Source organism: Oryctolagus cuniculus, chromosome 9 (assembly GCF_964237555.1).
Source record: "Oryctolagus cuniculus chromosome 9, mOryCun1.1, whole genome shotgun sequence".
In the NCBI taxonomy this organism is placed as follows: Eukaryota; Metazoa; Chordata; class Mammalia; order Lagomorpha; family Leporidae; genus Oryctolagus; species Oryctolagus cuniculus.
In genome coordinates, this window is record NC_091440.1 from 73,093,832 (window position 1) to 73,165,920 (window position 72,089).

Here is a 72,089-nt window from a genome sequence, read left to right on the forward strand (position 1 = left end):
CACCTATTTATATTAGAGGTTGGTATTTTGTAAGCAGAATATAGTTTTTGTTTGGGTTTCCTGGTCTTTCAATTGGAGAGCTTAATTGGTTTCCATTTATTATAATTACACATATATTTGGAATTAGATAAATGTTTTCAACATTTTTTTACCTTTTCTATTCTTTTCTCTCCTTGCTTGCTTTCTTTATGTCGTGTTTCTTTAAAGTCATTAGTTTCTTCCCTCTGTTAGCTTATAGCTTACCTGTTCATTTATTATTGTTCAGTACTTACTTTAGAAACTTCAATGTGCATTCTTGACAGTTTAAAATTGAATATAAATTAATACCACTTCCTAGAAAGAAAAAAAACTTTATGCCATCCTGAGTCCTATTAATCCCTCCTCTCAATTTATATACTAATGATGTCCTGTATTTTAATTCTACCTGAGTTTAAGCCCCATTAGACCCCTGTCATTGGTTTGATCTTGTCCATGTTCATTTAGATTTACCCATATGTCAGCCGGTGCCGCGGCTCACTAGGCTAATCCTCCACCTTGTGGCGCCAGCACACCGGGTTCTAGTCCCGGTTGGGGCGCCGGATTCTGTCCCAGTTGCCCCTCTTCCAGGCAAGCTCTCTGCTGTGGCCAGGGAGTGCAGTGGAGGATGGCCCAAGTGCTTGGGCCCTGCACCCCATGGGAGACCAGGAGAAGTACCTGGCTCCTGCCATCGGATCAGCATGGTGTGCCGGCCGCAGCGGCCATTGGAGGGTGAACCAACGGCAAAAGGAAGACCTTTCTCTCTGTCTCTCTCTCTCACTGTCCACTCTGCCTGTCAAAAAATAAAAATAAAAAAAAATAAATTGACTCATAGATGTTAATGTTTGTTCCTGGGCTCCTGATCATACTTCGTTGGTCTTCATGATTACCCTTATGGTGGTACTAAGCCTTTGATCACTGTAGCTTTCTGTTAGGTTTTGAAATTGAGAAGTGTGAGTACCTTGAAATTCTATTTGAATTTTAGGATGAGTTTTTCCATTTTTGCAAAAAAAAAAAAAAAAGCCATTAGAATTTTGGTAGTTCTTGTATTGGATCTGTAGATGTGTTTTTTTTTTTTTTTTTGAAGATTTATTTTATTTATTTGCAAGACAGAGTAACAGAGAGAGGTAGACCCAGAGAAGAAGAGAGGTCATCCATCTGCTGGTTTACTCCCCAAATGATCTCAATAGCCAGAGCTGAGCTGAGCCAAAGCCAGGAGCAAGGAGCTGCTTCTGAGTCTCCCATGTGGGTGCAGGGGACTTGGGCCATCTTCTGTTTTCCCAGGCCATAGCAGAGAGCTGGATTGGAAGTGGAGCAGTTGAGACATGAACTAGTGCCCATATGGTACGCTGGCACTGCAGGTCAGGGCTTTAACCCCCTGTGCCACAGCACTGGCCCTGTAGATGTGTTTTGTATTGTCATCTTACCAATATTAAATTTTCTAATCTATGAACGTGGATGTCTTCCTATTTAGGTAGTCTTTAACTTTTTGTAGCAATTTTTATGGTTTTTATTGTACAAGCGTTATCTGACCTTGGTTAAATTTATTCCTATGAATTTTGCTCCTTTTTTTAAAAAAGATTTATTTATTTATTTTAAAGGCAGAGTTACCAAGAGGCAGAGGCAGAGGCTGAAAGAGAGAGAGAGAGAGAGAGAGAGAGAAGTCTTCCATCTACTAGTTCACACCCCAAATGGCCACAATGGCTGGAGCTGGCCAATCTGAAGCCAGAAGCCAGAGGTTTCTTCCAGGTTTCCCACATGGGTTCAGGGGCCAAGGACTTGGGCCATCTTTCACTGCTTCCCCAGGCCATAGCAGAAAGTTGGATTGGAAGTGGAGCAGCTGGGACTTGAACGGGTGCCCATATGGGACACCAGCACTGCAGGTGTTGGTTTTACCTGGTCTGCCACAGCTCTAGTCCCTTGAATTTTGCTCTTTTTGATACTCTTGTAAATTGAATTATTGATTTTCTTACAGGTTGTTCCATTGCTAATATATAGAAATCTCACTATTTCTTTCGCTATTGATCTTTTCTTCTTTTTTGAATTTTATTAGCTTTAATTATATTTTAAATAATTCTTCAGAGTTTTGAATTCTTTAGAGTTTTCTTTCTTTTTTTAAAAAAAATATTTGTTGGGGCTGGCGCAGTGGCATAGCGAGTTAAAGCCCTGGCCTGCAGTGCCGGCATCCCATATGGGCGCCGGTTCTAGTCCCGGCTGCTCCTCTTCCTACCCAGCTCTCTGCTATGGCCTGGGAAAGCAGTAGAAGATGGTCCAAGTCCTTGGGCCCCTGCACCCATGTGGGAGACCCGGAGGAAGCTCCTGGCTCCTGGCTTTGGATTGGTGCAGCTCCGGCTGTTGCAGCCAATTGGGGAGTGAACCAGTGGATGGAAGACCTCTCTCTTTGTCTCTACCTCTCTCTGTAACTCTGTCTTTCGAATAAATAAAATAAATCTTAAAAAATTTTTATTTATTTATTTGCGAGGCAGATTTACAGAGAGAGTGGGAGAGACAGAGAGAGATATCTTCCATCTACTGGTTCACTCCGCAAATGGCCGTGACGACTAGGGCTAAGCCAGGCCGGAGCCAGGAGCTAGGAGCTGGGAGCTTCATCTATGTGGTGCAGGAGCCAAGTGCTCTTCCATGATTCCCCGGTGTATTAACAGGGAGCTGGGTTGAGCTGGAACAGCCGGGACTTACACTGGCTCCCATTTGGGATGTGGTGCTGCAGATGCCTGCTGAATCTGCTGAGCCATAGCACCGGCCCTAGAGTTTTCGAGATATAAGGCTAGCCTTCTGTATACAGAGGGGATTTTACTTCTTCCTTTCCAGTTTGTATTTACCTTGTGCTCACTTCCTGCCTAGTTGCTCTGGCTAGAACTTTCAGTCCTATGTTGAACAGAAGTGGCAAAAATGGGCATTCTTGTCTTTTTTTTGATCGTAGGGGAAAATATTTTGATCTTTCACCTTGAGTATGTTATCAGCTGTGGAATTTTCATATTCCTTTTATATGCTGATGAAGTTCTCTTCTTCTGTGATTGTTTTATGTTTATTTATTTATCATGGGAAGGAATTTAATATTTTTCTGCATCAGTTGAGATGATGACGATATATTTTTTTCACCTTTGATTTACTTTGATTGATTTTAACCTGTTGAATTACCTTTCTATCCCTGAGAGAAATATCATTTGATCAACGTGCCTTATCCTTTTAACATGTTGCTGTATACATTTTACACACACACACGTGAAATATAAATGAACATATCTGTCTCCTATTGTTTCCAGATCTCTGGAGAATTCTGATTGACCCACGCATTCATTCTACGCCTTCAGTTTTTTTAAATTATAGCATTTGTTCTTTCATAAATTCTCTGACTTTTCTATCTAATATGCTTCTTTTCTAGTCTTTTTCTGTGTCGATGAAATCTGCTTCCTCTCGTGTAGTTGACGCATGAGCTTTTTGTTTTTATCTAAGGACAGCAATTTCCCTCTGAACTGTGCTTCTTTGGAAATACATCGGGGACCTTTGCTCTCTTTCCCCAGCTGGGTGACCTTGCTCCTCAGGAAACCTTCCTGACTCTGCCTTGGGCTGCTCCGACGTCTCCCTTCAGTTCCCGTGGGCCCTGGACTGGGCTGCCATTGCTCTGTAATCTGACTGGGTGGCGATGGCTCTGCGGGGGGCAGTGCTGGGGAAAGGGAGGGGCAGAGCCTGACGGAGGCTTTCCCTGCCCGACAGGCCCTCTCTGGCAGGAGGCCATCTCCACAGGCGAGCCAGCTACATTCTGTGTTCTTGGGCGAGTCCCACAGCTGCGATGTCAGGCTTGGAGGGCCCCCACATTCCTTGCTGTTCTTGTGGTTATCTCAGAGTTTGGTTTAGGGGAGGAATCAAAAACTTATAATAGCTCCCCATCTTACTGGCACTCTCTCAACTATTATCCTTCTTCCACTGACCTACTGAATGGCTGATGGATGCCAATGGAAGTACAGATTTCCTGCTTACTAGCTGGCTAATAAGCTAGATACTGTGGCAGACCCCCAACAATCTTGTTAGAGCTCCCAGGTCCCATCTGTGGGAGAAGGAGGGGGAAGGGAGGCAGTGCATAATCTTTGGTGCCTGACTCCGTTGATGTGGCCTGGGCTCTGACCTGGTGCCCCCATCCATGGGCAGGGGAGCAAAGCGCCTCTCTCCAGACATGAACACCTCCCTCCACCCAAGCCTGGCCATTTCAGCGCTCTGTGATGCTGCTGCCACCCACTTAATTGGTGTTCCCCAAGTGGCAGAGGTTGCCTTTGTGTTTGGGCATCATGCACGCCTAATGCGTAAATATGAGCACACTGCACGGTTCATTATCCGAAGCCTCCTCCTTGGAAAGGAAGCCCATGTTTGTTCCCTGAGACAAAACTTTCTTTTGGAGACCAGGCAGCTCTTGGTATAGTCAGTGCTGGCCCAGGTGAGGCTGTTTCTGTACAGATAGGAATTCTGGCCATGTCTGCGTATCCGTGCAAGGTCAGGCCCATCCACATGCAGGCGTGGGGCTGGGGAACTCTCCAGAGGAGCTCTAACTCTGTCAGATTTCATGATGCACAAGAAATGGGAACAGATATTTAGAAATTCTAATTAAGGGCTGCCGCTGGCAAGCACAGTTGCAAGCTATGGAGAGTTAGGGGCGAAAAGACTTAGGGCAAGAATTTCATCTGCCTCCTGTGTGGCATATCCTTAGTTTAAGTCTCAAGCATTAACAGTGCCAGCAATAACTGACATTTACAACATTGTACGGGCAACATACTTAGTTTTATGTGGATTATTTCTTTAAGAAAAAAAAAAAACACAAAAAAGCAAAAATACCATGAAATAATCATGTTTTTTTTAAAGTTTAGCACTGCTTCACATCGTCTTTTCTTTTTAAGTTTTTATTTATTTATTTATTTATTGGAGAGGTAGAATTACAGACAGAGGGAGAGATAGAGAGAGGCCAGTCCTTAGTGGCCTCAATGGCCAGAGCTGGGCTGATCTGAAGCCAGGAGCCTATAGTTTTCCAGGTCTCCCACGCGGGTGCAGGGGCCCAAGGACTTGGGCCATCTTCTACTGCTTTCCCAGGCCATAGCAGAGAGCTGGATCGGAAGAGGAGCAGTCGGGACATGAACTGGTGCCCATATGGGATGCCATCGCTGCAGGCAGAGGATTAGCCTACTGTACTGATAGTCATGTTTTTTAATCCTACCATACAGATGCTAAATCTGAAAATGAGAGAGGTTGACTCAGCCGAGGGCACACAAAGAGCCAGTGCCAAAGCTGGCCTAGCGACTGGGGATTCTTGTGCCTGATGACTTGGCCTGCTGCTGCTTGGAACCTGGATCCTGCTGTCTGCAAGCGGATTGCCCATAACAGGTTAATGGGCATGGGCCTGGGCAGACTTGCTCTGCTATCTTTCTGGAATTGCTTACTGGAAAGGGTTTTGTGAGCATAAGCATCTGTTTCTGGAAGATGTACTGTCAAAAAAGAAGCAAAGTGAAGAGAGAGGCAGAGACATTTAACAAGTTTCCTCTTGCTGCTGCCCTTGCTGGCATTTTGCATCTGGGCTTCTATTTCGTTTTCCCTTGGCAATGAGCTGGGATCCATCCTTGAGGGTGGACACCGCCAAAGCGAGGCTACTCAGGGTAACAGCGGGTAACAGGCTAGACCTCTCCTGCCTCTCCCGGGAACAACAATCCACACACGATCCTGAGAAATCTGGCTCCTGTTTCAGCTTCTCTGGGCCCCCAGGGTGAGAGAGGATGAAAGTTTCACTTAGGTTTTCTTTTGCCGTTTTGATATTTTCCTTCTTTGAGTCAGATGATCCTGGGCTAGTGTTTTGGATCTGCTTTGTTCATTCAAACTCTTTCTTTTTGAACTGGAGAGAGTAGAACCTCTGCAGCCAGGCACCTTTTCCATTTCTCTGATGTCCAGGTGTATTTATAGAGAAGTGCAGCCATATGCTTCTTCTTTGTATTATATTTACCTACGTGGAAACCCTGGACGCTTTGAGGAGCTAGCAAAACCATGAGCTGCATTTTCCCTGTGATCCATCAGTGGTATTTGGCTGATCTCCGTGGGACAGTTGCTGGGAGTGCAGTGGAGCTGGGAGGGCGGGAGAGGACAGTGGGAGATTTTACTCTGCCAGGCTGACCCTAAGCTACAAAGCCTCTCTTCCTGGCTCCTGGGGCTCACTTGGGAATGTAACAGGGACACTCCTTTCAGGATAATGAGTTCTCTAAGCACAGGGATGAGAAACAGAGGAAAAGAGAAAGAAATAAACCCAACTATATTACCTAATAAGACCTGGAGCTCTGAAAAACATTGACTCTAGTTTCCTGGGAAGTTGGAGTGGATTCTTCTGTTCCACTCGTCCTGAAAACCACACCTGCACAGCCTTCTCTTTGGTGACTTTTTTGAAGAGTGCCTTCCAAATATTCCAGGGGAAAGAGGTCTCTGTGAGGAGATGAGACACCGTTTCCAACAAAACTCCCAACCTCTTCTCATGAAGTGGGTGCCAACCTGCCAAAACCCCTGACAGTGACTCGGATGTGGTCAAAATGGTGACATCTGGGTCTGGTCCAGGTGAGATGTTGGGTGAGGCGTTTGTTCATGGCTTTTTTCCTTATGTAATTTTAAATCATGAGCCCTGCTTGGGTAAGAGAGAGCCCACAGGTCTGCTGGGCAGTTCTTTCAATCCTGGGCCTCTCAAGTGTGCTGGTGAGTCTTCCTGAGGGACCAGGCTAGTGGACCGTGTTGCCCTCGTCTCCTCGGGGCTGCAGGTGCGGTTTTTATGGAAGCCCTGGGATTGAGCTTCTGCTTTAATTATTTGGTTTCCATGGTCAGTCTTTTCAAAGACTGAGATAACAGTGCTTTTGCATACACCGGGAAGCAGTATGATGAATGATGGACGTGGTACACGGGTGGATGGCTTGAGAGTGTACAAAGTACCTGTTTACAGTACCTCATTTTGGCCTCACAAAGCCATATGGAGAGGACGAGGACACCTATTCTCATTTTGCAGAAGAGGAAATTGAGGCCAAAAGAAGCTAAGTGGCTGACCCCTGGCCACAAAGAGAGAATGTGGCTACCTCCGTGTTGTCAGGCAACCCCACTGTGGTTTTCAAAGGATGCTCTGCAAAGGCCAAGTGCTGGGCCGTGAACTGTTCATTAGCGGGGTTCTCCGGGGGAGCGGCACCTGCAGAAGGCATTTAGAAATATGCGGGAGCTTTCTAATTTCAATCTTGGAGGTGGGAGGAGCTAGTGACGGTTAGGGTTGGGGGCCAGGAACCTGAGCTATCTCACTACCTGCAGCATGCTTCCACAAAACACATTCTCTTGCCCTGTGAGAAACACAGAGGAGAGTCTGTCTTCTTCACTTAGGAAATTCCCATTGGGTTTCTGTTTGCACACATATAAACAGTATTTGAGATGAAAAGGTTTATACATGCATACATATATATGGTATTTGAGATGAAAAGGTTTTCCCTGCTGAAATGCACATTTGGAAATGACTGGACTTGCTGAGGTTTTTTTTTTATTTATTTTTTAATTTTTTATTTTTGACAGGCAGAGTGGACAGTGAGAGAGAGACAGAGAGAAAGGTCTTCCTTTGCCGTTGGTTCACCCTCCAATGGCTGCCGCGGCCGGTGCGCTGCGGCCGGCGCACCGCGCTGATCCGATGGCAGGAGCCAGGTGATTCTCCTGGTCTCCCATGGGGTGCAGGGCCCAAGCACTTGGGCCATCCTCCACTGCACTCCCTGGCCACAGCAGAGAGCTGGCCTGGAAGAGGGGCAACCGGGACAGAATCCGGCGCCCCGACCAGGACTAGAACCCGGAGTGCCGGCGCCGCAAGGCGGAGGATTAGCCTAGTGAGCCGCGGCGCCAGCCCTTGCTGCGGTTTTAGTACCTTCTGACCCCAGGCTTGCGTTCCTCTTTGTATCCTGGCTTCTGGCTTTCCCAAAAAGTAGCACAGTGAGCCCCCCACCCCTGGCTTTCTTGCTTGGGTCTCAGATTTCAAGGTGGAATTATAGGAAGGTGAATAGGAGGGTCCTTCAAAAAATTCATGGAAAAACAGAATCAAGAAAAACTTACTTTGGTGCAAAAGCCTTGGAAACTCATTCATAATGTTTCATTATATGCATTTTCTATGGACATTTGAAGAACCTCTCTTATGCGTGGATTTCAAAGTTTTTGCACTAAAAGAGGTATATCTTTTCATTGCACTTTCCATGGACTTTCTGAAGTACCCAAGCAGGTGACTTGGGCCTTGGGTGCAGGGACTGGACCATGCCAATTGAAACCACTCGGGTTGGAGATCCTTAGAACTTCCACCATGACAAGAGTCTTGCTACAGATTCTGATTCAGTGGATGGGCAGTTTCAAGCCAGACACCAGCTGTCCTCTGCCGCAGAGCCTCTGTGAAAGCCCGGGTTTGCAGCTGATGTGTTACAGTTGGGGGTGGCAGGGAAGAGGGTGTTGCGCACACAGGAACCCGTCTGTCACAGCCGCAAGCTGGTGGGAGCTGAGATGTGACAGTTTACTCGCGAACCCTGTGAGCGATGCTGGCAGCATCTCATCCTCTCCACCATCCTGAGTGGCAGGGAAGCCGCTGGCTGCATCCCTGCAGAGCTGGGAGCTGCTGGAGAAGCCGCCCCTCTTTTACCAGCTCCTGTTTGTCCTCAGAGACAGGAAACAGCATGATGTAGGTCAGGAGAGAAACAGGAAGTGCAGTGCTGCCTTGCTAATCCTGCCAGAGACATCCCTGCCAGAGCTGGGCATGCACCTTCTGGTTGTTCTTGGTTCCTCCCAAGGCTCTGTGAATGGGTCTGGTTACTTCCACTTTACAGATGAGAAAACGGAGGCATGGAATGCTTATATACATCATCCAAGACCTCACAGCTTCTAGGCAGTGCAGCCAGGGCCCTCCCCACGTCCTGCTGACCCAGGGCTGCCTTGCACCTGTGAGCCTGAGGCAGTCACCTGGCTGTGTCTTCTGAGGCTCCCTGTCATCACTAGGCTCTCTGTCTCATGTGAGGACTCCAGGGTTGTGCTGGGGCAGGAGTCCGGTCTCCACGGCTTTGTTGCTTATTGTCCCATCTCTTGTCCAGCCTGGGCATGGGCCTAGGGCAGGTGCCTAGCAACCCTGTTGAAGGAATAGTTGGAAGCCCAAGTCCCTCCCTCTGTGCAGTGCCAGCCATATGCTCTACTTCCTACCGCAGATGAAGTGGTGGGGTTTCGGGAAGGAGAGTGGCGGCTGCATGTGCAGTGACCAGCTCAGGGGACAGAGACAAGAAGCCACTGGAGCAGTGAGAGGCATGTGAGGTCCAATTCCACAGACACTGTGAGAGAGAAGCTCCGCCCTGCCTCGCCCTGCTCCTCTCTGACACAGGAATGGGATGAGGGTGAGGCAAGCAAGGTGTGAAAATCTCAGGTATCCAGATAGATAGTGTGAGCCAAGCCATTACGAATCTGAGGCACAAGGGAGGGTGCTCATACTGATCTTGGTTTTTTTTTTTTTTTTTTTTTTTTTTTTTTTTAGATTTATTTATTTATTTGAAAGGCAGAGTTACAGAGAGGTAGAGGCACACAGAGAAGGAGGTCTTCCATCCACTGGTTCACTCCCCAGATGACCGCAATAGCCAGAGCTGGGCTGATCTGAAGCCAGGAGCCAGGAGCTGCTTCTGGTTCTCCCATGTGGGTGCAGGGGCCCAAGGACTTAAGCCATCATCTCCTGCTTTCCCAGGCACATTATCAGAGAGCTGGATTGGAAGTGGAGCAGCCGGGACTGCAGGTGGCGGCTTTACCTGCTATGCCATAGCACCGGCCCACTGATCTTGTTTTTAAAATATCAATACTTGTTGATTACAGTTTTTGCATTACTTATGATTTGAAAAATATTGCATTGAAATATTATTTGTCTAGATTACCCAGCTTTTGGCACCCCTTAGTTTTGCACTGGATGCAAATGCCTGCTTTCATTTCTTCTCACTGTCCCCGCTTACTCCTCCAGCTTGACCGGCCTCTGCCTTCATACTGCACTCTGGTCATGCAGGTATATGTTAACCTCAGGGCCTTTGCACAGGCCATTCTTTCTTTTCCTGGCCCTCATTTCCCCACGTCTGTATTGCTCCATCTGAAACAACCTTTAAGTCTTTGCTCATTTCTTTGTCTATTGCTTCATTCCTGGGGTGAACCCCAGGTGGGCAGGTGTTTCATTTGTTAGGGTCACGCTGTGGTTGGGTGAGTGGTAGATCCTTAATAAATATTTGATTCATGAAATAGTAAATGAATATGAGAAAAAGTCTAACAGTTGAGGAGCCTAAAAGTTTTAATTAGGAGTTTTAATTTGAGGGTCAGTATGTTAAGAAAAAACTGCATTGTTTCAAGTTCTTTTTTTTTTTTTTCAAAATAAGCTTATTTATTTGTGCATGCATTTTGATTTTATTGGAGAGGCATAAACACACACAGAAAGAGACAGTAGAGAGAACTTCCTTTTACCGATTCACTTCTCCTGCCCACAACAGCCAAGGATGGACCAGCTCAAAACTGGGAGCCCAAACACCATCTGGATGTCCAATGTGGGTAGCAGGTACCCTAGTACTTGAGCCATCATCTGTGGCCTCCCAATCTGTGTATCAACAGGAAGCTGGATCAGACGCAGAGTAGCTGGGACTCAAACCAGGCACTCTGTATGTGACGCTGATGTCCCAAGTGGCAACCTAACTACTGTTAATTCCATTTTCCATGGAATTTTTTTGAAGCACTCTCATATACAGCTACTATTTATATATTCAAGCACTATGCTATGTACGTCTTACAGATATATTATCTCATTGAATCCTCTTAACAACTCCATTCTCCCATTTTGTATATGAAGACAATAAAATTCAGAGAAGTTAAGGAACCTGTTCAAGGGCGAGGGTCTTGGATTTAAACATAGATCTGTCCCAACCTTAATGAGGATTCCTGCTGTTTGTGAGATGTGTTGGATATGGAAAACAGAGATTGGAGGTGGATGGAAAGCCTCTGGTAGGCACTGGCTCCTGGAGTTCCAGATGACCTTGACAGTAAACTGCTGGTGTGAACTGCAAAGTGAACATGAAAGTAAAGGGGCACTTAACGAACACTTTTCTCCGAGGCGTCACAAGCACTTCGACACATAGAATCTTACCGAGCCTGGTGGAATTCCTTGCAGGAGCTGCCATCTCTGTTTTCAAGAGGGAGAGAGAGCTGGGAAAGACCACAGGCTGCCCTCTCCCTCAGTCCCTGCTGAGGTCCTCGCGGGTTCTCTTCTGTCTCATGACCCACCTGGCAGGCCAGGCTCGCGCCTTCAGGGCACCTGCACTGGGGAAAATCCCCATGATCCTAAGCACCTTAGGAGAACAATGCTGTCTTATGGGAGAGAGTGGAGCTTTCCAGGAAAGTTTTCTCGAAATGAATCGCTGGAACGGCAGCTTCGTCTTGTTAGGATTCCCATGCCCTGGTGGAGCCTGCGAGGGGATTTGCTTGCTTCGCCCTGGAGTTCCAAAGGGGCCTGTTGAGACACGACAAGTCAGTTGTAGCTTCTGACTCATCCTCCAAAAACTACTGCTTTTCTCTCCTTCCTTTGCCCCCACCTCCTTCTCCTCCTTCCTCTTTTTCCTCTTTAGTCTCCTCCTCATTTTGCCCTTTTCCCTCCTCTTTCTCCCCTCCCGCTTCTTTATTTTGCAGTCTGTTGCACTGGGGACATTAAAGTGGACATCTCCTTATTTTTTTTTATAAAGTGCTTTGAATTTTCATTTCTTTTGAAAGACAGAAAATGAGAGAGAGAGAGAGAGGGAGAGAGAGAGAGAGAGAGAGAGAATGAGAATTGTCCATCTGCTGGTTTACTGAGCCAGACTGAAATCACGGATCTGGAACTCCATCCTGGTTTCCCAGCAGGTTGGCAAGGACCCAAGTACTTGAGCCATCAGCTGCTGCCTCCCTGCACATTAGCAGGAACCTGGATTGGAAGCAGACGAGGCAGGACTTGAACCAGGTACTTCAATATGGATGTGGGTCTCCCAAGCAGTGATGCAATCATTACGCTGAGTGCTCACCCCAAGCAACTCTTTAGAATGAGTTTGGTTAAAAACTGCAAGCACCGAGTAAGAGAACAACCTTGGAGAAAACGAAACTGGAACTGAAGAAGCAGACTTGAAATCCTCCAAGACAGAGAAGACAGCTCGCTGTTAGTCTAAATGCCGACTCTGGTTCCAGCCAGCAACCCGGCTGTGGCTGCAGTGTGGCTGCTTCCCCTTGACCTGTGAAGTGAACACAGAAGGTGACTCTCATTCCAGAGGATGTTGGGGAGGCCAGGGCCAAAGACTCAAAATTGGCAAGATGCGTTTGGCATGACTGCACCAGCCCGTTCTCCTCAAAATATGGAAGTAACAGATAGAATCAGTGGTGGTCGCTGGTCTACAGTCTCGTGGAAACCATTGTATCCGATGGGCTGTACTTCCTGCAGCCACACACAAGTACTTCAGTTTCAATCAAAACGGTCAGCAAACAGCTAAACAACCATTGTATGTTTGAGTTTTATATTTGTTGGTCACCAGACACTGAAAGAGACACAAACCTTATAAAGATGGGGGTAATGCAAAGAACTTTCACTGATTTCTCTGCTTTACCATCACAGCCGTCTACGGAGTGAGTATTGCTCCATTTTACAAGAATAAAGCACAGGGAAATGACTAAAATTTGCTGAAAATTTAATGGGTAGCTTGTAGGTAGGAAGCAAGCTTGTGTCTTTTGAAAACAATCACAACTAATACCATCGAACGTGGACCAGGTCCAAAGGCACCATCTTAGGTGCTGGGCAGGTACACTACTGCATTTAATTCTTCCAACAACCCTATGAAGGATGTGCTGTTTTTCTGGTACCCAAACCACAGATAAGTAAGCTGAGGAATGGAAAGGGTCAGAAACTTGTGGAGTGGAAGAGCTGGAGCCAATTCCACAGTAAGGCAGCCTTGCTGAGCAGAGGAAATCCCACTTTCCTGTGTGAGTAGGGCGTGTTTCAGGTTCCTCTGGTGAAGAACGCCTCATTCCTGACATCATCCAATCAAGCATGTGTTTAGCAGGCACATTTCTCACCTGTACGTAGAAGTAATCTTTCTGGGGCTGTGATCATTGGAAACCTCATGTGATGAGGCTGACACTGGGGGGAAGGAGTTAGTGCCCTTGACCCTGTTGCTTTTGTGGAGTCCCAGGGCCCATTATTACGAACAACACACAACTAATATTTTTCTAAGCACTTACTCTCTGCCAGGTACTGTGCTAAGCACTTGGAAAAAATTATCTCATTTAACCTGTACAACATCCTTCTTAGGTCATGACTGATGTTATGGTTATTTTATAGAGGAAGAGACTGAGGCACACGGGGCCCAAGCTGCTGACACCCAGTCACTCAGCCAATGAGTGACAAAACTAGAGTACTGGAAAGACAATGGCATTTCCACCTCCTGGACAGGCTGGTTCTTCTGCACTACCTGGCCCAGCTGGTGCCACCTGTGCAGGCTTGGGCTCCCTTGGGGATATTCAGCCCACAGGCCCTGCTACGGGACAGCCTGTACTGCCTGCTCGTGATGACCCTGGGCAAAGCTGTTGGGTGGTTGGCAGGAGGCCTCCCAGGAAGAAGGACAGGCGGGGACTGGTCTTGTGTCCTAGCCTGAACAATTCAGTTGATGCTGTGGGGGTGGGGGCACTTGTGTGGCTGGGGCAGGAGGAGGCAGGTGGGAGTACCTTTATAGCCAAATGAGAAACCTGGTTTATTTAGGATGCCACCATTGGGCCATTTCTCTGATTTTATTCACTCAAAAATTGATTAATTCAGGGGGCTTGGGGAGAAAAGACGTGTGTGTGTATGTGTGTGTGTGTGTGTGTGTGTAGAGGCAGCTGGGGAGACGGAGGAGGCTGACCCATTCCTGCATGGGAGCTGAGGCTGAGGGCCGGGCCTGGACCCTGGCAGCCTCTGTCTGAGGCCCCAGGGGGTTCTTGCTTACGTGAGCAAACTTCCCAGAATGGGCAGCAGCAGAGATGGTTCCCTTTCCTCATTGGGTGGGGCAAGAGCTGGCAGGACACCTTCCCCCTGGGGAAGGGAGCAGAGGATCAGGGGTGACAGGCAAGCCAGTGAGAGAGAAGCAGTGGCTGACGGGGTGAAGAGGAGCTCCAGCCCAGGCTGCCCACTGTCCCAATTGGAGAAAGGCGGAGAGCAGCCATTTCCAGCCTTTGTCCTGCAAAGAACTGGATAGTTTGTCATCCGGGGAACTTCACAGGAGCCAATGACATGACTTAGAAAACAGTGGGGAGGTTCAACAAGGTTAGGTTTCCAAAACCTGAGGCAGCCTTGGCTTTGGATAGTGGGTTTAAGCAGCACCATGGACTTGAAGCTCTAGATCAGAATTTGCTCATTAAGTGATCCTACTCTTGTTTCCACGTTATTAAAAACTTACATATGGACAGACAGGTATAGACAATGATATCATAGACAGATATTTGTATTTTTTTCTGATTATAGAAATAATACTACTGTAGAGATTTAAAGTCTATCAATATCCATCATCTATCATCTACCCAAAATCACAGTGGACTAAACCACTCATAAATTCAGAAAAAAACCACTATAAAGATTTTGTTTGCCTTTAGCCCTCCAGGGTCTTCCTCATGCATTTAACAAGTCCTTGTGAGTCTATACACATGCATTTGTACATTAGTTTGCAAAAGGAATCATCCATATATAATTTTTGCTTTATGTTTTGAGGACAGCTGACAAGTTTCTATACCATCATTTCAAATAGCCACTGAGTACATCGCTGGATGGGTGGCCCTCAGATTTTTAAGCCAACTCTCTACTGTGGGACTTGGATTATTTTCATGTTTTCACTATATTTTAAAAAAATTTATTTATTTGAAAGGTAGAGTGACAGAGAGAAAGGGAGAGATGGAGAAAGAGGTCTCCCATGCACTGGTTTATTCCCTAAATGGCCACAACAGCCAGGTCTGGGCCAGGCTGAAGCCCAGGGGTGTACATTCTTGGATCATTGGCTGCCTGCTCAGGTGCATTAGCAGGGAGCTAGATCAGAAGTGAAGTAGCTGGGGACTCAAATTTGCTCTCCAATATGGGATACTGGCCCTGTAAGCAGCGCTTAACTAGCTGCACCATAGTGCCAGTCCCTGATTTCAGTATTATAAACAAAGCTTCCTTCCCGTGTTCTGTTTTCTAGCAGGTGCAAGGTTCTCTTGAATTTCCCAGACAGGTCTAGGAAGGAATTATGATTTGTGTCTGGGATTTTAGCTGCCTAACAGGAGTCGGGGTGGGACCCTGGAGCCCAGAGAGTGGTGTGGCTACTACCAAAATTAACACAGATTTCTTTTAGGTTAATACAGGGTTCAGAACAAAGGGTGTCTGGTAGACTGGGAGAATTCTGCCCAGGTCAGATGTCAGATTCAATAAGGGAGCTGGCAAGTAGGAATTTGGAGAAGGCTGTGGGTTGCTGTTGGGTTTTTCAGGAAAGTTCTTAAAACAGTTCCAAGTTTATACAAAAAGGGATGCTCTTTTGGCTACAGAATGTGTGGACTTGGGCTTTTTCAGTCATCCTGGGCCAGAATATTGATGGAGCAATGTCAGCAACTGGTTGGGTTTAGAGCCAGTGATTTTCTGTAAAAGAAGTCTAGAGGGCAAGTCTGATGGCCCCATGATCATTAGGCTTTGTCTTACACAGCATCATTAGTGCCTGGTTTCCATCTTGAAGATTACCTCCTGTTCCCATATGATAGCTGGAGCTAAGTTTGGCCAACTTAGTTCCTGAAATATCAACATTTTTTTCCTTTGGGGTGAGTGGGCAAATGGCCACTGTCTCTTGGCATCCCTGCTTTATCTCCAAGATCACAGCAATTAAAGAGTTAACACAGGCCCCAGCAGGAACCTCCTCCAAGTCTTGCCTCTAAGTCTGATGTCCATTCCAATGGTTGAACATGTTTGAAATCACCCCCAATTTTAGGTAGGAAGATGGGAGGGGCAAGCAAAAGGACTCTCTTCCCAGGTAAGTTAACCTCCTTTACAGATCCTTTCCCAGAAGTCCCCCAACCCCAGTCAACTTCCACTTACAGCTCATTGGCTGCCTCTGTTTGCAAAGCAGGCTGGGAAATGTAATTCTAGGAACCATTAAGGTGCTCCACCTCCAGCAAAACAAGGTTCTCTTTCTAAGGAAGCAAGGATAAGCAATCAGCAACCCTCAATCAGAAAAGCAAACTCTATGGTGGCCACCATAGAGGTGGCTCAATCTCTCACACTTGAGTGTGAATAAAGTCCCATATAATTCTCAATTAGAGTCATGTATGTATATTAGGGGAGAGGTTTAGGTAGGAGAAGGGGGGGGTGTTAAAACTGGGACAATTCATCTCCAGAAAGAAAAGAAGGCACTGATTACCATTTCCAGTTGTCAGGGAACACATGATGCTTCCCTCTGCTGAGACCAACTGCCTGAGAAAACCCCTCCTATAAATAAAAACAAACCCCTTTTTAAAGCAGGAAGAAGTAAATAAAACAAAAACAAAACCTGCCCCCAAAGCTGGTAAGAGCATAAATGGGAAGGCAATTTGGCAGTATTTAGCAAAACAAAAAATTCACACACCATTTGACCCAGCAAATCCACTTCTTGGAATCCGTCCTAAGAAATATGCATTTGCTTGGGTAGAAATGTATGCACAAAGATGCTGATTGTAGTGTGGTCTTCAAAGGAGACAAATTGGAAACCACATGAGCATCTATCAATAGAGGATTTGTTAAACCAAACTGGAGAGTATCCATTCTGAAGAACTAAGAGTGAAGCAGACTTATTGTATCATCATAGAGAAAGACACAAAATATATCTGAAGGAAAATTGGCAAATTGCATAACAATTGGCATGCAAATTTGGTAGGATCCCACTTCTGTTTCAAAGAAGTGTATCCATACGTATAAGTGTGTGCAAGGAAACTGGGAGAGAACCCCAATTTGTTGACAGTGGGAGGGGAGTGGAAGGCAAGTGCTGAGAGACTTTGAAGCTTTGTTCTTCATACTGCTTAACTCTTTCAATCAGAACGTGTTCATGAATTATTTATGCAATTAAAAAACTCTTGTTGACAAACCTGTAGAGTCTGTTGGAGCAGGCAGTCAGAGAGACACATCAGGAGGGTAGGTAAAAGACTTGCATTTTCAGCACAGCATAAAAAATAATATAGTTCTTTTTTAAAAAAAGATTTATTTGAAAAGCAGAACAGACACACACACACACACACACACACACACACAGAGAGAGAATCTTCTATCTCCCCAAATGGCTACCACAGTTATGTCCTGGCTGAAGCCAGGAGCCAGGAACTCTATCCTGGTCTCCCATGTAGGTGGCAGGGGCCCAAGCATTTGCACTATTTTCTGTTGACTTCCCAGGTTCATTTGTAGGAAGCTTGGTGGGAAGCAGAGCAGCTAGGATCCAAACCAGGCTCCCATATGGAATGTGGGCATCCCAAGTGGCAGTTGTGCCACAACACCAGCTCCCTCCCAACCCCAAATAATGTAATTCTAAAATGAATGTGATAACTAATGATATAAATAACTCAGTAAACATGTAGGATAGTTCTGGCTGCACTACATACATTAGCTGATTGAATCTTCACGACAGCTCTATGGGGAGGGAAGCTACTATTTTTTCTGTTTAACAGATTGAGAAACTGTGAATCAGAGGGGTGAAGTATATGCCCAAAGTCACACTGCTGCTGAGAGGCAGAGTGAGGAATGGAACCCGGGTGTAGTGGCTGTGGGCATCTTGCTCTTACAGCCACGCAGGGCTGCCTGTGTGCATTGGTAGTGCTTCCTATTGTTTTGAGAGGCATTTGGCATCAGTCAATCTGTTCTTGACCCAAATGGTATAGCTGGTCTACCTGTGCCAGAGACAAGGCTAGCTGCCTTACAGCGTAATCTGTTCACTCTTAATTGTTTACTCCTCATGACTCATTTACTCTTCGTTACTCTTCAGAGTCTCCATTATGCAGGCTGGGAAACAGGCTCAGGGAGTTTATGTCCTGTCCCCAGACTCACATGGCTGGCATCTCATGTGGGATGCCAGCATTGCAAATGATGGGTGAACCTGCTCAGCCACCATGCCAGATCCAAGGCTGGCATCTTAATTTGGGTTTTTCCAAAGTAGACCCCAAGGCAAGGATTTTCTTGTAGGTATTTGGAAGGGAATGGGGCTGTGAGCTGGTGAGGCCAGGAAGGCCAATCAGGTGTGTTGATGACAGTTACACTGCAAGGGACCCAGGCTTTGTCCTGCCAAGGGCCCTCTGGGACTGTGCATTACAGGACACCGTGGGTAGAAGGGCCTAAGGGCACTCCCCAGCACTTCCAATCCATCCTGCATGAAGACCAGGTGTCTGGAGTCTGTCCTCATAAACCTAGCAGGTGCAGCCTCACAAGGAAGTTGAGGATGGAGAGAGGCAGTAGGCAGGAATCCCTTAGCACAAGGCCTACCATGTAGGAAGGGGCTCAACAAATGGTCAATGCTGGTGAATTTTTATGGATGCAGGTCCCTGGGCTAGCAAAGGGAATTCAAGGTGGTCTCAGTGACCTGTGGCAAGTGGTGACCTGAAGCTAGAGAGGATGCTGTTATCTCGGGGATCAGAGCAGGACCCCCAGAGAGCCAGTGCTGCAAGGGAGGAGGAAATATCAATTACCCTTAAGCCAGGATGTGCAACCTATGGCTCACGTACAGGGTGGCAGAGAACCTCCTGTCTGTTCAGCCTTTCCCAGGCCCCAGGGCCAAGTTGTGGGCTCCAATGGGAAGCCCGAGAGTCCTATGTCAGGGCCAAGATGGCCTGGCCCCTGCCCCGTGCCCCCTGCTCTTGGGCACTGAGGTTCCCAACTGTCATCTGCCCTTTTCTGCATCATACAGGGAACTGAACACCTCCCACAGCCAAGCCACTGCCTCCCTCTGCCAGGCCAGCAAGGCCAGGCCAGGGTGGATGAAAGGTTCAGGCTTCAGACCTTCAATAAAATATAACTGAAACAGCTGATAGAAGAGGTCTTCCCCCTCCACAGAGCTCCTAGGCTCCCCCTGCCCATGCCACCATTCCCCACTCACTCATTCCATCAGCAAACACTGGTTGGGAGTCTCCATGTGGTAGGCCTGTGCTCACTGCCCCGCAGAGAACAACTGAGCCAGTCCTGCCTCTGCGCAGCTGGTGCTCCCAGGCAGGAGAAAGCAGGAACCAAGAAGAGGCCAAAGATTTCCTTTGTTGGCCAACAGTGAGCTTATCAGAAAAGCAGCCAGGGGTCAGGGTGGTTGAAGCAGGAGTTTAGTCAAAGTTTCCTTCTTCCCCCAGCTAAGTCTCTCTCTTTCTGTCTCAGGGGTACAGGTCAGGGAAACCAGCAGGGAACTCTCTGTGACCCTGTTTCAGTCACATTGAAGCTCTGTTTCCTGGAGTGGTGCTGACGTGTAAGGGGATGGCAGACAAGAGGGACCTGAGTTCAAATCCCCGTTCGGTACCATTCACTGATTTTGGCAGATCTTGTGGGTGTCCTACCTAAATCTACCCAGTCTCCAGGAATGCCCTGGACAGGTTGTGTTCTGCCACTGAGCACTTACTGTCCCTCCCAATGGGTCAATCACACCCTTCTCTCTGTGGCTGGCATATCTGACTTTTTAGGCCAATGGGACAGGATTGGAAGTCACATACTTCTGAGTAGAGGCTCTAAGAGTCATTGTGGTTCTGCCTTGACAGGGGCAGATGCCTCTGTCTCGTTTCTGGGGTAAAGATGGGCAGGCAAACCACAGGAGTGAGAGCACTCAATGTCTGCTGTTTGAGTCACTGAGATCAGGGTTGTCTGCAGCATAATGTAGTGAGAGCTGCTGGATGCAGCATGCATTACCACATGTAATCCTAAAAATAGCCCTGGGGGTAGGTATTCATTCCTATGGTCAACATTAATACTGTAACTCTACTAACTCTCGGTGAGGGAGTCTGCATGCCTCTGTCTCCATGCAGAGTCAACTTTAAAGAAGCACAGGAGAAGAATGAAGCTAATTAAAGTGCAGTTTCATTATTGCATCTCTTTTTAGAGATTTATGTATTTATTTATTTGAAAAGTAGAGTGACAGAGACAGAGGGAGGGAGGGGGGGGAGAGAGAGAGAGAGAGAGAGAGAGAGAGAATGAGAATCAATCTTCCATCTGCCGGTTCACTTCCCAAATGGCCACAACAGCCAGTGTTAGGTCAGGCCGAAGCAAGGAGCATGAAGCTACATCTGGGTCTCACACATGAGTGCTGGGGCCCAAGCACTTGGGCCATCCTCTGCTGCTTTCCCAGGCGTATTAGCAGGGAGTTGGATCAGAAGTGGAGCAGTCAGGACTTGAACCGGTGCCCATGTGGGATGCCAGTCTTGCAGACTTAACCCACTGCACCACAATGCTGGCCCCACATTCTTGTGTTTTCATAAACAAGACTTAAAAGGGGTCTAAATAAAATTCTTAATTGACTTGCCTGTGGTCTCTTCCTTTCCTCCTCCTGCAGCTGCTCCCTAGAGTGACACAAATCCTCCAGATGTGTCTCATCTTGAGCTGCTCACTGCAGTTCTTGCTACTTTTGTTTCATCACAGCCAACAGATCAGGTTTCTTTCCATTATAAAAGATTTGTTTATTTGAAAGGTTGGGGGGCAGATATGTATATAGAGGTGGGGGAGAGAGAGAGAGATCTTCCATCTGCTGGTTCACCCCTCCTCTCCCAGCCATGACTGCAATGGCTGGGGCTGGATCCAGAACTCCATCTGGGTCTCCCAAATGGGTAGCAGAATCCCAATTACTTCATCATATGCTGCTTTCTTAGATGCATTAGCAGGGAGCTGGACTGGAAGCAGAGCAGCTAGGACTTGAACTGGCACTCTGATATGGGATGCTAGGTCACAAGCTGTAGCTTAATCCACTGCACTGTAATGCTGGCCTCTTGGCTGCCCTTTATCTGGGGAACGCTATGTCTTTTCCTTTTCAGGGTAGACCTGTTTCACACACCTTGGAGAAGTTGATCACAAGCATTCCACCACTGTTGGCCCAGGTCCATACCTAGCATCTTCTATCACAGAATAGATGATTGGTATAGTTCCAGTCTTAGTGAACAAGAATCCTTTCTTGCTGAAAAAAGAAACACGTTGAAAAATTGGGCTGGTGGAATTATCTTTGATGGGCAGGGGAGGGGCAATGGTTGTGTCAACCCCAGGCTAACATTTGCCCTGTTACATTAATAAAAAAAACAGGGCGTTCACCCTAGTGTTTAAGATGTCCACATATCATTTGTCCCGTCAAGACGTCTGCATCCCATACCCAGGGGAGTACCCAAGTTTGGTTTCTGCATGTGGCTTCTGACTGCAGTTTTCTGCAACTATGGACCCTGGGAGGCAGCAGTGATGGCTCAAATGATTGGGGCCCTGCCACTCACATGGGAGATCTTGATTGGGTTACCAGCTCCCAGCTGTGGCCTGGTGCAGCCTGAGCCATTACGCATTTGGGGAATGACCCTGTGTGTTGCAGTTGATTTCTTAACAATGTTGCAGTGGATTCATTTATTTCTGAGAGGAGGAGTGTGGTTGGGGCAAGAGGCTCGGAGTTGCCACACAGACCCCCGGAATCAGGTGAAAGCAGGCTTGAGGCAAGCAGCCCGCAGACTCGTTTATTTCAGTTGGTACAACAGTTTATGTAGCCAAGACCAGCCAATCCGGTCAAGGGGCGGTCTATACCCCAACCAATCACAGCCTGTTGCCAGGCAGTTTCCAAAGCCATCCAATCACAGCCTGTTGCCAGCCAGGCTCTTGTTGCCAGGCAGTTTCTGAAACCATCCAAACACGGCCTGTTGCCAGGCAGTTTCTGTTGTCAGCCGCCATCTTGGCATGACCTTGTCACCTCAGTGGCCATCTTGGCATGAACTTTTCACCTCAGTGGCCATCTTGGCATGAACTTTTCACCTCAGTGGCCATCTTGATATGACCTTTTCACCTCATTTCACCACACCTGTGGATATGAGCTGGCTATCTGTCTTTTTCTCCTTATATCTCACAAATAAACAGATCTTTTAAAGCAAGCAAACAGACATGGCAAATAATTTATTGCAAGTGTACATGCCACATGCCATGCTGAGCCTTTTATACATCCATCTCATTTATTCCTTATTGAATAAGTGAAATAATAGACAATGAAAGCCTCATTTTATAGACAAGGAAATGGAAGCAGAGAGAGAAGCAGAGAAACTTGAACGAGGACATAAGCTTAGAACTGAGGCTCAGATCTCTTCTGAATCCATGGCTTGTGCATGTCACTCTCCTGGGCCATCCTGTGCTGATGCAGCTGCCTGAAAGCTCACGCTCCTTGGGTGGCTTCCCAGGGCCTTTGGGGAATGCTCCCAGTCCGCACTTCAGAGGCTCTCCACGGCTGGTCTATGTTCACTGCACCAGCTTCACCCCTATTACCTTAACTCCCCTCCCATTCACTTCTCTCAACTCCCAAGGTGCCTTGCTCTGTTTCCCTTGGGGCTGTAGGCTCTGCTTTGCCTTGCGAAGGGCACCACCTGGTCTTCCCGACACTGAGGCTCTCTCTTGGGCACCCACCCCTTGTGCTCCCCACCACTGCTCATTCATGGTGTCTCTGCAGTGCATGTATGCCTATGGGGCACAGCACAAGCCTACGCCATGGTGTGTGTTCAACAAATATTTGTTTAATGAATGGATGAGGGATGTTTATTTGTCCAATTCACGTGATCCAGATTTTTTGGTCACTCTTACTCCTTGGAGAGGGTTCCTGGCACATGGTTCCAGGCCACATCTGGATCTGATCTCCAACACCAGGGCTCGAAAGCATGTGATGAATGTCTTCCTTCTGGCCACGTGACATTTTCACCTTTATCACTTCCAAAGCAGACCAGGGTTTTTTTTTTTTTTTTTTTTTCCATGAACAAAAATCTTGGCTATCCCTTGTCTGGGGAACTTCATGTCTTCTCCCAGATACATAAGTTTTGTACACCCTGAGAAAACTCATTAACAGGCTTTCCTTTCACACACATTGACCCAGGGTCTAGATCCTTGTCAGCTTGTAGGAATGACCAGATGAATCCCCAGCCCAGAGAATGGTTTGCTGGGGTCAGCATGTCACAGATTTATCACACAACATTCTACAGACTTCAGACATCCATGCCAACAACGTGGAAATCAGTCTCATCAAGGAGTAAAAACCTCTTTCACAACTTGCAGCCACAAAGTAGCATCAACTAACCCGGCAAAAATAGCAAGTGTTGGTGGCCACTACCAAGCATCTCTGTCTTCTGAAGCCGGGGAACAGAAGCAGACAGAGCTTCCCACAGAGCCTTGGGAGTTTCACATTTGCTGCGTCAGAGGTGCTGGCTGCCTCACTGGGAAGCCTCTGTGCTGTTGGCATAGAGAGTGGTTGGGTAGGGAAGGGCAGGGGACACAGGCAGGATCTGGAAAAGCTACTCCTTTAGACCGGTTTTATCTATGACAATATATGCACTTCTTGCATAATCAGATCCATGAATTACCTAACTTACGCTGAGTACATTGATAAGGGACACGTGTAGTCACAGCTAAATTCTACACCTGAGAGCAGGGATTCTGTATAGGTCCCAGCAGTATGTTTAGTTGATAAGTTAGGCTCCAAATCAATAACTACTCAGCGTAGTAGTTGGGTTTAGGACCTCTAAGAGGATAAACTAACATTTACTGTTCCCCAGGTACTGTGCTACAGGCCTCATCCAAGCACGGCTTGAATTGCATCAGGATCAGCAGGAGGGCTTCTTATAACACAGGGAGCCAGGCCCCATCTCCAGAGTTTCTGATTCAGTGTGTCTGAGGTGGGGTTTGCGAATTTGCATTTCTCAGGTGGGCTGATGCTGTGGGTCTAAGGATCCCATACTTAGAACCATTGTCTTCCATGTGCTTTTTCATTATATCCTCACAAGCACACATCTTCGAATCTACAGGTGAAGGTTAAGCATTGCATTCAAGGTTACATAGCCAGTAACTGGCAGAGCTGGGCTTCTCTCCCACCTAGAGTTGACTTTAAGGCCTGTTCTCTTGGCTGGTGCGCCTCACTAGGCTAATCCTCCACCTTGCGGCGCCGGCACACCGGGTTCTAGTCCCGGTCGGGGCACTGGATTCTGTCCTGGTTGCCCCTCTTCCAGGCCAGCTCTCTGCTGTGGCCAGGGAGTGCAGTGGAGCATGGCCCAAGTGCTTGGGCCCTGCACCCCATGGGAGACCAGGATAAGTACCTGGCTCCTGCCATTGGATCAGCGCGGTGCGCCAGCCGCAGTGCGCCGGCCGTGGCGGCCATTGGAGGGTGGACCAACAGCAAAGGAAGACCTTTCTCTCTGTCTCTCTCTCTCACTGTCCACTCTGCCTGTCAAAAAAAAAAAAAAAAAAAAAAAAAAAAAAAAAAAAACCTGTTCTCTTGCCCTGCAGTCATGGTGTCTCCCCATATTTATCCACCTGGGGAACTTTGCATAAAGGCAATCCTACAAACTGCAAAGCACGATCCCAAGTACTTGAAGGGTAGCCTTCTGCTACTTTTATTTCCATGAGAGAGACAAGCTAAGTAAGATTTAGCGGTATGGCAGGCAAGTAACTGCCTGTGACTGCCGGGACTCTGGAGGCTGATTTCTGCGTGGTTGGGGAGCTTCCAAGGCCAGTGTATTAACGGAGGTGGGTAGCAGGATCAGGATGCAGGCTTGAAACAGTCTGGGGCCATGGCCGCCTTCCATGCTCTAGCCTGGCAGGGAGTGGCTGGAGGGGCACTGAGAATGGCTGTGTAGGAAAGCCTGGTGCTGTGGAACCTTGCTTACAAGCTGCTGAGTATGTAAACAGGCAGAATGACAGCTGCCAGACAGCTGCGAATCTGTAGCCCCAGCCAATAACAGTGAGAAATGGGGAGAGTGTATTTCTTTTTTTTTTTTTTTCTAAAACTTCACAAGGCTGAGAGAATGCATGTAACTATGGCCTTGCAACTGGTTTCTAAATAACACACACACACACACACACACACCCCAAGTCTATGGACACGCACTGACCCTTTGGAGTCCCTAGAACCTAGGGCACACTCCTGTCAGTTGCACCATCTTCCATTCCCTGGGTCAGGGCAGTGATATCAACATGGCACTCACTGATTGTGGTGTGGCATCCACCTTGAGGACAGGGGATGCATAACTCCCTCCTCAGTGGCACTTTGGGTAGCTTTAAGATATAAGAAAAGGCCGGCGCCGCGGCTCACTAGGCTAATCCTCCGCCTTGCGGCGCCGGCACACCGGGTTCTAGTCCCGGTCGGGGCGCCGGATTCTGTCCCGGTTGCCCCTCTTCCAGGCCAGCCCTCTGCTGTGGCCAGGGAGTGCAGTGGAGGATGGCCCAGGTGCTTGGGCCCTGCACCTGCATGAGAGACCAGGAGGAAAGACCTGGCTCATGGCTTTAGGATCGGTGCAACACGCTGGCCATAGTGGCCACTTGGGGGGTGAACCAACGGAAAAAGGAAGATCTTTCTGTCTCTCTCTCTCTCACTGTATAACTCTGCCTGTCAAAAAAAAAAAAAAAAGATATAAGAAAAGATGAAAAGATTCTTAAATCTCAAGAGGTCCTTTTGTGACACTTTTTTTAATTAAAGGGATTTGGTTCACTTTTTTAAAAAGATGTATTTGTTTATTTGAAAGGCAGAGTTACAGACAGGCAGAGGCAGAGAGAGATCTTCCATCTGCTGTTTCACTCCCCAAATACCTGCAGTTGTTACAGTGGGACTGATTGAAGCCAGGATCTGGAGCTAGGAGCTTCTTCCAGGTCTCCCACATGGGTTCAGGGGCCCAAGGACTTGGGCCATCTTCTACTGCTTTCCCAGGCCACAGCAGAGAGCTGGATTGGAAGTGGAGCAGCCGGGACTTGAGCGTAGCTTTACCTGCTATGTCACAGCGCTGGCCCCTTGGTTTACTTTTTGCAAGTGATCCAGAGATTTTTTTTTTTAATGATGTCTTTGGACTTTCTTTGCAATGATTCACCTCCCAAGAAATGACAACGAGAGTAAAGATGATAATAACCAAAATGACAAGCCAACTTTGAGGAAGGAGCATAAGTATTATCTTGGTCAGACTTAAAATAAAAAATAATGATGGACAAAATTCCAATCTTCCAAAGATTGTAGACTGCAGAAACACTTGAAGAACTGTTGGAACACACAGACTTAAAAGTTCTGCTGAACTGAATGACAGGAGGATATAGACATTTGTTTTTTAATGGAGAAAGAAAAATGAGCCAGAACCCTGGGTTCCAACAGGAATGCTAATCCTTTGCTGGCAGCAACCACCCACTCTGGGCTTCCTGTGACTGGCTTTTCTTTTAGTTTTTACGGGGTGGACCCTAACAATGAACCCTGGATGTAGCGTCTGTCATTATTCTTAAAGCCAACAATGAGAAATAGGCAGAAAGGTAAAATTACATGAAAGTGCAGGTTCAGCACCTGTCATTCATGAGGCTGGCAGAAGGGCCCTGAGAATTCCCACAGTCAGTGCAGCCAGCTCACTGTACTTGGAATGTCCACGGCAGTCTCTGACAGGCATCCTCCCATAGCTGGGACTTACTCCTGTTAGCACAGAAACTCTCTCAATCATACTGGTTGGAAATCGTCCTGAAAAGGAACCACACTATGGTAGTACCCCTTTAACTGTAGCTTCATTTTCTGTACTCTTACTCATGGTCAAGCAGATCCAAAGATTTTACCTGAAAGACTTCATAGATAATTAATTCACTAGTTTCAAATTGCATGCCATTTTGAGCAGCATGAAGAAATCTCACTTTGTCCTGTTCTGGATGTGAATCATCCCTTTGTCCAGTGTATCCATGCTTTATATATTACCCTTTCGTTAGTCACTTTAGTAACCAGTTTTGTTTTAATTTTCAATTTTAAAATATTTGATTTCATTGGAAAGAAAAGAGACACAGAGATATCTCTTATCTGCTGATTTTACTCCCTAAATGGCTACAACAGCTAGGGAGCCCAGAACTAAACCCAGGTCTTCCACCCTGGGGGAAGGGATACAACTATTTGAGTCATTACGATGTGCTCTCTCCCAAGGTGCGCATTATCAGGGAGTTGAAATTGGGAGTGGAGCTGGGGCCCAAAGCTAGGCACTCTGAAGTGGGATGTGATGTCCCAGGTGGCATCACAGCCACTGCACGAAACGCCGGCCCTGTCATCTCTGTTTCTAGATTGACTGTGGAGGTATTGCAGTGCTTTTGACCCCAAAGCACAAGATGAATGATGCTGATGATTTGATATGCTGAAAAAGAAGGGGGTGGAAGTGCATAGTTCTGTGTGTGTGTGTGTGTGTGTGTGTGTGTTCCATAGAGCAGTTTTCCAGGAACAGGGAATGGAGAGATTTTCTCAAAATCTTTGTGAAAGAGGAAAGATCTGAGCTGACATGGTTCCACTGAGAACTACAGAATTTCAGACTCCAAGGAGACTTTGGGAAACATGCATTTTGCAGATGAGGAAACAGGGATCTGAAGAGAGAAATGGATTTGCCTTGCGCCATCCAGCCTGTGCATGGTGAGCTGGGGACATAAACCAGGCCTTGCGATTTCAAGACGAATGTTCTTCACTCCCCTGTGAATCTCCCTTTGATCACTGGAGAATTATTCCAGTGAAATAATTTCTTAACTGTGGTGACCAGTCAATGTGGGAGGGATTAGAAATGTACCAGTGTCAACATCAATGGCAGAAGCATCTCTTTTAAATGTGGGAAGCAAATGAAGAGTCCTGAAAATGTTTTGACTTTTACTGGCCCTTCCCCATGTCCCCCTGCTATGCAAAGCAAAGTCTAGAAAATTTCCAAAGAACTCCTTAACCTTTCACCTTGGAAACTAATGAGCTTTGTTTCTTTCTGTGTAACATCAAAGAGCATTATAACTCAAAGAAAAAGCATTTCACCTGTTCTCCAGTGAGAGGGATTTAAAGCAAGGGGAGAAAATGTGTGCTGGCGTGGGGGTTGGCTCTCACTTCCCTGGGCGGGAGGAAGCCCAGACTCAGCATTTTTTCATTGTGAAAGCCGGTGTGACCCTTGAGCCCAGATTGCAGCGTGAACCTTGGCTCCTGGTCGTAGTAGCTAATTTCTCCTCTGTTTGCCTTTCTTCCATTTATTCCTCTCGTACTAACGCAACACTTTACAGGGTACAGGTTATACCAGGAATTTCTCCAGGAAAATTCTAACTTCTTAGCATTGGAAATAAAATTCAGGTTTAACTTGATCTGGTTGATTGGGCTGGTTTAATTAATTTCTCACAGCATTTACAACTTTCTTAAGTTACCTGACTCATAAAGAGTTCATTTTTAATCAGTTTTCCTTTCCTTAACATAAAACTTACTAAGGATATTGAAGTCATGAACTTAAGCAAAATACAATCATGCTTTGTACTTAGGGTTGCCAAATATTACAAGGGACATACTTATACCAAAAGCTTAGTTCTTGCTTACTCTAGATTCAACTTTAACTAGGTATCCTATATTTTAATTCTAAATCTAGTAACCTTATCTGAACTATAGAGTAGGTGCTCTCCTGAAATTTTGCATGTGGGTAAAGATTTGTGACTAAAAAAAATATTAAGGGTTCTGGGGAGTTAAATGTCTTTTATTTATTTAAAAAATTTTTATTTGAGAGGTTGAGTTACAGACAGAGAGAGGGAGAGTCAGAGAGTCTTCCTTCTGCTGGTTCACTTCCCAAATGGCCACAAGGGCCTTAACTAGACCGATCCGAAGCCAGGGGCCAGGAGCTTCTTCTGGGTCTCTCCACGCAGGTGCAGGGGCCCAAGCAGTAGACTGCTTTCCTGGCCATAGCAGAGAGCTGGATCCGAAGAGGAGCAGTCAGGACTCAAATCATTGCCCATATGGGATGCTGGCACTGCAGGCGGCAGCTTTATCCACTATGCCGCAATGCCAGCCTCTAAATGTCTATTCTTTAAGACTTGCAAAATAAATCTGGATTTGTATATATTTGACTTGCTTCAGGTGTGGTCTACTTGTGTGTATTTTATAAATTTGATCTTAAAAAATGTTTATTTTAAATATCAACCATTGCTAACCCTCTCTCATCAAGCCACAACTTATACTATTTCATAATGTGCAAAATCCACAGCCCGGTTTAGAAGTAGATCATTGTGCATTCATTTGGGTGTGCCTCCAGGCCATGGTTCTGAGGTCCCTTTCAGGGAAAAGGCTAGCTTCTTGTGAGTTTTGTGTTCTTTGAGCTCTCAGAGCCATTAACCCAAAGGAGTGCCATCAGGGACTTTGGCAACCACAGAAACCACATTTATTAAATGCTCACTGTTCGCCAAGCCATATATGTGCTCTCTCTGGGCATTATTTCATCCAGTCCTATGCCCTAGGTACTATTGTTACAGGCTGAACATCCCTGATCCATAACTAGTGCCAAGAAGATACCACAGAAGTGAAGAGTTTCACACCTGACCTCACCTGACAGGTTGCAGTCACAATGCAGGCACACTAAAAATAAGACGATTGTCAGGCTAAATGCCAAAGGTATATATGAAACAAAAATGAATTTTTCACTTAGCTTGGTGTTCTATCCCATATGCAGCCCTCCTTATATATCTGCAGATTCCAGATTTTGGAAACAAAAATCTGAATTCCAGAACACTTTTGGTCCCAAGCATCTCAGAGTAAAGGACATTCAAGCTGTGGCTCTGTTTTACAGGTCAGGCGACAAAGGCTCAGCAGCTTGCCCACGGCTTCACAACCAGTGAAAGTGCTAGAATTAAGACGCGGGTCTAATCCCAGCATGCCTTGTAACAGTTCCCTGCAGCTGAGTGTTTCCCCTGGGAGCCCAGGTGGCGGGCTTGTTATGGGAGGGGTGGCGATCCACGATGGCATTCCACAGCACCTCGGAGGAGCTCAGGTAGGGTGGAGATGGTTGTCTCTGCTTTCCTAAGAGATGAGCTTGCTTTCTGAAGCCCAGAATGTGAAGCAGCCTCATCAGAATGAAAACCACAAACTTTACGAATGCTTTGAAACTAAGATGACTGTGACCTAACCTCTGAGTACAAAAGAATCACCTGGAGGCCTTGTGTAAAAATTCCAGAGCCCGGGCTTACAGATTTTCTTTTTTAAAAATTCTTTCATTCTTTCTTCCTCCCTTCCTCCTTTCTCCCCCTCCCTTCCCCTCTCCCCCTGCCTCTGTCCCCCCTCTCTTACTCGTTTTCTCGAGAGAGCTCCCATCTGCTGGTTCACTCCCCCAGTGCCTGCAATGGCCCCTGGGAACTCATTACAGATCGCCCACATAGGTGGTAGGGACCCAGATGTTCGCATCACCTGCTATCTCCTGGGATGTGCATTAGCAGGAAGCCAGAATCCATGGCAGAGCTGGGATTGGAAACCAGGTACTCTGATCTGGGATGTTGGTGTCCCAAGCAGCATCTTAACTGCTGTGCCAAACGCTTGCCCCTGGAGATTCTTTTTTTTTTTTTTTTTTTTTTTTTGACAGGTAGAGTGGACAGTGAGAGAGAGAGACAGAGAGAAAGGTCTTCCTTTTTTGCTGTTGGTTCACCCTCCAATGGCTGCCACGGCCGGCGTACCACGCTGATCCGAAGCCAGGAGCCAGGTGCTTCTCCTGGTCTCCCACACAAGTGCAGGAGCCCAAGGACTTGGGCCATCTTATTATTTTTATTTTTAATTTTTAATTTTATTTTTTTTACAGGCAGAGTGGACAGTGAGAGAGAGAGAGACAGAGAAAGGTCTTCCTTTACCATTGGTTCACCCTCCAATGGCCGCCGCGCTGGCACGCTGCGGCCGGCAAACCGAGCTGATCCGAAGGCAGGAGCCAGGTGCTTTTCCTGGTCTCCCATGGGGTGCAGGGCCCAAGTACTTGGGCCATCCTCCACTGCACTCCCTGGCCACAGCAGAGAGCTGGCCTGGAAGAGGAGCAACCGGGACAGAATCCGGCGCCCCGACTGGGACTAGAACCTGGTGTGCTAGCGCTGCAAGGCGGAGGATTAGCCTAGTGAGCCATGGCACCAGCCGCCCCTGGAGATTCTTGATTAAGATCCTAGTTCAGTAGTTCTGTATGGAATGGGAAAACTAGACCTGCTGCCTCATGTATGGCAGCTGCATTCCACCCTGTTGCTTGTGGGCGCCAATGCACACACAATTTGAGAAAGCCTGCTTGAGGCTGTGAGCTCTTGCAGGTATGTGTCTTTACATATCTTTGTATCTTCCAGCCCAGAACAGAGCCAAACACATAGGCTGAGTGGGAATCCCAGTGCTGACAGAGGAGGGCTTCTGTTGACATCTCAGGCTGCTAGAGAATAACCCGTATCACACTCATTACAGCTATGTGTGTGGACAGTTGACTCGGATCTCCTGGGTCTGCATTTCTGAGGAGGAGGTGGGATGGTGGTGGCAAGAGTGTATTTACACTTGTACAGGGAAACCCTCGCTGTGCTGTGGCAGTGAAGCCAGAGTGCACACTTGTTCGTCTGTGTGAGAGTGTGCATCTGTGTGTTGCTCTTTCCCATAGCCGACACTGGAGATTGGAGTGGAGCTCTAAGCTTGTAAAAAGCCTTTGAGGCAAAGCCTTAATGAGGAACCGATTCTTTTACATTTGAGTCTAATTACTTGTACAGCAACATTTCTATTTTGGATGTGTCCCATGAATAAAGTCTCCTGTAAGCCATTGATGCAGTACTGGCCCCTCTGTCTCAGCAGCAAAAACAACCAACACGTGGCGTGTCCGACGGACAGACCCCAATGAGGAAGCCAGTGACCCTTTTCTGCTAGAGCAGCTGGCTTGATTTCAAAGCCTCCAGGAATGAAAATCTTGGAACCCATGTGGATGAGGCCTTGAAAATATTTCTGTCGACTGGCGCCGTGGCTCATTAGGCTAATCCTCCGCCTGCAGCGCCAGCACCCTGGGTTCTAGTCCCGGTTGGGGCACCGGTCCTGTCCCGGTTGCTCCTCTTCCAGTCCAGCTCTCTGCTGTGGCCCAGGAAGGCAGTGGAGGATGGCCCAGGTTCTTGGGCCCTGCACCCGCATGGAGACCAGGAGGAAGCACCTGGCTCCTGGCTTCGGATCGGCACAGCGCGCCAGCTGTAGCAGCCATTTGGGGGGTGAACCAACGGAAAAGGAAGACCTTTCTTTCTGTCTCTCTCACTGTCTAACTCTGCCTGTCAAAAAAGAAAATATTTCTGTCTTTTTTCTGCTACTGAGTCCTTTGCTTTCTTTCCATGTGGGCCGTGCAGTGACCTGGCTCACAAACCTTTCAGCACAGTGCCCTGCTGGTCCAAGAGAAACTACAAGGGGCTGATTGTGGTCGCTGTAGGCACTTGGACTCATGGCTTTTTAATCTCAGGGTTTGATGGAGACCATCATAGGGAACTCTGGCAACCATGCTTTTACAAATTGGATTTTGGAACATAACTCTCAGGAGCTGTGTGACAAATTGTCCCCATACCACAGTGTCAAAAGGCTGCAGTTGGCCCTTTGCATTCCTGGGTTTTGCACCGTGGATTCAACCAATTCTAGATCGAAAATAGAGTTAGGACCTGCAATGGTTGATTTGCACTAAATATGTAGAGATTTTTTTTGGTCATTATTCCCTAAGCAATACAGTATAACAGCTATTTGCATAGAACTTACACTGCATTAGATATTATAAGTGACCTGTATTATTTAAAGTATATGGGAGGATATGCTTAGGTTCTAGGCAAATATACTCCATTTTATAGAAGTGATTTGAGCATCTAAAGATTTTGGTATCCATGCAGGGTCCTGGAAAAAAAATCCCCATGGACACTGAGGAATGAATGTATTTAAAAAGCATCTCAGATTGGAAAAGGAGAAATCAGGCCTATTAGTTAATCTCTGCTAACAACACTGCAGTACAGTTTATTTTTAAGTTTATTTATCTTTGAGATGGAGGAGAAAGAGAGAGAAAGAATGAGAAAAGGAGAGCTCTCATGTGGTGGTTATGTCCCCAGATGATGCAATGGCCAGACTGGGCTCAAAGCCTGCAGCTGGGAACTCAAGCCAGGTCCCCCTTGTGGGTGGCAGGAACCCAATTACTTGAGCCGTCACTGCTGCTTCCCAGGGTCGGCATTAGCAGGAAGCTGGAATTAGGAGTTAGAGCTGAGGGTTGAACCCAGGTCTTCTGATACGGAAGGAGGACAACTCAGTCAATCACCAGGCTAAAGCCTGCACCCCTACAGTTTTGTTTATATTTTTAAATATATAAAATGCTTTCTTTTTGAATAGAGCTAACAACGCAAAATGGAAAAACTGTAGATTAGGAATTAGAAGTCTTTGACACGTTTACCAAGCTCATTAGAGTTTCGTTGTGAAAACACTTCTGTGGCCTGCAAAGCCCTCTGTAGATGGAAGGTGGTACAGCTCTGACATCTGCTCCCTGAATCAGTGTGGGTGGGTGAATGAGTGTAAGGCTGGAGTGCAGCTGGGTAGACGTGTCATGAATGAGTGCTCTGTTAGGGAAAAGTGTGCAGCCCACACTCCCACCAGGCCCTGGGAGGGGCAGGGGTGTTGCCCACGCCCTTCGTGTGTATTGGGTTCAGGAAAAGACATGATCCGAACCCTTCAGCTCTGAAGCCAAGCATGGGGGAAGAACACAGGCTCTGGACTAAAATAGAGGCCAATATAAAACAGCGGCCAGCTCTGCCACTTCTGACTATGTGACTGTGTCAAGTCCCTTAACAACCCTGAGTTCCCATTTTCTCATCTGTAAGAGGCATTCTACATGGTACCTGGTGCTACAAAGCTGCTTGCATATTTTACGTGCTCATGGACTCTCATGGAATCAGTTATTATTAATTCCTGTTAGGAATTCTTAGGTGTTAGGCTTTGGCTGGAGATTTGAGCTGCCACAGTCTTTGTCTAGTAATTCCTGCAATTATTTAAATTACATGAAGTCCAGCTCTTTTTAGTGTCTTCCCTTTCACTGTTCTGTGCTGTAAACATGGTCGAGGTAGACGCTAAGATCTTTCTTCACATGCTTAGCATCAAGATAGTTCTCATCAATATTGGTAAACATTTGTTATTAGGGATGAAGAGAAATGGGAGAAAGGCCAATAATAGCATTAAAATATCAAAATATTCAGGAACTAGAATCTCTGACGCAATGTGGGCACTTGTATTAAATTCAAATGTTGGCACCACTGGTTACTTGCTGTGTGACCTTGGTCAAGTTATATATTCTCTTTAAGCCCCAGTTTGCACATACATAAAATAGGGATAATAGAAATATTTAAACAGTAAGGAGGTACTCATAGAATGACTATAAGAATTCTGGGTAAAATATGTGCAAAGTGCTTAGCATAGTGCTTAGTGTTTCACTATCCTTTGATGGATGTGAGCTGCTATGAGAAAAATGTAAAGGAGTTGGAGCTAAAAGCTTAAAAGTGCCTCACAGACTATCTTCAAATCTATTATGCAAAATGGAGAGTGTGGTAGAAAATAAGACTAAATTTCAACGAGAAAGATTTAGATCATCATTAAGAATAGCATGACTCTAAGGATGATTAAACACTTGGATAGAATTTTATCCTGCTTCTGATTTCTCATAGTTTTTCTCCTTCTAGTTCTTAGCTCTTCTGGAGCTGCATATTAATAGAATAGCAACCAAAACAAAGCTTTTAAAAATATAGCTAGAGACATTTGCTCCAAATACAACTTATGGCAAATAAAATTATAATCAATAACACTGTAATCATAGAATAGGAAAGTACACATGCCAGATTCTAAAGATACAAAAGGGAATGGCTGGGCTCAGGATTAAGCAGCAGTAGATGATGTCACAAATTTCCTGGAACTGAAGGAAAAGCTGGGGAGAATGAGTGTTGAGGCAGAGATTCTCAGTGGGTGGGAAATGAAGGGCAAGGGTGTGGGAGGTGACCACTTTTCCGGTTGGATTTCATATAATCAGATTCCTTAGTGTTTAGTTCTCAAATTCCTTGATAAGAAGCTTTGACTTCCAGAGTTAAGATAACAGGATAATTCCAACCATTCTTTCTTGGTGTCTTGGGCCAGCCTCATCACTTGCTTTCTAGTCAGATGGTCTAGTGGTCTGTTGAGTTACCCTCTGGGTAACTGTTCACATAGATTGCTGGTTGCTCCTGACTGGAGTATGAGTGGAAGCCATAGGTGATGAAATGTATTTCTCACAGTTCTGGAGGCTGGGAAGTTCAAGATCAAGGCACTGGCATTTGGTGAGGGTCCTCCTACTGTGTTCTTACATGGTGGAGGAGCAATAGAAGAAGCTCGCTCAACACTGATGGGGTCTCTGTTAAAGGGGTCTTCATCTCACTAAGGAGAGAGAAGCCACTCGGGCCAATCACCTCTCACAGACCCCACCTCTTCACACTGCCCCACAGGCTGGGTTAAGTTTCACGTGACTTTTTGGGACAAAAATATTGAGACCATGGCCCATAATGAGGAACATTTTCTGTGGTGGGATGAGAGTGCTGGGGATGTGTCCTTTGGGTTACTCATTACAGCCAGAGTTCTAAGCTCTGGCCTGTCTCCTGCTTCTTGCTGACTTGGGGGAATTGTAGCCCAGCTACCTGGTCGACACAGCTTCACCTGGGAGAGTGTGGGTGACTGGCGTGGTTATTGATAATACCTTTAATTAATCTGTTCCATTCAATGCTGAGTGAGAATAAGCCAGGTGCAAGTTAGAGTGCTGCACCAGTCTCAGGATGACTAAAGCGTGGTGCGTAGGGAAACCAATAACAGGCCTGTGTTTCAGCAATAACAGGGGCCCTGGATTGCACTGTCGGGTACTCATTTGCTGTTGCCTGGTCTCGTCTAGGCCAGAGGATCAGAGCAGCAGGGAAACAACCTAGGCAGGCCTTGTCGGGGGAAAGATGCTTCCTGGGATGAGAAGTAGTAACTGCCTGCCTGTAGAAACAACTGACAATGTGCTTCCAGAGGTCCGAGTCTTTGCTCTGCCACCATATGGCTGGCACTGCCACCGCTGATACTGTTTGGAGTCATTCCTGGGTTAGGGTGTCATTCAGTGGTCCTTAAACCTAGGCTTTTATCAAAATCACCCAGAGGGCTTGTGAAACCCCATATTTCTGAGGCTGGCTCCCAGACTTTCTGGTTGAATGAGTCCGGGGCAAGGCCTAAGAATTTTCCTTTTGGACAATTTCCCAGACAATTGATGCGGTTGGTCTGCCCACCATGTTTGAGGACCACTACTGTAAGCCTTGATTTTTCAAGAGCCCACCTCTGGAGGTCTTCTTAGGTCCAAGATGTTGAGCCTGATAAGCAAGTCAGGAGACAAAATCCCACTTGGGGTCCTGAAGTAAACTCACTGAGAGATGCCAAGGAAGTGGAGAACAAAGTGAATTTTTAGGCCTGTGACTTGCCTGGGTCAGAGTGAACGACATTTGTTAGCTTATCTTATTGAAGCTGTGGACAAGGTGATTTCTTTGCCATGTGTCAGGTGGAGGGATCTCCCCTATTTTCTGGAAAAGATCTTGTGTTTACAAAAGACCCAATGGCAAGGAAATCTGCACCATCTATGCCTAACTGCTACACTGAGACAACAGGAGTCCTTTTAGAAAAGGAGAGGTGAGTATGAAGTATCTACTAGGTGCTGTGTTGTGACAAGCATTCTGCACACATATCACTTCCTGTGATTTTCAAAAAAATGCAGTCTGTATTATTTTCATTTTATAGATAAGGAAGCCACAACTTAGCAGCACTAAGAAACACACCCAGTCGCAAAGCTAGGGCAGACAGCTCAAACTTACAGTGGTTCCACTGAGATCTTTATGGTGTTGTGAAAGTGGTGCGCACATAGTAGACAGTGTAATTCATGTTTGAATGTTGATCTTTTCCTGGGCTAGCAACATGCAGCATGATTGTCTCTTGGGATGTGGGGCAGTGGCAGTAGCCACAGCTCCCAGTGAGCCCCACGATCACGAGGGAAAATGACCTTTTACTCTACGGTGTATTGTGTGCTTAGCTTTCATGCTTACTAGGTTGGGTATATTAAATGCATTTTCCACTTACAATGTGCTGATCGGGACATAATTCTATTGTAAGTCAAGGAAAATAATTGGCAGTGGCAGGACTTGGAAATACGTATCATTCTTTCCCATTCTTATCAGAGATCTTTATAAAACATGAGGTTTAAAAGTGAAATACTACTTTTAGATTTAAAGAGAAGGTTAAATGTTCAGGGCCAAGAAGGTAGTCAAGAAAAAAGTAGGATTTATAGATAGAGGAGGTAAAGAAGATAAAATCTGCCAAACCAGAACATACTACAATATTGGCATCGATCTGGTTGGCTAGCGATGCTGCTTCCTTCCCCTGTCTACATTGTTAGTTTTCTCAGGTAAGTGAGAATTTAGAAAAACTAAAATAAAATGCAGAGGGAAGACCTAACAAAGCTTATAGGCAAAGTGTTTGGAACATTGCCTGACACGTAGTCAATGCTCAGTAAATGTTACTTTTCTTTATCATCATCATCACCACCCTATCCTCCACGGTTATCATGGAGTGCCTCTACAGGGAGGGTGAGGGTGTCAGGTGGGCACCAGCACCAGTGGGCAGAATCAAAGAGGAAAACATACATCTCCAAGAGCAGATTGTATGAGGTCATGGAAATTCCTGAAAACTCTCAGCTGGGATTTAGAAGACAAACATGGCTTTATTCAAGAAGGCAACTTGAAGGAATTAGGGTTGAGTGGAAGGTAGGAAAGGAATAGCCATCTGTAAGAGGAGGAAAAAAGGCAAAAGTGGATCAGTAAGAAAAACGCGATGAGCTCTCATTGTCAGTCTGGAAGGTTATTTGAAATTTGGGTTCATCTTTCTGATACATTAGCTACCTGATCAGAAAACTCTTCCTGGATCTGGCAGAGATCCCCTGGGGAGTACATGTGCTTTGTTGTACTTAATGTAATTCTTGGGGCGGGGAAGGCTTTGTAGGAGAACTTGGTGGAGAGAAAGCCTCTCATGGGAAGAGTGAGAACAGAAGCAGCTGTGGCTACTCATGTAGGGGGCTGATGGAGGGGCAGAGAGGGCAGCAAGCAGGGTGCCGGCAAGGTCCAGCCAACTTGCACACTGAGTAAGGAAGAGGTGCCAGGCGAAGGGCTGGCCTTCTTCTTGTAGGAGGCTAAAGGGAGATGAGGACAGGCAACTGCCAACTGTCATGCAGCTGGAGAGATAAACAACTGGACAGATGTTTTAGAGACAACCTGCGTGGTGACTGGAACATACGCCAGTTCTCAGGATGAGAATAAACAATAGCCTACTGGGGCAAGCATACGAGCATTTGCAAACCCGTGGGCTCTCTGTGCCTGGCGTGCCAATGTGTGGGACACAGAGAGACGCATGTGATGAAACCCCAAAGAGATTCCCGTTTCTGTAGAGCTAATAGGAGCCTGGTAACAAAACAGGAGCTGAGCAAAGAGGTGAGAGGGGGAGTCTGTGGGGGTGATGCTGTGACTGACGGGTCGCAGCTCCACGATGCAGTCACGTCAGGATGTCCTGTCCCTGTGGCGCTGAGAGCAGGTGGCGTTAACAGCCCAGTGACATGGCCTTTGCTTAGCCCTTCTGCAAGACTGGCCCTTCCAGCCTGTTCAGCACACTGGGGCAGTGCTGCACAGGGTTCTTGGCACCATTCGCAAGCATCTCAGTGCCTCACGGCCCCTCATTTTCCCAGGACTCCATGTGGGTTTTTTGATTAGAAGCAAGCAGCCCTGAAGTCTGGGGCTGTCTGGCCATCTTGGAGAGCAGTGGCTGGGCCAGGGGTGAGCTGCATCATGGGAGGCTGGGATTGGGCGCACCTGTCCTGCCACAGCAGCTTCCATATCCCCGATGGCCACATCCAACCTCAGTTGAATGAACTTCCTTTAGCCACCCTGAAGTTTGCCCTCAATTGCTGTTTTTGTTTTTAAAGGGATTTATTTATTTATTTTGAAAATCAGAGTTAGAGAGAGAGAGAGATCTTCCATCAGCTGGCTCACTTCTCGAATGACCACACAGGCCAGCACTGGGCTAGGCCAAAGTCAAGAGCCAGGAACTTCACCTGGGTTTCCCACTTGGCTGGCCAGGACCCAAGCACCTGAGCCATCTTCCACTGCTTTTCCCAGGTGCAAGGGGCTGGATTGAAAATGGAGAAGCTGGGACACCAACTGGCACCCAGTGAACACACGAGAGAAATTGGAAGAGCTTGTGAGTTAATACAGACAAAACTTCAGCTAACAGAAATCCAGACTGGCAGGAACCTGGGGGCTGTGAGAGTCCCCAAACACTCGCTGGCAGAGTCCTCACTGAGGGTCTTTCTAGAATAGGCATTGGAATTGGGAGAAGGGACTTCAGGAGAGAAAAGTGCCTGGAATGTGATACAGCACTGTGGCGTGTTGCTGAGGCACCAGGAGAGAAACAGGAAGTGGGCCTTTGACCCCTGCACACACAGGGTGGCCCGTGACAAGGGAGGCCACCGTCCCTCTGCTGGCCAGAATGGGAATGAGGCCCAGAGGTAGGGCAGAGGCGGGACAGGGGTTAGGACACTGAGGCGCCATTGAGAAGTGGATTATTAACAGGGATCCTGAGCATTGCGGGGGAGTTGGGGATGAGTTTTGATTTTTTGGGAATTGAGAAAGAGGCACAGGACAGAGAGCTTGAAGGGTCACCTGTATGGCAGAAGGGCTGCTGGGGTCTTGGTGAAGCAAACCCACTGGGTCCAGATCTAATCCTCCTGCAGGATGATTAGAAAATGTGTCTGGAGGAGACTCTGCCTTGAGCCAGCACCTGACGCTTTCTGTGTGTTTCCCCCTTATTCTCATTTTGTCAGCTGAGCACATGCTTGCCAGCCAACCCAAGGCTGGCTCCTCCACCTCCATGTGGTGTTCTCTCTTGTTCAGCTGCAGGCCATTGTGTGCATAGGTCCCACGACTGGGATTATGGGTATCCTACCATCCCTTTGCTTTTCTTGTCTTCCTTTCCCACCCCCACCTCCCCTTTAATAGTATCAGGACTGGGGCCATTTGCAGTGAGGTTGAGCCACTGCATATCAGTTTTAGGCAAAGTTTTCAGGCTGGCCATTCTGGTACATCTGGGGAAAAGCTAAGGATGAGACCCCTCATTAGACTTATTTGAACAGTTCCTTTAATGTCTTACCTTCTCCTTGGCTGTATGTTCTGTGAGGACCTCCTGAGTGTGAATGCTGCGTAAGCTGTGGTCCTGGGCTCTTCGACCTATGAAGGCGTGAGCAGCCCCAACGGCTCCATTCTTTTTTCTCTCTGCAGCTGGGTGTCCAGAAAGCATTTAGGGAGCTTAACACTGTGTTGTAGACAATAAGGCACCTTTCTGAATAACAATATTTAACCATAGCAGAATGTGATAAGTACACTAAAAGGTGTTTAGATCAAAATGCTTTGGGAGTTCAAAGGAGGAGAGATTTACTGTGCATTTGCAATTGTATTCAAGTACAAGTTGTACTAGGAGAAGATAAATAACCTATTCACTTCATAGTACTATAATAAATAAAATATTATTGACATGCCTGGCAAGACTGCTAATACCATTTGGGCATTGCGAAAAATTCTGATGTATAAATAACCATGTGTTCATAGAACTGCAGGGTCTAGAATGTTAGCCCTGCAAGTGAGTTTGGAAGACATCCAGTTCAACCTCCTCATTTTGCAAATTTATAAGCACATGTCCAGATAGGTTAAGTTCATTGCTCAATATCACAGAGTTCGTTTCTGGCCAAGGCAGGAACAGAGGCCAGGAAGCCTTACTCACTATCCCTGATGCCCAGATCTACTAGGTTGTGACATCAGCACTGTCTTGTGTCTGCTAAACAACACACCCAATAAATACTCACCCCATTTTGAAGATTTATATGACTGTCCCAGCTTTCTCACCAGCATGCCCTCATGATGTCTCTGGAACATTTCTCTGCCCTCTTAGAGTAGGACAAGTGTGTGGCAGTTCTTTTCTGAGAACTAAGATGAAGTGCTGGAGTATGTGTTGCTTTGTAACTAACCATTAAAAGAAAGTGTTGATGTAGGATCTGAAAAAGTTGATCTTATAGCAGTTTAGAGCAGTGGTTACCAAAGGCTGGGAGGCAGGGGACTGGAGAGAGATTGGTTAAGGGGTACAATGTTAGATACCAACTCAGTGCTCGTGTTCTGTTGCACAGTAGGGGGACTGTGGTTAATAGTAATGTACCATGTATTTCAAAACTTATCTAGAAGAGAGGACTTTGAATGTTCTTATCACAAGGAAATAAATATTTAAGGGATGGGTCCTAATTTGATCACTATGCAATGAAAGCATGTATTGAAACATCATGTTGTACCCCATAAACCTGTTCAATTATTATGTATAAATCAAAAATAATATAAAACCCACATAATAATAAAAAAGAAAATGTTGAGAAGTTGAACTTCTGCTCAGCCTCACTGTCCTGGCAGGTGCCTAGCCCATGACCCACCTTCTCAGAGACTTCTTCCCTGGCTCCCTGGTCCTGTATGTCCACCCAGCACAGGGCTCAAGAAGAAAAGCTCCACCCATTGGATTTAATCTCTTTCTATCTATTTCCTCTGGTTTGTTGGCCTGTCTATCCATCCACTAGCCCCTGTACGTTGGTCAGTTTCTTTGCTTCCGACTTTCTTCCTGCCCATTGTTCCTTCTCTGTCCCTCCCTCTCTTAAGGATTGCATAACTTCTCTCTCATCACATTTTTACTTCTCCTCTAGCTTGATTTCCAGTTTCACTTCCTTCATGCCCAATGTGTGCCATGGCCCCCGCATCCTAACTTCCTTTTGAATCTGTCTCTAAGCTTCCAGCTTGGTCTTACCCTGTACCCCAATTCATATCTCCCCATGACATCCAATAAACTCCATCCCTCTCCTCTCCCCTGACTCGCCAATGGCCATGTCCCTTGGACTGAATGCCCCACCCAGATCAGATGATTTGCACAAGAAATGGCTGTCTGTGAGTGACTTCAAAATGGTGTACATGGGCTCACACCCTCTGGTGCCCACCCATTCTGACCTTTCTTCCATGGAACCAGCAGTGAGCCCACCCTCTTTTGGCCCCTGGCTCTGTTGGTTGTGGAGCTCATGAAGCAGTTCTGCAACTGGGACTTGGGCTGCATGGAGGTCACCACTTTTGGACACCAGCATGGAAGCTTCAGTGGTAGAGGAAAACTATCCTGGCCTCTTTAAAAGAATATTTATTTATTCATTTATTGAAAGGCAGAGTGACAGGGGAGAGACAGAGAGAAATAACTCTTCCATCCACTGGTTCACTCCCTAAATGGCTATAATGGCCAGGGCTGGGCCAGGCAGAAGCCAGGAGCCAGGAACTCCATCTGGGTTTCCGGTGTGGGTGGCAGGGATCCAGGGACTTAGGCCACCTGCTGCTGCTTTCCCAGGAACATTGGTAGGAGGCTGCTTTGGAAGCACAGCAGCTTGGACTAGAACTACACTCTGATACTGCAGGATACCTGCTTCACGAGCAGTGGTTTAATCCAAAGCACCACAACGCCAACCTCTTCTCCGGCATTCTAATGAGACTTAGCACACTGTCTTACCTAGAGATGGCTCAATAAGAGAAAGGTTCAGAAATAGTTTCAAATGAACTGATCTGACAAATGTTCAGGGCTCCTTTGAGAGAGAAAATCTACTTGTGGGAATAGGGCATGAATACCTGAAATGGGTATCTAGGTAAAATTATAGAATAATGAATAGAATCTTTGTGCCAGGTGCTAGTCTAAAGGGTTTTGAATATTTTACCTTAATATCAACAACAACTCCATAAGGTGAATACTATTGTTCCTTTTTTGCAAAAGAGGAAATTGAACACCAGGGAGATGGGAAAAAACTTGCTCAGAGCCACAAAGCAGTAGATGGGAGAGCTGGGTTTCTGACCCCAGCATATCTCCTGGTATAACCCATGGTAGAATGAGGGTGTGATTTTCCCAGCCTCTCATCCAGCAACCAATAAGGCAGCAAGGTACCTCCAGCACCATTTCATTTCAAAATGTGTGTAAATGCATTCACCCTTGCTCTACTCAGTGGGCTAACCACACAGCTGTTGTCACTGTATTCCCCTCCCCCCCCCTTCTTCTAGATTTTCTTTACTAAATACATTCTTAATTGCCCCTCTTCTAAAGCTTACATCATAGTCTTTGATCCCTGGCCTCTGTATTTCCATTGAACTATCTCTTGGAGTCATTCCCTAGACATTAGAGCCCAGGTTTCTGCAGTGGAATCCCACTCGCTGATGTTTTCCTTGGCGTGGAATGTGGATGATAAATGGCCACTTGGTGTTCCCAAGAGAGCTGCCTTCCTGCTTTCAGAGACTGACTGCAGGGATCCCCTTGGAATGGCCCCACTTGCCTTTTGGGGTGATTGGACCTCCAACGCACCTGTACCCAGAGAACCGGAGGTCATTCTTGTTTGCCCCTGTCTCATGGCCTTCATTTCTTCACTTTGGCTCCTCTGTTCTTCGCTCCAGACCTCTTCTATTCCCTTGCAGCTCTAAGCATGCAACGAACAGTGAGCATTCTTCAGTTTACCCTGGAGACTGGTGACACCACACCCTCTCTCTTCATCTCTTTGGAGTCTTCCTCCGACATTTCTATTACTTGACCCCTTCTTGTCTCCTCTTTGTCTCTCATAGCCTCTGCTGGACTCTGTTTCTCTCAGTCCATTGGAAAGCAGCTGTCTTGCCTTTCATGCTTTTGTTCAATGTGTATTTATTTAACCTATACTATGTACCATGCACAGGGTTATATGGTGACAGAGATGGGTAACATAGTCTTCACATTCTTTTAATAGACTTTATTTTTTACTTCTTGTCCCACACAAGCACAGCCTCTCTGTCTATAGTTGAACCACAGGGTATGTGTGTTACTTGCATGATGAATGAAACTACATTGATATGTCATTATCACTCCAAGTCCATGGTTGTCATTAGAATTCACTCCAGTGTTGTACATTCTGTGGGTTTCAATGAATGTATGAAAACAGGTATTTACCACTTTAGTACCATGCAGAATTATTTCACTTCCCTCCACCAAGTCTTCTTTGTCTTGGGATTTTTTGAAGCCTAGTAAAAGATGTTGGAACATAAATAATTGCAGTTCTATTTTGAGTGTTGAAATAGAGAAACAAAAGCAAGGCTGTTGGAGTACAAGGAGGGAGTGACTGATCCCCTTTAGTGGGGTCTATGAATGTTTGAGAGTCCAGTGAGACCTTTGAATTCTATGTGTCTGCAGCAGATTAGTGTCCTGTGGGTGTAGGAATTGAGGAGACAGCTGAGCAGGGGATGCAGGCATAGACACGAAGCATGTCTGAGGGAAAGTGGAATGTAGTGTATCAATGTTGGCTAAGAACAAGAATGCTGCCATCCCATAGATGGCATTTGGAATGTGACCTCTGAAACATACTTGCTGTGAATGTGGTCAAGTTACAGAACATCTGTATGCCTCAGTGTCTCATCTGTAGAATGGGTATGATAGTACTTGCCTATAGAGGTGCTGTGAGCATTAAATGGGTGATGCTCATAATTATTGGTCTGAAGTTTGTGGACTCAAAATCAGCCAATGGTGCAGAGGCACAGAGATACTGGGAATGGGACTAAAAAGCAGATTATAAAGGTTGAGGATGTGGTAAGGAGTATGGGCTCTTTTTCACTTTCTTTTTTTTTAATTTATTTTTTTTTAACTTTTATTTAATGAATATAAATTTCCAAAGTACGATTTATGGATTACAATGGCTTCCCCCACATACCGTCCCTCCCACCCACTACCCTCCCCTTTCCCACTCCCTCTCCCCTTCCATTCACATCAAGATTCATTTTCGATTATCTTAATATACAGACGATCAGCTTAGTATACGTTAAGTAAGGATTTCAACAGTTTGCTCCCACACAGAAACATACAGTGAAAAATAATAGATGATTTTTTTTAAATGATGATGAAATCAGATCAGACCTATTGTCATGTTTAATCCCAGTGAGAGTCAAGTTGGGAGTTGATAATTTCTTTTTTTTCTTTTTTTTTTTTTTACAGAGGATCAGTTTAGTATGCATTAAGTAAAGATTTCAACAGTTTGCACTCCCATAGAAACACAAAGTGAAATATATTGTTTGAGTACTCGTTATAGCATTAAATCTCAATACACAGCACATTAAGGACAGAGATCCTACATGAGGAGTAAGTGCACAGTGACTCCTGTTGTTGACTTTACCAATTGACACTCCTGTCTATGGCATCAGTAGTCTCCCTATGCTCCAGTCATGAGTTTCCAAGGCTATGGAAGCCCTCTGAGTTCTCCGATTCTTATCTTGTTTAGACAAGGTCATAGTCAAAGTGGAGGTTCTCTCCTCCCTTCAGAGAAAGGCACCTCCCTCTTTGAAGACCTGTTCTTTCCACTGGGATCTCACTCACAGAGATCTTTTGCCAGAGTGTCTTGGCTTTCCATGCCTGAAATACTCTCATGGGCTTTTCAGCCAGATCCGAATGCCTTTAGGGCTGATTCTGAGGCCAGAGTGCTATTTAGGACATCTGCCATTCTATGAGTCTGCTGAGTATCTCACTTCCCATGTTGGATCACTCTCCCCTTTATTTATTCCATCGGTTAGTGTTAGCAGGTACTAGACTTGTTTATGTGCTCCCTTTGACTCTTAGTCCTTTCATTATGATCAATTGTGAACAGAAATTGATCACTTGGAATAGTGAGATGGCATTGGTACATGCTACCTTGATGGGATTGAATTGGAATCCCCTGGTATATTTTTAACTCTATCATTTGGGGCAAGTCAGCTTGAGCATGTCCCAAATTATACATCTCTTCCCTCTCTTATTCCCACTCTTATGTTTAACAGGGATCACATTTCAGTTAATTTTCAACACTTAAGAATAACTGTGTATTAATTACAGAGTTAAACCAGTCATATTAAGTAGAACAGACAAAAAAACTACTAAGAGGGATAATGTATTAAGTTGTTCATTAACAGTCAGGGCTATGCTGATCAAGTCACCGTTTCCCATAGTGTCCATTTCACTTCAGGAGGTTTCCTTTTTGGTGTTCAGTCAGTTGTCACCGATCAGGGAGAACATATGGTATTTGTCCCTTTGGGACTGGCTTATTTCACTCAGCATGATGTGTTCCAGATTCCTCCATTTTGTTGCAAATGACTGAATTTCGTTGTTTCTTGCTGCGGTATAGTATTCTAAAGAGTACATATCCCATAATTTCTTTATCCAGTCTACTGTTGATGGGCATTTAGGTCGGTTCCAGGTCTTAGCTATTGTGAATTGAGCTGCAATAAACATTAGTCTGCAGACCGCTTTTTTGTTTGCCAGTTTAAATTACTTTGGGTAAATTCCAAGGAGTGGGATGGCTGGGTCGAACAGTAGGGTTATCTTCAGGTTTCTGAGGAATCTCCAGACTGACTTCCACAGTGGCTTGACCAGTTTGCATTCCCACCAACAGTGGGTTAGTGTCCCTTTTTCCCCACATCCTCGCCAGCATCTGTTGTTGGTAGATTTCTGAATGTGAGCCATTCTAACCGGGGTGAGGTGAAACCTCATTGTGGTTTTGATTTGCATTTCCCTGATTGCTAATGACCTTGAACATTTTTTCATGTGCCTGTTGGCCATTTGGATTTCCTCTTTTGAAAAATGTCTATTGAGGTCCTTGGCCCATCTCTTAATTGGGTTGCTGGTTTTGTTTTTGTGGAGTTTCTTGATCTCTTTGTAGATTCTGGTTATTAACCCTTTATCTGTTGCATAGTTTGCAAATATTTTTTCCCATTCTGTCGGTTGTCTCTTCACTCTCCTGACTGTTTCTTTTGCAGTACAGAAACTTCTCAATTTGATGCAATCCCAATAGTTAATTTTGGCTTTGACTGCCTGTGCCTCCTGGGTCTTTTCCAGAAACTCTTTGCCTGTGCCAATATCTTGAAGGGTTTCTCCAGTGTTCTCTAGTAACTTGATGGTGTCAGGTCGTAGATTTAGGTCTTTAATCCATGTTGAGTGGATTTTTGTGTAAGGCGTAAGGTAGGGGTCTTGCTTCATGATTCTGCACGTGGAAATCCAGTTTTCCCAGCACCATTTATTGAATAGACTGTCCTTGCTCCAGGAATTAGTTTTAGATCCTTGATCAAATATAAGTTGGCTGTAGATGTTTGGGTTGATTTCTGGTGTTTCAATTCTGTTCCATTGGTCTATCCATCTGTTTCTGTACCAGTACCATGCTGTTTTGATTACAACTGCCCTGTAGTATGTCCTGAAATCTGGTATTGTGATGCCTCCAACTTTGTTTTTGTTGTACAAGATTGCTTTAGCTATTTGAGGTCTCTTGTGCCTCCATATAAATTTCAGCACCATTTTTTCCAGATCTGAAAAGAAGGTCTTCAGTATCTTGATTGGTATTGCATTGAATTTATAAATTGCTTTTGGGAGAATGGACATTTTGATGATATTGATTCTTCCAATCCATGAGCATGGAAGATATTTCCATTTCTTGGTATCCTCTTCTATTTCTTTCTTTAAGGTTTTGTAATTTTCATTGTAGAGATCTTTAACGTCCTTGGTTAAGTTTATTCCAAGGTATTTGATTGTTTTTGTAGCTATTGTGAATGGGATTGATCTTAGAAGTTCTTCCTCAGCCATGGCATTGTCTGTGTATACAAAGGCTGTTGATTTTTGTGCATTGATTTTATACCCTGCTACTTTGCCAAGCTCTTCTATGAGTTCCAATAGTCTCTTAGTAGAGTTCTTTGGGTCCCCTAAATAAAGAATCATGTCATCTGCAAAGAGGGATAGTTTGAGTTCTTCCTTCCCAATTTGTATCCCTTTAATTTCTTTTTCTTGCCCAATAGCTCTGGCTAAAACCTCCAGAACTATATTGATTAGCAGTGGTGAGAGTGGGCATCCCTGTCTGGTACCAGATCTCAGTGGAAATGCTTCCAACTTTTCCCCATTCAATAGGATGTTGGCTGTGGGTTTTTCATAGATTGCTTTGATTGTATTGAGGAATGTTCCTTCCAAACCCAGTTTGCTTAGAGTTTTCATCATGAACGGGTGTTGTATTTTATCAAATGCTTTCTCGGCATCTATTGAGATAATCATATGGTTTTTCTTGTGCAGTCTGTTAATGTGGTGTATCACATTGATTGTCTTGCGCACATTAAACCATCCCTGCATACCAGGGATAAATCCTACTTGGTCTGGGTGGATGATCTTTCTGATGTGTTGTTGCATTCTATTGGCGAGAATTTTATTGAGGATTTTTGCATCTATGTTCATCAGGGATATTGGTCTGTAATTCTCTTTCAGTGCTGCATCTTTTTCCGGCTTAGGAATTAAGGTGATGCTGGCTTCATAGAAAGAATTTGGGAGGATTCCCTCTTCTTCGATTGTTCTGAATAGTTTGAGAAGAATTGGAGTTAGTTCTTCTTTAAATGTCTGGTAGAATTCCGCAGTGAATCCATCTGGTCCTGGGCTTTTCTTTGTTGGGAGGGCCTTTATTACTGTTTCAATTTCTGTCTCAGTTATGGGTCTGTTTAGGTTTTCGATGTCTTCCTGGTTCAATTTAGGCAGGTTGCATGTGTCCAGGAATCTATCCATTTCTGACAGAAGATCAACAAGGATACAGTAGATTTAAACGACACTATAGCCCAAATGGATCTAACAGATATATACAGAACTTTCAATCCTACAGCTAAAGATTTTACATTCTTCTCAGCAGTACATGGAACCTTCTCTAGCATTGACCACATACTAGGCCATAAAGCAAGTCTCAGCAAATTCAAAAGAATTAGAATCATACCATGCAGCTTCTCAGACCATAAAGGAATGAAGTTGGAAATTAGCAACTCAGGAATCCCTAGAGCATACGCAAACACATGGAGATTGAACAACATGCTCCTGAATGAACAATGGGTCATAGAAGAAATCAAAAGAGAAATCAAAAACTTTCTGGAAGTAAATGAGGATAACAGCACAACATACCAAAACTTATGGGACGCAGCAAAAGCAGTGTTAAGAGGAAAGTTTATATCAATAGGTGCCTACATCAAGAAATTGGAAAGGCAGCAAATAGATGAGCTTTCAATTCACCTCAAGGATCTAGAAAACCTACAGCAAACCAGACCCAAATCTAGTAGGAGAAGAGAAATAATTAAAATCAGAGAAGAAATCAACAGGATTGAATCAAGAAAAACATTACAAAAAATCAGCCAAACGAGGAGCTGGTTTTTTAAAAAAATAAACAAAATTGACACCCCATTGGCCCAACTAACTAAAAAAAAAAAAGACCCAAATCAATAAAATCAGAGATGAAAAAGGAAACGTAACAACAGACACCACAGAAATAAAAAGAATCATCAGAAATTACTACAAGGACTTGTATGCCAGCAAAGACTTTCAATATTAAGAATGCATAGTAGGGGCTGGCGCTGTGGCATAACAGGTTAAAGCCCCAGGCTGCAGTGCCGGCATCCCATATGGGCGCTGGTTTGAGTCCAGGCTGCTCTACTTCCTATCCAGCTCTCTGCTACGGCCTGGGAAAGCAGTGGAAAATGGCCCAAATCTTTGGGCCCTGGCACTCACGTGGAGGACCTGGAGGAAGCTCCTGGCTCCTGGCTTCGGATCAGCTCAGCTCTGGCCATTGTAGTCATCTGAGGAGTGAACCAGTGGATGGAAGACCTCTCTCTCTTTCTGGCTCTGCCTTTCTCTATAACTCTTTCAAATAAATAAAATAAATCTTTAAAAAAGTGCATAAGAATCTCTTGAGACTTCATTAAAATGCAGATTTGTTCATCATTCTTCCCCTTGTATTTTCTGTCTCATTTGGCCTGGGGTGGAATCCAGAAATCTTTTTTTTTTTAAGGTTTATTCATTTGAAATAATTGATAGGGAGAGAGAGAGAGAAATAGAGAGAGAGAAATAGAGAGAGAGAGAGAGGGAGAAATATTATCTTCTAACTGATCATTTGGTTGACCCCCCAATTGGCTGCAATTGTCAGGGTTGGCCTAGGCTGAAGCCAAAAGCCAAGAGCTTCATCTGACTCTCTCATGCTGGTGGCAGGGGTCTAAGTACTTGAGCCATCTTCTGCTGCTTTCTCAGGTTTACTTGCAGGGAGCTGGATGGGAAATGGAGCAGCTAGGACTGGAACTGGTGCTCAGATATGGAGTATTGGTATTGTAGGTGGCAGCTCAGCTCACTGGGCCACAATGCCTTCCCCAAATCTTTATTTTTGATGAAAGTGGTCTAGATCACAATTTGGACTAGGTCATTGGGAGACAATACCTTTCCTGTAATCTCTCTACAAAATAAGCCAAGAGTTTACAGATGCAGAGGCAGATTTGGGCTTTTTTTTTTTTTTTTTTTGAAAGGCAGAGTTAGACAGTGAGAGAGAGAGAGAGAGAGAGACAGGTCTTCCTTCCGTTGGTTCACTCCCCAAATGGCCGCTATGGCCTGCGCGCTGCAGCCAGTGCGCTGCGCAGATCCGAAGCCAGGAGCCAGGTGCTTCCTTCTGGTATCCCATGCAGGTGCAGGGCCCAAGCACTTGGGCCATCCTCTACTGTACTCCTGGGCCACAGAAGAGAGCTGGACTGGAAGAGGAACAACCGGGACAGAATCCAGCGCCCCAACTGGGACTAGAACCTGGGGTGCCGGCACCGCAGGCGGAGGATTAGCCAAGTGAGCCACGGCACCGGCCATATTTGGGGCTTTCTTAAGGTTGGGAAGCCAAGCTGTCTGCAAGCTGGAGGTGGAGCTGATGCCAGGTGGGCTTCTGCACATCAAGCCCAGGCTTTCCTGTTTGCTTAGAATCATCTACACAATGCAGAATGAGAGTCAAACCCGCTCTGGCTGCTGGGCTTAAAGGTCTGGTTCGAACAGCTCAGGTGCCCTGGCCTACATGGATCCCTTCAAGGCCCAGCTTTCCTTCTGCCCAGCTGCCCTCCCTCCACTTCCTTTGGAACTGAGTCTCTGCCTCCTGGAATCTGACCCCTTGCAGCACTGAGCACAGATCTTCAGGAAGGGAGACCAGGCACCCTATGGAACCAGTGTTTTGCTCAGGATCACAAAGCTGCCCCAGTGAGGGTCACAAGATGCTTCCTTCGGGGTGCTAGGGCCTCTCCTCTGTGCCTGACCTCTGGTGATGTTTGTGTTTCCTTTTGTCCTGGCCTTCATTCCTGGTGCCTATGGCTATCATAAGTCATCTGTACCCATCCTTATATAAGGGGCTCCCTGCCCTTTGGTTGTGTGAGCTATTTCTCTGAGCTGGCTCAACTACTCTGTGTATCACCCACCAAGCTGACAAAGAAAACCTCCAGCCCCACCTCTTTCTGGAATAGGATTCTGAAGACATTGACTGAGGCATAGTCACTTGCCCCTGGTTACACAGTGTGGGTACCTCCTCTCCCTGCCCTGATTTCTGGGCCATGCCTAAATTCTCTAAACCAGCCAGCCCTGCTCCATTATTATTATTTTAAAATTATGCATGCATTTTCTTATTTATTGAGGGGGTAGAGAGAGAAAGAAAAATCTCCCACATGCTGGTTTACTCTCCAAATGATCACAATAGCCAAGGCTGGGCCAGGTTGCATCTGGGAGAGAGGAACTCCATCTGGAGCTCCTCCATGAATGGCAGGGATCGGAATCTTTAAGCCACCACTTCCGCCTTCCAGGGTGCTCACTGGGAGTGGAGGTAGTACTTAAACACAGGCACTCACTCCAATATGAGATTCGATGTCTTAACTGCTAGGCCAAACTCCTGCTCCTCTCCTGGCCCCCTCCATATCTTTAAATACAAAAGCACTTAGCGCTTGAACACCCTAGACCTCTCCTGTTGACACATTGGCTCTTCCTGCAGAGAGATTTGAGAACGAATTTGTAGAGTTGGCTGATGGTCCCTCTTCCCCTCCCCCAAGTGCCTTACCCGGAGAACTGAAAACCCCATGTTAAGTGGGCATCAAGGAGCTGGGAGAGGATCAGCTGTCATGGGTACAGGTCATAAACTAAGAGTGCTGAAGGCAACTGAGGAGGCCAGGGCCCCAGAGAGCCACAGATGCAGAGTCTGGGACTGACACAGCGCATGTTGGGGCTGGTCACTGTGGTCAGCCTGTAAGTTTTCTGGACCCTGGGGATTTTGCAGAATTGACACATGGAGTCTCCAAGGCCAACTGTGGCAGCCGAAGCTAGGTCCAGCTATTTTTGCAGGCTTCCAGAGGGATGTGAGAGAGCAGGCAGCCTGGAGGGCTGTGCAATTGTCTCTCCTCTGTTAACTTTGCCAGTGACTGGGCCATTGCAGAGGCAAAGCAAACCCATACTGCAATCCCTGCTGCCATTACTTTATTGCTCTCAGGCTGAAGTCAGCACAAGCAGCCATTTAGGGAGCGTTGACTCTGTGCTAAGTACTTTATGTGCATTATTTCAAATCACAACCAGCTGGGGAGCTGCTCCCCTCACCCCCATTTTGTATACAGAGGCTAAATAATTGACCCCAGGCGACTGCACAGCCAGCATTCACACCCAGGTTGGCTAAAGTCCCAGCTGGTGGTGTTCCTGTCCCTGGGCTCCCATGTTGCGTTGCCGCCCCTGAAAATAGAGTCAGATCAGTATCCCAAGAGACAAGGAGGTTGCTTAGTAACCCAAACCAATCGGAAAGCAGGAACTGCGGCCTGACAGATGACTCAGGGTAAATTGGTCCCAGTCCTGGGCATGTGCAGTTCTGGACATTCCCAGAACTCATGGAATTACTTGGAAAAAGGCGATAAGAGGGGAATCAGAGCCAAAAGGGAGAGACAGTGCTGGAACTATATGCTGACAAGAGTTTGTCTACATAAATACGTAGGTTTTAAATTACAGAGACCTTGTGGTTTCCACTCCTGCTGCGGCTGCTGTCTGAGGTTTCAACCCAGTAGCAGAGTCCCCAGCTGTTTACATCAGAAAGAGCAGTGCTGGGGAACCCTCCCCCAGGGCAGGGTCTCCAGGACCAGAACTAATTCTCCTTGGGTGGCGTGCCTGGTGGGGTTTTATGTTCGGCATCATTCCTGTGATGGGTCACTACTCTGACCTGTGCTGTCATTGATTGAACTGTGATTCCAGGAGACTTGGTTACCAAGTGTGCCATCTTACTCAGTTTCAAGCTACCTGGGTGTGATGTAAGGGCAGACACTGATCTGAACTTCAGCCTCAAAGCTGGTATGCATCATAATCACTGCAAGAAGAAACAGACAAACAACATCAAACCCCGAACAAACAATGTGAAGACTGAATCCCAATTCTTGCCAAGGCCTGAGATTGACTTGGTAGAGAAATTCTTTCTTGAACATTCCTAGGTAATGATTCTGGTATGTTGCCAGGTTTGTGAGATCTGGAATGAACGGACTTGAGCAAGGAAAGGTATTTTGGGTTTTTATTTGCCAGCTTTTCTAAGGGTTCCCACCTTTGAGCTGAAAAGGTTATATTAACCACAAACTCCCATGGTCAAGGATATGGCAAAGCAGCATCGTCTAACCTTGGAGCCTTGGAACGAGTGGACCTTGAAAAGAATAGATGGCACCCTCATAATCACATCACGCAGAGTGAAAACAGAGGTCTCAGTTTGAGTTCCAGCTCTGCCAATAAACAGCTGGGTGGGAATGTGAGTGAATCACTTCACTTCTCTGTAGCTCCGTGTCTCATCCACAAAGCGAGGGGCTTGCTCCGTTTGCTTTCCCAGTTTCCTGCCAGGTCTAACACTCTGTGATTAGCATCTGCGGTCTCTAGAACATCCTTTTATGTCCAGTGATTTGAATCAGGTTATCAAATATTTATTGAACACCTGCAGTGTGTCCAGAAACTGAAATTATTTGAAAAAAAAAAAAAAAAATTGGATCAGGGGAGAAACAAGGGATTGAGGAAGGAACAAATACTAGGGAAGAGAACTAGATCGGGTTCAATGAATAAGAATCTCCGAACTCTAATGTTTCCACTTTTCTTGTTTAGAGCCATTTTGTGTCGTTTAAGTGCAGGTTACAATGAGACAATTGACTGAGAGAAGCAAACAAATACAACCTGATAGATAGTGCTTGCTATTCAGCCCTTTGGATGGCAAATATTGCTAGGTGATAAAAAGCACTATCAGGTGCTAATCTCGTGCTAAAATGCTGCTTCAGGAAAAATGTATGACTAGAAAGGAAATACTGGTGATTTGACTGACAGGAACAGCTGGAGGCCCCTATAATGGTCCAGAAAGGAAGCAGGAAAAAATAAAAAATAAAAAAAAAGAAGCTGTATGTTGTAGGAAGGAACTGGTATGAGCCAGGTGTCTCGAATGTTCTGGTTTCTGAAGGTTTGTTGATTGTATTGCCTCTGGATCGGACTCAGGGCTCAGACTTGGGGTATTAGTGAACAGTGGGAACCTCAGCCCCCCTAAGGGCCCTCCGTGCATCTCTCCTTTCTGTGGAGGGGCCACTGGTCCATGGTGGGCTTTTGCAAAGGGCCTTTACTGTTGCACAGCAGTACTGAGGGGTAGAGAGATGAGAGAGAGAAGGGAGGGATGTGGGAGCGCCAGCCACAATTCCTCATATCAGGACTAGCCTGCTCTGACCTGTCTGTGTAGGGGCTCTCCATGAAGTGCTGGGACAGTTAGCCAGTTGGCAGAACTCGTGAGCTATCTTGGTGGCATCCGTCACCCATTTGGCAAAGCGAGGCCAGGCAGAGACTGAGAACTTGGTAAGCCTGGTTTGGCTGGGTGGTGACTGGGGTGAATGTACTGGATAATGTGATCAGATTCCCTGGTACAGAGACTGGGCAGAGGGTGCCCTTGTTATTGCATGGCCTGCCGCACATTTCATCACTGTCTTGACTTCTGGGTGGTGTGAGAGAGAATGAGGGCAGGGGTCACACTGGGGAAGACTCAACATAATCCTCATATGAACCCTCTGGGTTAGTGGCTATGACTCACAGCTTTGGGAAGGGAAACTGAAGCCCACAGAGTTTAAGGGTCATTCCTGGCACCCTGTTGCCAAACAAGTGCTGGGGGGCACATGGAGGAGTATATTCCCAAATCACCTCTCTGGAGCTATCTCTAGGAATAGTCCAGAATAGCCTGGGCCTGGAAGCCACAGGAACCTTCTAGGGGGACCTGACCAGGCTGGGATGTCTGAGAAGGATGAAGCCGTGGGAGTCGGCCTGAGGGGGCCTAGGGTTCGCTCTGCAAACCTTCACAGGCTGTAGTTCACAAGTACATGGCACAGTAGGATCTAAGAAGGTCTATTAATCACAGTGTGGCCACAAACCTCCTGCAAGAGCTAGGTAGAAGCCCCACTAGCCACAAACCAGGGTCATAAAATCCTGGCCTGTACTGGTAGGTAATATGGTGTCATAAATAGCTGACTTTCCAAAATTTACAGAGAGTACATGAAAGCAGTAGCCTATTGTTTTCTTTTGTATTTGTTATTTTGTGCCCTTTGAAGTGTAGGGGTCCTAGTTCTGTCTGCGATGAAGGCAGATTTAGTACTCCATCAGCATTCCTTGAATGAATGGATGAAGCAGCAGCCAAAGACAAAGTTACGTAAGCATTCCTTCCATCCCAGGATAAAGGCAGAAGACCCCGTCTCATAGACAGGAGTGCGCAGAGGAATCTAAAACATGTTCTTTACTTTGAAAATGGCTGAAAGCTTGGGGTGATTTTCATACATTTACATTCTGTGCCTGAAGCAGGCCTGTTCTTGGTTCAGCTCTTTCAAAAAGTCGAAGAACCCAGCTGTTGGATAGCAATGGCTCAGATACCTTCTTCTTTTCCATTTTGCTCTGGGCAGACACCGCGGATAGAGTTTCCCTCTGGTGTCTGTCTCAGGAACAGACCCGAATAAGACCAGTGGCCTCACGGAGCTGCACAGGCATGTTTAGAATTCCGCAGTCTACTGTGTGAGGACAAAGAAAGCCCCAAGCAAGAAAGGCAGACACGGGGCACTTTTGAACTTATTCTGGGTATTAAAGGAGCATTAAATGGGAAAGGGTATGGAGAGATGGCAGCCAGTGATTTGAGCTGACGCAAGAGAGCTGTCTTGTGGGAGGGGATGGGTACATAGCCTCATTTGCAGCCCACATACTTAGGAAGTATTTTCTAGGCAAACTGTTTGAAGTCCTGAATGTTACCTGGTATCATTGCACGCAGAATAAAGCTTTCTGTCAAAGGTGCTGTGGCCAGAATTGCATTTGTGTCCAGGGCGAGTCACTGACATTCTGTCTGCATACACAAGGTGACTGTACTGGTTGCCTATGGCCAGACCCTGGTGCCAGTGTTGTGCCTGTTATTAAATATTTTGAGTATCATCCAAGTCATACATACATACCCTTTATAATAATGATTAGTCAGACTCCACAAATCTCTATTCTTGTCCATGTCTGAGCCAGACCCAGAGGAGCCAGGACTTCACAGGTCTTGGTCACTGCTTATGACAGTGTAGGGCATTTAATATGTGTTTAGCTAATTTAAAGTCTACTAAATAAATGAAATGGATATTTATTAGAGAGCAGATTTGTCTGTCCTCAAGGTGTACTTCTTCCTTCTTTTATTTAAACCATTTTTTATTTTAAAAAATTTATTTATTTATTTGTAAGCCAGAGTTAGAAAGAGGGAAAGAGCTCTACTTTCCACTGATTCACTCCTCAGATGGCCACAACAGCCAGGGCTGGGCCAGATGGAAGCCAGAAGCCAAGAGCTTCTTCCAAGTCTTGCATGTGGGTACAGGGGCCCAAGCACTTGGGCCATGTTCTGCTGCTTTTCCCAGACCATTAGCAGGTAGCTGGACTGGAAGTAGAGCAGCTGGGACATGAACCAGTGCCCACAGGGGATGCCAGTGATGTAGCCAGTGGTGCTTTACCTGCTATGCCATAACTCTAGCCCCTCAAGGTATCTTTCTATAGAGAAGACAGTAAAACTCACTATGCACTGGGGCACAGGTAGGCTATGTACCTGTGGAAATGCTGTGGGAAGAGCAGTTAGCTCAGGGTACTGAGCTTGTTGGAGCAGGCAGTGTGGCGTGATATAATGGGTGAGAGTTTGGGAAGAGTTCATCATAAAGTCTGAAAGTGGAAAAAGCAACCTGTGAATAGGCAACTGCAGGTGGAAGTCTGGGGATACTAGTAATGTGGCATATTTATAAATGACACCATTCAAACTGAAAAGAGTTAGTGCATAAAGCAAGAAATAATGAAGTGGCAGCTAACACAGGAAACAGTTTCCTAAGACATGCTGTGGAGGCTGGGCTCTACCTATTATATAATAGGGGGTTTTAAAAACTTTTCAACAAGAGAGTTGTTGCTCACTACCAGTTCTCCAATGCAGAATTGGTGGTGAGCATAGCGAATGGGTTAAAAACTGGCAGATCCCTGAAGTAGGGATATTTACTGAGGAGCAGGTAGAACAGCTCCTCACTCCTTATAGAATACGAAGGGTAATGGAGGGGAAAGAGTTGCAAATGACACTGATTTCAACAAATCTGTATCTTAACAGGCTGGAATGCAATGGGCTATGATTTAAGATGATGATGATGATGATTATAAAGGTTTATTTGAAAGGCAGTATTACAGAGAGACAGAAGGAGAGACAGAGAGAGGTTGTCCACCCTCTGGTTCACTCCCCAAATGGTCACAATGGCTGGGCTGAGCCAGGCCAAAGTCAGAAGCCAGGAGCTTCCTCCAGGTCTCCCAGGATCACCTGGGCTCCACTCTACTGTATTTCCAGGCACATTAGCAGGAAGCTGGGTTGGAAGTGGAGCAGCCAGGACTTGAATTGGTGCCCATGTGGGTTGCTTGTGCTGCAGGTGAGCGCTTAACCTGCTACACCACAATGCTGCCTCCTAGGACTATTATTTGACCTCTTTGTATCTCAGTAACTGCCTCTATAAAATATAGGGGCTGGACAAGAAGACCTACATATTCCCCAAGTACTAATATTATATAGAATCAAGGGCTAGTACTATATTACTAATAGTACAGTGCTCTAGGAGCACTTACATTATAGTCAAATAAACCTAAATAATGGCTCAGCAGCAATTCTTGTGAAAAATCCTAGGATTTTTTTTTTTTTTGACAGGCAGAGTGGACAGTGAGAGAGAGAGACAGAGAGAAAGGTCTTCCTTTGCCGTTGGTTCACCCTCCAATGGCCGCCGCGGCTGGCGCACTGCGGCCGGCGCACCATGCTGATCCGATGGCAGGAGCCAGGTGCTTCTCCTGGTCTCCCATGTAGGTGCAGGGCCCAAGCACCTGGGCCATCCTCCACTGCACTCCCGGGCCACAGCAGAGAGCTGGCCTGGAAGAGGAGCAACCGGGACAGAATCCGGCGCCCCGACCAGGACTAGAACCCGGTGTGCCAGCTCAGCAAGGCTGAGGATTAGCCTAGTGAGCCGTGGCGCCGGCAGGATTTTTGTTTTACTACAAAGTTAATGTGATCAAGGAGAATAGGTTGGAGAAACAGAGTGGTCCCAGGCTCATTGCTGCTTTGTGCACCCGCTGGGGACTTTAACCTGAGATTGTTCTAGGTTTCATTTTTGCAGAAGGACATGTACAAGTGGGATTGAAAAAGTGGCTAGTGTGGTGAAAAGTTTGACATATCATAGGATTACTGGACAAAGGAACTACAGATATTAGCCTAGAAAATGGGAAACATAAATAAAATGTATTAACTGCCCTCACATAATTGAAAGAATTTTATGTGGAAAAAATAGTTGATTTTATTTCAGAGGGTAGAACAATGATTGGAAGCTTCTGGAAGCATAATTTGGATGAATGTGAGAGTATTTCAAAAGTTTGTGGAAAAATGAATTAAAAGATAAGTTTGTTTTAGTGCAAAAAATTTTAAAACCCATGCATAGTTTTTCAATAATGTGCATTTTTTTCTTTTTTAAAGATTTATTTATTTACTTGAAAGTCAGAGTTACACACAGAGAGAAGGAGAGGCAGAGAGAGAGTGGTCTTCCATCTGCTGGTTTACTCCCCAATTGGCCATTTTACTGGCTACTCTACAGTGCCAGCTCCAATAAAGTGCATTTTTCATGAACTTTTTGAAGACCTCTTATGTATGCAAAAATCTATCCACCAGGTAGATTTTTAAAAAATGAAAAAAGCATTTTATGTTTGACTCATTTGCCACTTTTTTTTTTTTTTTAAAGATTTACTTATTTATTTGAAAGGCAGAGTTACAGAGAAGCAGAGGCAGAGAGAGAGAGAGAGGTCTTCCATCCATTGGTTCACTCCCCAAATGGCCACAATAGCTAGAGCTGTGCCAATCTGAAGACAGGAGCCAGGAGCTTCTTCTGGATCTCCTGCACAGGTGCAGGGGCCCGAGGACTTGGGCCATCTTCTACTGAATTCCCAGGCCGTAGCAGAGAGCTGGATCAGAAGTGGAGCAGCCAGGACTTGAACCAGCCCCCATATGGGATGCTGGCACTGCAGGCAGAGGCTTTACCTGTCATGCCACAGTGCTGGCCCCTTGCCAAACAATTTGCATAAAGAGGAACTCTGTTTTACTGTTCTATCTGTGGTATCTGGTGCTTGGCACACTGCACTTAACACATATTTATTAGTAAATGAATGACCCGTGGGCTCCTTTCTACGCCTGATATTAAAATTAGTGTCCCTGTCTTCAAGAATTTTGCTCACAGAGCCTTTATCATGTTTTTAATTCATTCTTCCAATATCTCCATTTCTAACTAGATAAGTAACTTAACAAAGTCAGGGCTTGGGTTTTAACTGTGTCTTCAGTGTTCAACCTTTTCCCTGGCACGTGGCAAAGCTTAGTGAAGAGTTACGACCGTATGATTTATTATTCAGACCAGGACGCTTTGAGAGTAAAGAGGGTGCTGTCCAGAGGGGAACTTATGCCACAGCATAGGTGGAAACTGTGCCAAGTAAAGCAGGCTGTGTGGTTTACCCTAATCAGTTGGTGCTTGGCGAATGAATGGAAAGTGGAGGGGTTTGTGGATTCCACGGGGGCAAGCCATGCTGTTTTCTCTTATACTGAGATTAAATGACTACTTCCGGGAATTCCAACCAATGGGCTTATTAGTCCTCTTTGGACACACAGCACACATTTAGACTTTCTTTCCTGTGGCATTTCAATATTTGAGTTCATCGGCTGCTTGTCCTATATTGGACTCTCTCTCTTTTTCAGCCTAATGGTTCTTTTACCATTCTGGGTTCTGCCCAGAGTCTTGCATTTGGGCTTCTCTGGCTCTGGGTGTGCTTTCATTTGACCAGGGCTGTTTAGGTGCTGCAGCCCCAGCTACAGTGACCCCACATTTCCATCCTCGGGGGTTGGCTCACTCACAACAGCATTCTCATCCATCTTCCCCCCAACACCTCTTGTGCCTTGACATCCTCTTGTGGAGCCAGATCTCTCTCGAACCACGAGGATTTAGAAAGTTTTCAGCCAATGGCGTGCAGCTCAGCCTCCCAGAAGCCTTGCCACTGGCCCAGTCCTGACCTGGAAACCCGCTTCTCATCAACATGTTTGGCTTGGCTCCAGGATCCAACTCCCTGTGGCCTAATTCTAGTGACTGAGCCTCCGACCTGATTCCTGGTCTGAGGAGTTCCCATGTTGGTCACCTGCAGGGGGCTTGTCTTGTTCTTTCTGTTTTGTCTCCCTTCTGCCCCATGAGTCCTGCTGGAAGGTGCCCAACCCATCACACATTGATCGCCTCAGATCCCCACCCTCACTGCCTACCTACAAGACTGGACCTTCCCTCCTTACCTGGAATTCTGGCTTAAATGCTCTGCCAGCTGGCTTGGATGCCTTCCAAGTACTTGTAAATGACCGACCTGTACCAATTCCCTGGCTGTGGCACTGTTGCCTTTCTCCACTTTGTTGATGTTCTTTCTTCTACCTTTTTTACTTCCATTGATTTCTTATTCCACTACATGTCCGCTTTCACTTTTCTTTCTGTGTTTAATTGTTTCATTAAATCTAAAAAATACCAATGCATCTCAGTTTTTTCTGTTGTTTGTTTTTTATGGGGAAAATATAAAGAAGAAAATTCTCAAGGAGTCCTTGCATAAAGAGATCGAATCTTTCACTGCCATTGTCTGCATTCAACTCCCACTTAGTGCCCTGTGTTAGGAACTCAGGGATCTACTTGTAGACTGACTAATCACTTATTTAAAAAAAAAACAACGGAGCAATACAAACTTTTTTTTTCTTTTACAAACAGCAGTAAATGTTTTTAATGCTCAGATGGATGGCGGAGGGGTTGCTTGTCCCTCAAGAAGTGTTTGGGAAGGGAAGTGCAGGGGTTCCCATGACGTGGGTACAGGAGCAGCATGGAACACCTTGCGTAGGCTGCAGGGTGGTGCCAAGAGCTGAAAACGGTGCGGGAGAGGCTAGGCCCAGCCTCACGAAATCTCGGTTTCAAGACTGGATTTTGGTTCTCTGCACAAGGGGGGATAAAACTCAACAGATGAGGGCCAAGGTTTGGTGGACGTCTGGCGATCACTCCGGATGCGAGTACTATTCGTCAGCGAAGCCTCCACACGCAAAAGCTCTTAGCCGGCCACCGCTGGCAGCCACCCTGGACTCCAGCTTCTGCCGGCATTGAGAGGAAAATGCCTCAACACGGGCTGCAGCCGCTGCCGCTTGGGCCTGAGTCCACCCGCACTTCCGCCGGGTAGTGTGCTCCCCATCCTCACCTACAACTGAAGAAACTAAAGAGGAACAGCAACTATTTGGGTCTCCTTCCTCACTTGCACAGCTGCCCCTCATCTCCATACAGAGTTCCGAGCCTCTGTTCCCTTGGCGGAAAAGATTATATAGAAATCACAGCATTATATAAAATTGCTGGAATGTTGCGAAGAGGAAATTGACCTTTTTCAAGGTAAGCCACATTATATAAATTCTAGACAAAGTGGTAAGCCTCTAAAAGGTTAATAATCTCAACTAGGAAGGGATTTTTTTCAAAGATGATTATCTTTATGATTAGCTTCTGACACTGGGTTAGTAGGTCCAAATACATTCAGAAGAAAAAAAAAAAGTAGGGGAGAAAGTGTTGTGGTGAGCAGGTTAAGCTGCTACTGGGGACACCTGCATCCTAAATAAGACTGCCGGGGTGCAAGTCTGACCTTTGCTTCCAATCCAGTATCCTGTTAATGAGCAGCAGATGATGGCTCAAGTACTTGAGTCCCTGCTACCAGTGTGGGAGACATAGACTGAGATCTATGATCTTGGTTTTGGCCTGGCCAGGCCCTGGCTTTTGGGGGTATTTGGGGAGAGAATCAGCAGATGGAAGATCTGTCAGTTTGTATCTCTCAGTCACTCTGCCTTTCAAATAAATAAAAATAAACATTAGAATAGTAAAACATGGGGAAAGAATAAATGAAACAGTGTTCTATTTTAAATTGGGAAACGTCAGCCCTTGCTCTGTCTTCCAGCCAGCTATGGGATGCTAGGAAAACCATTTCACCGTTCCAGGTCTTGTGTGCTCATTTCTAAGCTGAAGGTTTGGGCTCTATGGCCTCTGAAGTCACCTACAGCTCTAGCATCTTGTGATTTAACACAGACATGAAGAAGTCAGAGTTGCATTTGGATGTTAGTGCAGGTAAATGCAACCTTTTCTGTGACTGTAGACACCTGTTAGATAAGGCCATGGCAAAGTCCAGTTAAAAGAACGTCTTGCCAGGATTCTGTAATCAGGTAGTTCATGTAGCCTCATCAGCTAGAGAATCTCAAGCAACCAAAATGGAAGCAGGGTGCTGCCATTTCTAGGCTGTGTGACGCTGGACACATTACTTAGCCACTCGTAAAGCCTCATGTGTCAAATGTGAATAATGAAAGAATCAAGTCTAAAGGTTATTAGAAATTTCACTTGTCATGATTCTTGGCACGGGGTATGTCGTCAATAAATATTAGTGGTTATCATCATTCCTTATCTGTGATGTGATGGTCTTGGTGTGGCTGGTCTCTATGGTCCCACCCAGCTCCAAATGGGTCTAATTCTGGAGGCTTTGTGGAAAATGAAGTGGCAGATGACCTCCAGGCTGTCTGGTTAGGTGGAGTTTGGGAAATGGGGCCAAAGTTCATGAGAACGCCAAGCCTACAATAATGGTAAATGCTATGTTGGGGTTATGTTATGTTGACATAGTGGAACCTTTTAAAATTAAACATGACACTTGGATGCATTTCTGGTTTGCAGTTGCACTTAGTTTTCCTGGGAGGTAGGGAAACCAGAGAAGAATTTTCTGATGTCCATTGCTGAAGGCCAAGAGTTGAATCTGCTAACCTAGAAATGCCCTGCCTGAGGAGATAGCTCCCCTAGTGAATCAGGCTCACTAATCAGGTCATCCCTGGGCACTGACAGGGAAGCACTGGCTCAGGGCTATGTTTGCTTCCCCGATAACACAGCTCTGGGTCCAAAGTCCAAACAAACGCCCAGAGGGCCTTTGCTGGCATCTGTTTGCAGGGGACTGTCTGGGATTTGTGCGAATGATTGTTCTTCTGTGTGCCCAGTCCTGTACTCTGGCAGTTCTGGAACATCAGTTTAGACCTTTGTGACTTTTGTTCTGCTCTGATGTGCCTCTTAGGGTGGTTCCACCTAGCACGGCCTGGCCAGGGCAGGTCGGTGAATGCTAACAGGTGTGTGTAGATGGGTGTGGCTGGGCTAGGAAAAACTCCTAGCAAAAGACATAAGTAATTTGGGGTAATACATTCTGAAATTCTGTTCACAGAGTAATGACATTTGCATTTTCGTGTGAGCTTGGGCCTTAAATAGTTTGTATTACATACCTGACTTCTAGGGTAAAATGAAACTTGATTTTTAAAAGCAACGTGAAGGCCGGCGCCGCGGCTCACTAGGCTAATCCTCCGCCTAGCGGCACTGGCACACCGGGTTCTAGTCCCGGTCGGGGCGCCGGATTCTGTCCTGGTTGCCCCTCTTCCAGGTCAGCCCTCTGCTGTGGCCAGGGAGTGCAGTGGAGGATGGCCCAGGTGCTTGGGCCCTGCACCCCATGGGAGACCAGGAAAAGCACCTGGCTCCTGGCTCCTGCCATCGGATCAGCGCGGTGCGCCGGCCGCAGCGCCAGCCGCGGCGGCCATTGGAGGGTGAACCAACGGCAAAGGAAGACCTTTCTCTCTGTCTCTCTCTCTCACTGTCCACTCTGCCTGTCAAAAAAATAAAAAATAAATAAAATAAAATAAAATAAAAGCAACGTGAAGCATAGCAAATTGTTGACAAAAACACTACATACCAATGCAAGTCATTTGTATTTAAGAGTAAATTATAGCATCTGTAATCCAAACTGAAGAACCTGTTAACCTCATGGAAAAGGAAGATGTGAACGAATGTACCTGGTGTCTTTGATTTGGAACGTTTTATTTTAGAAATCCCCTTCATCATGTCTCCCACTGCTTGCATCTGTTTTTTTATTTATTTGAGACACACACACACACACACACACACACGGAGGGAGGGAGAGAACACACAGGAGAGAGAGAGAGAGAGAGAGAGAGAGAGAGAGAGAGGAGAGAGAGAGAGAGAACCAGCTCTGATGCACTAGTTCATTCCCCAAATGCCCACACAGCCAGGAATGGACTAGGCCAAAGCCAGGAGCCAGGAATGCAAGTCAGGTCTCCCATGTGAATGGCAGAGACACAAATATTTGAACCATCACATGCTGTCTCCTGGGGTGTACATTAGCAGAAGCTGGAATTGGGAGTGGGATTGAGACTTGAGGCCAGGCACTCTGCTATGGGATGGGGGTGTCCCCACTGGCATATAAACTTGTTACATCAATCCTTGCCCCTACACCTCTTTCCTAATGGGCAATGCCATACTTCTTAGAAGAATGACAGTGAGTGATTTCAGACATAGGGACCCATCCAGCTGTATGCAGGCACTTGGAAAAGTTCATGAGCATGAATATTAAGAACAAAACTACGCATGTGCTTCAAATTCTTGGTACCAAATTAAGTATATATTTTAATTTTGTTTTCTATGTGCTTTTTGAAATACCTTTGCTGATGTATCCTGGACATTTATGTCGGTGCCAGAGTTATCCCAGGATCTTTAGAACAGTATAATTAGGCTCTCAACAGGGTCGAGACTGTTGATTGGTAAGATCAGTGGTATAGGGCTGACGCCGTGGCTCACTTGGTTAATCCTCTGCCTGCGGTGCCGGCACCCCATGTGGGCGCCGGATCTAGTTCCGGTTGCTCCTCTTGCAGTCCAGCTCTCTGCTGTGTCCCGGGAGTGCAGTGGAGGATGGCCCAGGTGCTTGGGCCCTGCACCTGCGTGGGAGACCAGGAGGAGGCACCTGGCTCCTGGCTTTGGATTGGCGTGGCGCCAGCCGTGGTGGCCATTTAGGGAGTGAACCATTGGAAGGAAGGCCTTTCTCTCTGTCTCTCTCTCTCTCTCATGTCTATAACTCTACCTGTCAAAACAAACAAACAAACAAACAAACAAGTAGAAGTTGAGAACTAAAATTACCAAAGTCAGATGGCTCACATTTTGACCCTCAATTCCTACCAGCCTTGGCTTTGAAGAGCAATTCAGTGTCACATCCCGGGAGTGACCTGCTGAGATGGAGGCACACCCTGAGATGGCCTTTCCACCTGTGGCCTCAGCATGCACCTTTGTTCTTATCTCTTCCCCCTCTTTTAGAACAGGGCTCGTGTCTGGCTCTGAGCTTTTGCTGGTCATGTTGATCTACCCCGTAACTTTCCAGTGTGGTTCTGCATCTCTTCTTTTTGACCTAGAATTGACCTGGTCACTGCCTGTCTGTTATAGATGGTAAATCTATCACAGGCTTTAGCTGAACCAGCCCCTTTTCTGGTTATTGTTTCTTTTTGAGATAGTTTTTACAATACCACTTACTAAAAAGTCATCTTCTTTTCAAATTGACAAATAAAAATTTTATACATTTATCAAATATAAAATGATGTTTTGAAATTTGTATGCATTGCAGAATTGTTAAATTGAGCTAATTAGCATTCTATTCTATTGCATAATTTCTATGTGTGGTAAGAATACTTAAAATATACCTCTTGGTGATTTTCAAGAAGATATAGTTAATTGTATCAACTGTGATCACCAGGTCGTACAATGGATCCCTTGAACTTGTTCTTCCTCTCCGGAAGTTTGTATCCTTTGGCCAAGACTGTCCCCGTGCCCTGGGAACCACCCTTCTGCTCTGCTTCTATCTGTGACTCATACTTAAATTCTGCTGATGAGATCACATACCTAGGTGTTGACCTCCTGACTTGCCCTGACCTCTGATCCACTGGCTCCTCACTGGCTTTGGGCCTCTCACCTGTTTCCCCATGTAGGCTGTGTCCCAACCTGTCAGTGTTTGTGTGCCGTGAGTTCAGCATGTTCCCAATCCTCGTTTGCTTAGATACTCCTGTCCCCACCTTCTCACCTCACCCAGAACAGATTATTGCATCTCTGAGTGACCCCTCCATGTGCCTAATCACTCACCTCAGTTCTCCTCAGGACAGCCTGCCTGAGAGTCACCGCAGCTCCCCAGTGACACGGGGTATCATGGAAAAACTGGCCTGGGGTTAGAGATGCAAGGGCACACTTTCTACCTGCTGCTCATATCATCTAAAGTCATCTGATCTCTCTGAGCCCCTGTTTTCTTATCTGCAAAATGGAAATATCAACAATCCCTAACTGGATTACCTTCAAAGTGTTCAAGACTAAGGATGTTGGACATTTCTATATTTTGTGATTTTATTATCCATACTATCCTCTGCAGTGAAAAGTGTCTGTTCAAGTGTTTTGCCCACTAAAAAACATTATATTGCTCTTTATTATTGAGTTTGGACCATTCCTTACCTAGCCTAGATACAAGTCCTTCACCAGATATTTGCTTTGCACAAATAGTTCCCAGTCCATGGCTTCCCTGTTCATTCTCTAATAGAATCTTTAGAAGAAGTTTTTAGTTTTGAGGAAATTTGATTTATTATTTGGTAAATTTTATGACTTTTTTCTTTTGTGTCTTAAGCCATTTTTGCCTACCCAAGGTTACAAATATGTTTTGCAACTTTTTTTTAAAAAGATTCATTTATTTATTTGAAAGTCAGAGTTACACAGAGAGAGGAGAGGCAGAGAGAGAGAGGTCTTCCATCCGCTGGTTCACTCCCCAATTGGCTGCAATGGTCGGAGCTGCGCCCATCCGAAGCCAGGAGCCAGGAGCTTCCTCCGGGTATCCCATGTGGGTGCAGGGGCCCAAGGACTTGGGCCATCTTCCACTGCTTTCCCAGACCATAGCAGAGAGCTGGATTGGAAGAGGAGCTGCTGGGACCAGAACCGGCGCCCATATGGGATGCCGGCGCTTCAGGCCAGGGCATTAACGCGCTGTGCCGCAGTGCCGGCCCCAAACAACTACTTTTTTTTTTTTTTTTTTTTTGACAGGCAGAGTGGACAGTGAGAGAGAGAGAGACAGAGAGAAAGGTCTTCCTTTGCCGTTGGTTCACCCTCCAATGGCCACCGCGGCCGGCGCGCTGCGGCCGGTGCACCGTGCTGATCCGATGGCAGGAGCCAGGAGCCAGGTGCTTTTCCTGGTCTCCCATGGGGTGCAGGGCCCAAGCACCTGGGCCATCCTCCACTGCACTCCCTGGCCACAGCAGAGGGCTGGCCTGGAAGAGGGGCAACCGGGACAGAATCCGGCGCCCCGACTGGGACTAGAATCCGGTGTGCCGGTGCCGCTAGGCGGAGGATTAGCCTAGTGAGCCGCGGCGCCAGCCTACAACTACTTTCTTTTAAAAGCATTATATTTCTTGTTTTTTACAGTTAGTTGTATAATTCATTTCCATTTTGAATACCTGGATATGATGTATATATGATATGAGAAAACAAATTATTTTCTTCTACTTAACTGTCTACACTCAACCCAGAACACTTCAGTGACCAGACAAGTGAAGATTTTTCCTACACATAAGCTGAGTTTGTTGGTGGACATTGACTGGGTGTCCTGTGATTTAATTCAGTTCTGACGCTGTCCATCTGGAATTAGTCAGATCCTACAGCTCAAGGACTCAGTTCTAGAAGGTCTCCCTCCCACCCTGCCCTGCTGCCCTTCAGATGCCCAGTGCAAGTCCAGGCCTCTGATACTTCTGATCTCTGGCTATACTGGGGTTTACTCATTTACTAGAATGGCACACACCACACAGGATTCAGGGAAACACTTTACTTTCTACTGCGCTTTTGTTAGAGAAGATATTTTACTGATGAGCAGCCAGGTGAAGAGATACATAGGCTGAGGACTGGAAGGATCCCAGATGCAGAAGCTTCTGTCCCTGAGGAGTTGAGGTGTACGTCCCTGAAAATAACTCGAATTTCCACACATGGGAGCCTGGAAAAATACATTGGGTTGTATTCCCATATATTGGAATAGTGGTTATCAAACACGTCGATTAATTCCAAAGTAATGATGGGTTGTGAAAGGAAACACACACACCATTATTTATGTCCATAAAATTCTAGAACAAATAAGTGAATTGTTAGTAACAGCAAGTAGATTGGTGGTTGATGGAGATGGGGAGTGTGAATGACTAGGAATGATTATGAAGGAGTGTCTGGAAAGTTTGGGGGGTTATGGGTATATGAAGGGCTTCAGGAAGTTTGTAAAAGTGAAATTAAATGATAATCCAATTTCCAATTTCCATGAATGTTTTGATATTTATTTATTTTCATATTGATATTTACTTATTTTCATATTTGCTACCTGGACTGTGGTGATGATTTTGCGAGAAAAAAAAATTATATACATATAAGTATATATATATGTGTGTGTGTGTAAAATTATATGCTTACATAGATGCTATTTGTTGTATATCAATTCTACTTCACTAAGGCTGCTAACTGGGAGTACTGGAATAAGTATCCACCAATGTTAGAAAAATAAAATCTTGATTGCAAGGCCCCAGTGAGGTAATGCCCAGGAAACTGCACTGATAGGCACACTCTGCTCTGGAAATGGGCATTGTCATTATTATCTACACACGTAGACTAGGAAAGTTTCCTGTAATAGAATGAGACACAGTTTCTAGGGGGCGCGCACAGACTTGAGTTTCCCCAACCCCGCCCAGTGGAAAATGTCAAGTTGAGATTGTGACACACTTCACTGGACAAAGGCCCCGTTCCAAGTGAAGACATTTGGACCTCAAAGGATTCCTTTCAGGGCGTGACTATATCCCAACCCCTTATCCCTGTGCCTCTCCCAGTAAATGACAAAATAGCGATGAGAAGTACAAAGTCTTGCGTTTATCTAGAACAGGAGTTCCAACCTGGCTGTACCTGGGAATATACTAAGAAAGTTTTTAAAGAAGATTTCTTTTATTGGTTTGTTTGAAGGCCGAGTTATAGAAAGAAAGAGAGATAGAAAGAGAGGTCTTCCATCCTCTGATTCATTCCCCAGATGGCTGCAATGGCCTGAGGTTGGGCCAGACCAAAGCCAGGAGCCAGGAGTTACTTCTGGGTCTCCCTTGTAGGTGGCAGGGGCCCAAGTGTGGGATGCTGGTGCTACCAGCGGTGGTTTAACCTGTATGTCACAGTGATAAAATTTTTGTGAAATGCTGATGCTAGGTTCTAATTCTGGAAATCCTGATGCACTTGATCTATATTTGCAAAGCTCTCCAGGTGATCCTGAAGTGCAACCAGGGTAGAGATGTGCTGAGGTGGAGCCTGAACCCTCTACCGTCACCTGCCTTGCCCTGTGGCCACCACATCTCCCAGATCACTCTCCGCATCTCCAGCTTTCTGTTCAACTAGTGTTAGAAATCGGTCAAGCAAAACTGATTAGGATAATAACTGACATTCCAGTAGTGCTTGGCCTTTTCCCAAAGGGTTTCCTAGGCTTTTGCTCATTGAGTTTCAGAAATAACTTGAGATATAAGAAAAAGGATGAATTTTGCTTATAACACATTTTATCTTATTCTTGCTTAATTAGAAGTGTCATAAATGTCATTTATGAATATTTGAAAGAGCAAATGTGGAAAAGTATGAAGAGTAAAAATCATCTGTAATCTAATCTTTCACAGAAACCACAATTTATTTTTGGTTTCTTTTAATGCAGATACAGCATGAACATTTAACTTTCTTTTGATACATCATTGGGCACAAGCTATACCATTTCATAACCTTTTTTTTAACTTTATATATTTGAATCATTTCCCGACATTCTTAAATATGCTTTGAGAATCATATTTTTAAAACATTTTTATGAAAATCATATTTTAATAACTATTTTCAATATATTGCATAGAAATACCATGATTTATTTAATCAGTTTCCTTTGTTTGACAGCTTGTTTCCAAATTTTTTGTATGAAGCATAGCTATGCTTTTTTGGGAGTAATTAGAGCTCCTGTCCTCTTCTGGTGGGGAGTAAATCCAAACAATTGTTTTAAAGAATGTTTCACAGTATCTACTAATGTTGAATATATACATACCCTATGATTTGGTGATATACACCCACAAAAAATACATACAATTGTCTAACAAAATACAGCTATAAGAATACTCATAGGGGTGCGCCTAGTTATGCCCCTAGCTGGAGACAACATAAATACCCATCAACAATGGATGCATAAAGTAGCTGTGGCATAGTCATGTAATGAATACAACATAGCAATGAGAATTAAGTAACTACAGTGAAGCGGAACAAAATGCATAACCAGCCCAAATTTACAATTGGATCAGAAAAGCTAGACTATGTCCCCAGAGAAGCACTATTAATCTCTTCTATTAGAAATAATGACTACCCTAGTGGAAAGGGGTGAAGAGGGGCTCTGGGTTTATTTTTTATTTGGGTCCAAGTTGAATGTTAAAAGATGACTTAATTTTAGCACAAAGAAATTTAAGTTCATGCATAGTTTTTTCATGATTTCTTTTTGAAAAAATTGAAGACCCCCCATGCATAGATTTCAACATTTTTTTTGGCACCCAAATAAGCTTACCTTTTAAGTCTATTGTCTAAGAATTTGTTGAAGTACTTGGTATGACTGGTATCCTTCTGAAAGGAAGAGATTATAGCAGATGCCTGGAGACAGAAGGATGACCACCTGAGGATGCAATGAGAAGGCGGTCATTTCCAAGTCAAGGAGCAAGGCCCCAGAATAAACCTTGTTGATACTTTGATCTTTCACTTCCAGCCTTCAGAACTGTAGGAAAACTCATTTTTGTTGTAGGACTGAGCCCGTCTGTGGTATTTGGTATGACAACTCTGGCAAACTAAGATCACATGAGGTAATTTTCTTCAATACCTCCACGCTGGAGGTGAACATCTACCATCTGACTTCAACTTTGATGGTCTAGCTATTGCCCCAGTTTTCCATCTTTCCATGAAAGATTGTTGGAGGTGCCATGAGGCAGCATTGTTTCTATGGGTAACAACTGTCTAATGTGAGGATTCAGGCCACTGTCTCAAAGCCAATCAAAGCATCCTTTCCTTTGCTTGCCTGGGTGTGATGGATGTGATCAATGTGATCATAGTCACATTCGGAAAAGAAGACTCATTCGATGGATATTATTTTTTTTCTTCAAAGCTTGGAACTTTTCAGTGGACAGTGATATTTAGGAATTAATTATGGCTGGTCAGGAGAAGTCATGCCAGTCTTCCAAAACATTCTGGGAAGTGATTATGGAAGACCATAATGCTGTACCTGCTCCTATTTTTTTATAAAATTTTATTTAAGGAATACAGATTTCATATATACAGATTAAGGAACACAGTGATATTTCCTACCCTACCCTTCCTCTTGCATATGCTCCTACCCTTTTTCCTCCTTCATCTCTTTTTCCCTCTCTTAATTTTTACAGTGAGCTACTTTCAGTTTACTTATTATATCCATAAGATTAACCTCACATTAAATAAAGAATTCAACAAATAGTAAGAAGAAAAAAAACCCCACTGTTCCTCAACTGTAGCAACAAGGGCTACAAACAATAATAGACAAGTCTAGTACCTGCTAACGCTAACTGATGGAGTA